This window comes from Xenopus laevis, chromosome 1S, assembly GCF_017654675.1.
Source record: "Xenopus laevis strain J_2021 chromosome 1S, Xenopus_laevis_v10.1, whole genome shotgun sequence".
Lineage (NCBI taxonomy): Eukaryota > Metazoa > Chordata > Amphibia > Anura > Pipidae > Xenopus > Xenopus laevis.
Window position 1 is genome coordinate 128260973 of NC_054372.1, and position 72089 is coordinate 128333061.

Below are 72089 nucleotides of genomic sequence, written 5' to 3' on the forward strand. Positions count from 1 at the left end.
TCTCCATTCATTTCTATGGGATTTTGAAAGGCGTACTTATCAAAGGATGAACTTTCACTTTCATCCATTGATAAATACGGAATTTCACTCTAGAGGAATATGGCCACTTCTAACTGCACTCTTTGATAAATATACCCCTTAGTGCTCTGCACAATTTTTCCCTGGTCAGTGGTAAATCACCCCTATAATCACACCCATTATAATGTACCATTTTACATATTTGTTTGTACTTCATTTTTCCCCCAATAATTTTTGCTCCAAAGTCTGTGTATAGCTTCAGTACACATGCATTCATACAAGTGATATTTGTGCTGTGTGATAGCAGTGATAAGAACTGAATGCAAACAAGAAGATCTTACGACTGAATAATTCCCCTTCTATAAATATACAATGTATGTTCCACCAAAATAGACTTTTTGCTCAAAAAGTAAACATGCTCGGGCTCCAGTGTACAGTAATTAATACACTTTTCCAGCCATGGGTTATGTTAGAGGAAAGTATTCTTTTGATTCTTTTTTTTCCACTATTTGTTTTTGAATGAGGCAGTAAGTGATGCAGAAGTCGGTCTACTATGAATTTCCTGATCAGGCCTGCATTAAGAGCTATAGCTTGTCAGATCCGAAAAGCTCACCACACACATGCAACTGTGCTGAACAGGAAACTGTGAGAGGAAGCCTTTCCAACCACTTAACCCTCTCTTATTTATCCATTACTTGCAACGGTGTTATCTTTTAAATAATGGAATATTTCACCAAACATACGTTCACAAAATTTGAAAAGGGATTTTTTTTAATATTCCTAATATTGTAATTTGGGAGGGGGAAAACTTTGCACATGGAACAGATCAGAGATGTCTCACTGTACATCCTAGCTTCTTCAGGTTTATGGGGAGTTTATGGGGAGGAGAGAACAACATGTCCACTAGTCAAGTTACAGAAAACAGTCAATTTGTTTTTATTATTCAGCTAGACCAGTGAAAACTAACTGTTATGGGTTGCTGGATTGGGCTATAAGTCCCTTTAATTACCTTAATTTTATTGCTCTATTGTTGCTGAGCTGTAAATATCAGCATTCAATGTTAGCTGAAAGTGGTCTTCCTGTGCTGTCAGGCTACCCCCTTCTCATTTAGGGTAAACACTTTACGGCAAAGATATTGCACATCCTTCATAAATGCCCCCCAAGTAATTGCATGCTTGCAAATCTTGTTAAGGCTCAAGAAGATTCAATACATTTCACCTGTTACTGGACATAAATAAATGGTTGTCCCCACCTAAGAATTTATACTACAGTTTTGGGACCTATTATCTAGAATGCTCAGGACCTGTTGTCTTTTTCATAATTTATGTCTACTAAAAAAAATCATGTACACATTTAGTAGACGTCTACCGCCAATATAGATTAATGATCATAAAGTTGGAATAATCTACATGGTACTGTTTTATAAATACTGAGAAATATATATATATATATATATATTTAATGTTGACTATAATAAGCATTTGAGGCCTTGCTGAAAGAAATTTGACATCACAGATAGTCCTTTTTTTTTGCATTATGCATTACCGAAACAATGCCTTCTGCTGACCCCATTACGGCTATGAAACAGCTGCATATTTTTTAATGTGCAATTAATATAGGTGGATATAACGAGAGACAGTAGATGCACAACCCAGCCAAAATAAACCATAACTAGACATGGGTGGCATGGCCTACTGCTTACCACTGTTTTGATGAAATCAACATCATAAAAAAAGTAATGTGCATTTAGCTATATCTTCCAATCACTATGGTTAATGGAAATTTGATAGATTTACAGGCTCCTGCTACTATTATCCTTACACGATACAAATACTTAACTAATTTTTCTACTGCATAGCAAACTACCCAACTTTGCTTCCCATCACTTGGTTCTACTTCCCAGTATGTCACTTCATGCTAAATAATCATTATCTGTTAGAGTTCTTATACTCTTTTAGTACTGGCTTTTAATATACAACTTATTTTTTTATAATCAGATTTTACAAAAGCAAAATAAGTTTGCTGACCAGACTTTTCTTTAATACAAGATGCTTTAAAAAAATATTTTTCCCTGGCTGTATAGCAACCAATTCAGCCCTACAATATGCAGTGTGTTTAAAACAATAGCTACATTTTACTTCTGTGTCACTAAACATTAGGGAACATTCATTAATATTTATATGAGCCCATCTCATGCTTTTGTGCATTCAGTTTATGCTATAAATGGTCTAACAAAGAAATTATTAGACTTTTTCAGCCTTGGGGCACAATCAGCCCTTTGAAACTTTGTGCAAGTCAGTTGCTCAGCAATTCAGTTCAGGGCATGCACGCTGCGTGTTGGGATGTAATGGTTATGGTTAGGGCTGTTGAGCAAGTGTTTGCGGGTGAGCTATTCAATAAAAGCATGAACCTCAGAAGTTCTCATTACTTACACTTTTGTCCATTCTATTGTGGACACAGCTATAAAATGTTCTATTGAGAGGTGGCCACAACTGTGATTTTACTTTTATGTGTTCTCACATATGAATGTTTTTGACTACTTGCCAGAAGAGAAATCTATAGAAAGCTGCCAGTTCATCCTTAGATACAAATATGGCCCTAAGGTTAATGCATACTACCCAACATTTGAAAAATATAAAGAGGGACAAAGAGATCTGCCATGCATAGTGCTATTTTATGGCCAAACCCCCAAAATTTGGCAGGTTATGAAAGTTTAAACACATTTCTGTGAGTTTTAGGTAATGAAAGTGAAATTGCCCTTTAAGCTGTGAGTCTCCGCTCTGCCTAGAGGCTTATTTGTCTTAAATAGTTACAATTGCATCTTTGCTTAGCTTAAATTGTTACCAATGTATTTAAGTGCAGCTGCTCAGCGTTCTGGGCTTTCTGCTAAAAAGCCTATTTTTTTTATTAAGTTTCAGAAACTGGCGTCAGTGCAAGAGATCAAAGAGAAAGTTGGGACATTTCAGTAAAAAACCTGGGACTGGGGGTTGAGCTGATAAATTTGGCACTGTCCCGCAGAAAACGGACGGTTGGGAGGTATGTTAAAAGTAAATGTGGGTGATTTTCTCCATTGGCATAAGTACACCAGTGAAGAAAGCTCATTTTGCTTTCTTCTGACCACTATATGCAGGTGCACTGCCAGGCGCGGGATCAGCCTGTCAGCTAGAGTGTTTTAGTGTAGAGCTGCTAAAGTATGCATTTTGTAGCTGAAATCCTGTATATTAACAGACTGATATTGGGCAGAAGGCAGCCCAAGTGTCATTAGCCTGAAAATGGTCACAGCCACATATCATAGATATTATCTGTAATATTCAATAACTTGAGAATGACAGGGTACACTATAAAGATTTGAAGTGCCATCTGTTGAAATGACCCTTTCTGCTTCTTCCAGCATCTTTGTAAATTGCCATCTATGGGTATTTCCTGATTCTGATTTGTCTGTGTAAAATAATAGATCACTGCGGATTTTAGCCATTTTTAATACAGCAACCATTTTGTACACTGGTCTGAGTTTTATCTCCAAAATCTTTTCTTGGAGATCCTGCTTGTTTTGGTATACAGGTATGAGATCCATTATCCTGAAAGCTCTGAATTATGGAAAGGTTGTCTCTCATAAACTCCATTTTACCCAAATAATCCTGAATTTTTGCTAGTATGCTGGTATGAAGACCCAAATTACCAAAATATTCATTATCAAGAAATCCCCAGGTCCCAAGCATTCTGGATAACAGGTCCCATATCTGTACTAAAAATGTTAATCAGGCTAGAATACATTGTTATATTCCATTGGGTGAAAAAACAATTCTACATTTCATATTATGGCCTTTACAGTTTAGTGTCTATTTTGATGTGAAATAATTAGCTCAGAGACAGGTAGGGATGCATCAAATCCATGATACGGTTTGGGATTTGGCTGAATCATTGTCTTTTTCAGCAGAATTCAGCTTCAGCCAAATCCAAGAGCCTTGGCAAACCAAATTCAAACCTTAATAAGATTTGCCATCATTTATCATCAATTTCTGCCCACGAAACTTTATTATCAACCTGTGACGACCGCTCGGATTTAGTTTGGTATTCACCTTGATCAGTTATACAGAATAACAGGAATGTGTGCATACCTAGAGCCCGGTTTTGAACGAGTAATGGTTGTGTTTTATGCACAAATGCTTATTACATACTCAGTTTAAGAGAATGGGGGTTTTAACTTCAATTACGTCAGTGGAAAGAGGCAGATATATAAAAGCAAAGGAATCTTCAAGAGGGTCCTTTATGACTCAGTGATGTGGCCCTTCAACACCTTTGCATCAGAGACAGATAAGAAATGCTGCTCCCCAGACTTTCTAAAGTTCAAACAACTAAGTGTTTTAACATTTGCTTGCACCTGCATCACAGTCATCGGCACCTTTACATGGAACGTGCAAGGATTAATATTGACATGCAGCTTTATTTATTTATTTCCAATACTGCTGCCATGGCTCGCAAACTGTTGCTAAACTTCAGAAATCCTTTGGCAGTTACTAGAATACATTATTAGTTATAGCTTTTAAAATTCTATATAACTTTACCATGTTGGGTAAAAATAAGGTGTCTTGGGCGCACTTGATAAAGTTAAGCAAACGCATTTCTAGAGAAACTAGAGAACACTGTTTTACAGGAGCTGGCTGATGGTTGCTTTGATGAGGAGCAAGTATGAGGGCTCCTATGAATAAACACAAGAAGCAGGCAATACTCTCTCTCAGTGGCCTTGTAGCGGTTGCACCCAATTTGTTGTTATGGCAAATTACAAGGGCTGTACAATGAAATTCATTCTTTGTTCTTCTGCAATGAGCGCCATTGTTATTTTGTAATTCTGCAACAAATTTAAAAAAAAGCAACAATTGCAAAAAAGGGGTCAAATTGCTAAACATTAATTTTTCTGCATACCTTATGCACATATGCCTATTTTTATTTATGTAGTGTTACTAGTGTGTTTAGCACTGAACAATTTTTTTTTAAAAAAAAAAGTGATATAATGAAAGGAGAGCAATGTACATAATACACAATAGAATGTACATAAAATATAGATATATATGAAATGAGAAAGAGAGACAGATGGGAAAGAGGTCCCTTTCTCTGCCCTGACATAAAAAAGCCCCATGGTACTCTCAAGTGTCATCATCCTAAAAAAAGAACAGCTGTACATTTTAACAGGCAGCCAACACAACAATGAACAGAAACAATGTGGTGATCTCATTTCTTACAGAATGTTTCACCATTTGGAATGATCTTTACATTTAACAATGATATAGAGCTAACGTCCAAAGTATTTCCAAAAAAGGAATGCAGAAAAAGGTACCATTATCACACACAATATACAGCTCACATTGTATTTGTATCCTGTAATGGAAAGGATATGGAATCTTTAGATTTAGAATCCAAACTGGACACTGGAACTTTTAGTTCTGAAACAGGGGTGCTGATGGTTAAATTTCTCTGATGCAGGGGTAGAAGAATCTGTTTACCCTAGGGAGAGAAAAAAGAAATAGGGCCTATTTACTAGTATCATGCTACATTACCACAGATAAAAATAGCCTGTACTGTACTCAGATGGAAATTCCAGCATAATATTTTGTTTGCTTGTATCGTTATGTGAGCGGCAGATATTCCCGTAGGTTATTGCACATTGTTTTCTTATAGTTGTTGTTCCAACAGCACATGTTGGAGTTATTTGGAACAGGATGTTTTATAAGCGGCAATCACAATTCTATTGTACAAGGAAAACACAGTCAAGTGGTGGATAATTTATAGTGCTAGGAAATGACTTGCCAACAATAACGTTCCAATGGTGGGTAGGGTGCAGATAATGGATTGATTAGAGTCTTTGACTTTACTTTCAGGCTGGCACATTCACAATTACACTTACACCTCCAAGCCTTAGAAATGTGCCCAATATAGACTGGCCCTTTGGTCCACACTGAAATGATTTGCCTCTTTCCACCTCTGTTGGATATTGTTAACTGAAGTCTGCTGAAAGTTGATGGAGGGTTGCAGGTAGGACAACCCCCCTAAGTATAATGTCACACAAGGAGTGCGTTGGCCTGTGTTATCACAAAGAGCGGATATGGGCTGGAAAATGAATATTATTGCATTTCCGTTCTGAAATTCATTTTGCATGTGCACAAGCCAATACAATGCCTATCGGTACACTGAACGCAAGGAGCTTGCTTTTTCTCTGCCTGCATCTCTACGCGGGCGGAGAAACAGCCTTGGTTGACATTAGTCGAGTAGAAGATGGGAGGTCGCACTTATTTGGCATAAGATCACTGTTCACAGGATAGATGCAATAAATAATTCACCGCAATAGGATAAGAGGATAGGAAGTGAAGAGTACAAGAATTCTGGATAATAGGTCCTATACCTGTATCCAGGTCCGGACTGAGAATTAAAATAGGCCCTGGCATTACAGGTACACAGAGGCACAATCAGCCCACACAGAGGCCCAAACAGCCCCCACCAGCCCACCAAATACTGACTTTCTATGGCACCTTATGGCAGCCCCTCTGGCATTTGCCAGAACCCACTGATTGCCAGTCCGGGCCTGCCTGTATCTATGTTAACTGCACGTTCAAAAAATTCAGCACAGGGCAGATAGATTTAATAGAAAACACCACTATTAATAATATAACATCTATGCTTCAATGTTAAAGGTGGTCATACATGGCTTTCTCAATTGATATAAGGCTGATGTGGTCGATTAGGCAGGTTTAAAAATCCCACTGGATCAAGGACCGTGTTGGTTCGTTGCTGTGGTCCTCGCTCTAACCGCCTAAATTCTCGCCATTGTGATCCAATCATTGGGCATATCAGGACAAGATTCGCTCAATTGGTGGTCTCTCTCCAAACGAGCAGATCTGTCCATGTATGGCCACCTTAATGATGCAGAACGTCTGATCTGTACCTTCAGAACTGCAGAATTACAGCTAATTGTATGGGGGGTTACATTTCATCTTATCAAGCAGGCACTGTACTGGCTCCACTTCAGGAGTGCAAAGGGAGCAGAAATCTGACCTGTTGTGTCAATATATTGTCTTCATTTATAAGTGTGACAGTCTTTGTGCTTTATATTAGTAAGTTGTAGATGTGGGGTATTTGGGAAAGCACATCAGGTTATAAGCATGGTGCAGCATAGGATCAGATTATGTTGATTATGTTTTGGAATCTGTGTGGATTTGCGCAGAACTTTATGCTTATGAGCATGTGTATATGATCATCATGTCAATAGATTTAAACAAAGTTTTGAACAATGGTGGGCTAGCAATCCCAACCAGATGAGGACATGAGGAGAAGCTGCAGTTCTTCTTCACTTCCTGCTGTTCATTCAAGCTGCTGCCTCCTAGTACGGTATCTGTTTATAAATATAAACATTGTATGTTGTCAGCCCTTGCTTGACTGTCTTTAGGCCAAAGGCTTAATCCAGTTATGTGACAGTACACATGAGCAGATACAAGTCTGTATTGACTAGATTGCCTACTGTGTACTGCCCAGCTGTCTGTTCAGCCACTACAAGCATAGACATTAGGATGCACACAATATGCCAGCTGGGAAGTACCTGCAACTGGCAGCTCCTATACTAAGGATTGTGGGCTTAAACAAAAGCACACCAGCTGCAGGGAGTCATAAGAGCTCAAAAGAAGGGTAATTGTTCAATACTGGCAATACTGTCATAGGCTCCTTAAACTGAAGAGAATAGAGAGAATAATGTGATTCTAGGATATTGGCCGCACACTTAAAATAATCATGAACATATATGTAAATTAAAATGGCAATCCAAACTTTGTGTTTTGCATATTTGTATAGTTATGTGTAAAGCAGAAATTCCCTTAGGTTAAATCATGTTGCTTTCTCTGTGGCGTGGTTCCTGTTTGTGAAGCACGTGTTTGGGCGGGTTATTCAGCGGTTCAGGATTTCTCATAGGGAGTAGGGATGTAGCGAACGGCGGAAAAAATTTTGCGAACATATTCGCGAACTTGCATCAAAAATGCGAACGGTTCGCGAACGTCGCGAACCCCATAGACTTCAATGGGAAGGCGAATTTTAAAAGCTAGAAAAGACATTTCTGGCCAGAAAAATGATTTTAAAGTTGTTTAAAGGGTGCAACGACCTGGACAGTGGCATGCCAGAGGGGGATCAAGGGCAAAAATGTATCTGAAAAATACATTGTTGACACAGCGCTGCGTTTTGTGCTGTAAAGGGCAGAAATCACACTACGTCACTCAGGTGATGTTTCTGGACACGGAATGTGAAAAAGCTCACACAGCTAGGTGGCACTTGGTTAAAGACTGGGCAAACAATGCCTGCAAGGGCAACGTATACAGTAGTGGATACGGAATATATTATTGCTGCTGTAAAAACATCACTCAGGTGATGTTTACGGACACGGAATTATTATTGTTATTTAGACAGAATGTGAAAAAGCTCACACAGCTAGGTGGCACTTGCATACCTCCCAACTGTCCCTCTTTTGACCACTCAACCCCCTGTCCCTCTTTTGTACTGGAAAGTCCCTCTTTTCTCTGCACTGAACAGCCAGAAAAAAAAAACAGTTTCTAACTTAATTAGCTTTTGGCAGAGAGCTCAGAACAGCTAACAGGTGCAAATAAGATACTTTGTAACAATTTTGACTCTGGTTGGTGCTGGTGGTGGTGAACTACTAGGAGGAGCAGCACACCAGTCCCTCTTTTCTCTGAACTGAACAGCCAGAAAAAAAACAGTTTCTAACTTAATTAGCTTTTGGCAGAGAGCTCAGAACAGCTAACAGGTGCAAATAAGATACTTTGTAACAATTTTGACTCTGGTTGGTGCTGGTAGTGGTGAACTACTAGGAGAAGCAGCACACCAGTCCCTCTTTTCTCTGAACTTAACAGCCAGAAAAAAAACAGTTTCTAACTTAATTAGCTTTTGGCAGAGAGCTCAGAACAGCTAACAGGTGCAAATAAGATACTTTGTAACAATTTTGACTCTGGTTGGTGCTGGTAGTGGTGAACTACTAGGAGGAGCAGCACACCAGTCCCTCTTTTCTCTGAACTGAACAGCCAGAAAAAAAAACAGTTTCTAACTTAATTAGCTTTTGGCAGAGAGCTCAGAACAGCTAACAGGTGCAAATAAGATACTTTGTAACAATTTTGACTCTGGTTGGTGCTGGTAGTGGTGAACTACTAGGAGGAGCAGCACACCAGTCCCTCTTTTCTCTGAACTGAACAGCCAGAAAAAAACAGTTTCTAACTTAATTAGCTTTTGGCAGAGAGCTCAGAACAGCTAACAGGTGCAAATAAGATACTTTGTAACAATTTTGACTCTGGTTGGTGCTGGTAGTGGTGAACTACTAGGAGGAGCAGCACACCAGTCCCACTCCCCAACACAGCTAGACTAATAGCACTGGGCTCTTACAGTAGCAAAGTAAAAAAAACAAAAAAGAAAATAAAAGCAGTCCTTACAAGGACTATTGGGTTACAGGCAGCAGTCAGCAGATGAGAGATCAGAAGCAGTGCTCACAGCAGCTACATACAGAGCACTGCAGTAGAAGGTAGATTACTAGCCAGCAAAGCTGACTAACCTAAAATGTCCCTCAAATCCCTGCAGAGTTCTGTCCCTACAATACAGAGCAGTATCAAGTAGATTACTAGCCAGCAAACTTACTATCAACTGTCCCTCAAATCACTCAACAGCTCTCTCCCTACACTAGCTCTTCCAAGCACACACAGGCAGAATGAAAAAACGCTGCAGGGCTTCAGTTTATATATGGAAGGGGAGTGGTCCAGGGGGTGTGGGGGTGGTCCAGGAGGGAGAGCTTCCTGATTGGCTGCCATGTATCTGCTGGTCTGGGGTGAGAGGTCAAAAATAAGCGCCAGCTAAGGCGAACCCAAATTGGCGGACGCGAACAGTCGATGTTCGCGCGAATTAGTTCGCGGGCGAACAGTCCGCGACATCCCTAATAGGGAGCAATCGCACATTCTACTGTAGCAGGAACCAATAGTCAAGTGGCAAATTATTTACAGTGCTAGACAATTACTAACCTTTAGGAATGTTTCAGCATAGGGTACAGTAGAGAGAAACCAGGATCATTCATACATTTTCAGTTAAACCCCTGTAATAACAACTATATATACTGTATGTTGCCTTTTTTTTTCTAAAATATGCACTCTTAAGGATAGCATTGGACAATTTACAATAAGACAATTTAGGTAGTTCCAAAACTATGGGCTTTGTAAAATATGGGCTTTGTACATCGCCGCTACACATGTACCACTATATATTTAAAAAAAAAAATATATATATATATATATATATATATATATATATATATATATATATATATATATATATAGACATTTAGATCATTTTTATTAACATTTCTAGAGGTAATACACAGTGTATAGCAGACTCAACTGTATAGATCACATAAAGATACACAAAGATGGAAAGGAAATGATTGTGTTAATGTATGCTGTCTTAAAATTATTTGTGCTAGTTTCTATTATGTATTAATACAAATTAATTTATCTAAAGGTCAAGGTCTTTTATCGACAGGTTCTTTTGCTCAGCACAGGGATTCCCAATTTTTTTTTTTTACCCCTGAGCCACATTCAAATGTAAACAGAGTTGGGGAGCAGCAAAAGCATGAAAAATGTTCCTGGAGGGTACTAAATAAGGATTGTGATTGGCAATATGGTAGACCTTATATGAACTAGCAGCCTACAGGAGGCTCTGTTTGACATTACATGTAAGGGATCTGTTATGCAGAATGCTCGGGACCTGGGGCCTTCCAGATAATGAACCATTCCATAATTTGGATCTTCATACCATAAATCTACTAGAAAATCATTTAAACATTAAATTAACTCAGTAGGCTGGTTTTGCTCCCAATAAGGATTAATTATATCTTTTTTATCATTTTTAAAAAATTTGGATTATTTGGATAAAATGAAGTCTATTTAAGGCAACCTTTCCGTAATTTGGAGCTTTCTGGATAATGGGTTTCTGGATAACGGGTCCCATACCTGTACCTGGTTTTTATGCAACTAAAACTTGCCTCCAAGCCAGAATTTCAAAAATAAGCACTTGCTTTGAGGCCATGGGGCGCTACATCCAAAGGGTTGGGATGCAACATTTTTCTCATTAGCTACTAGTTGGAGACCACTGGCATAGCACTAGCAATTGAATCTCTGATCTGTGCATGGAATCTTCCTCTATGTGTATTATTCAGCTTGCATTTGATGCACAAAGCTTATTCATTTTGGTAAGCTCTGATATTTAGTTTCATGCAAATTTTGGTATACACTCCCAGACAAGAAAACTCTGCTATATCCTAATTAGGAACAATTGCTGGAATAATAACAGGAAAATTAAAATGGTCTTGAAGTATGAAAATGGTCTTCACGCCACTTAATAGGAAGCCGAAGCAAGAAAAACATTGATGCCATCTCGATTTAGATGCCACAATTTCACATGACAACGGGTAATATCTTTGGCATGGGGTAACCAGGATGACTAATGGGTGTGAGTGACAAAATCGGTGCAAAATAGGGCCTTGAAGTACAAGCCCACAGTTACATGGGCACAGTTTTGATAGAAATACAATTACAGTCACAGTCTGAGCAATCCCAAATGGAATTCAGATAATTTTGTGCCACACCTAATTATACATAGGAATGCAGCTTAGCAAAATGGTTTCAGTGATCATTAGGTGGAGCAGTCCAAGGTGTAGCACTTTGGGATAACTCTTGCTGCATTTGTACAGGAAATATATGCTCATGTTTTGAAGCGCAATGCAAACATACAGTTAACAAGCTATTCCCAAAAAGCTTCTCTCTGCTTACAAGGGATACCTGTCTCCATACTGAATGGCTAGCTGATGATAACTTTAGTAGCACTGATTCATTAATCAACTTGCTGAACATTGTTAATTTTAGTAGTGGACTCTCTAGACCAGTGATCCCCAACCAGTAGCTCATGAGCAACATGTTGCTCTCCAACCCCTTGGATGTTGCTCTCAGTGGCCTCAAAGCAGGTGCTTGTTTTTCAATTCCAGGCTTGGAGGCAAGTTTTAGTTGCATAAAAACCAGGTGCACTGCCAAACAGAGCATCAATGTAAGTTGACAATCCACGTAGCGGCGACAAAATGGGCAATCACAGCACTTATTTGGCACCTCAAAAACATTTTTCATGCTTGTGTTGCTCCCCAACTCCTTTCACATCTGAATGTTATGATATCCAACATGCTTTTTAGTGACACTTAGGGGCACATTAGGGGCACATTTACAAAGCTCGAGTGAAGGATTCGAATTAAAAAAACTTCGAATTTCGAAGTGTTTTTTGGGCTACTTCGACCATCGACTACTACTTCGACTTCGAATTGAACGATTCGAACTAAAAATCGTTAGACTATTCGACCATTCGATAGTCGAAGTACTGTCTCTTTAAGAAAAACTTCGACCCCCTACTTCGGCAGCTAAAAGCTACCGAAGTCAATGTTAGCCTATGGGGAAGGTCGCCATAGGCTTGCCTGAGATTTTTTGATCGAAGGATATTCCTTCGATCGTTGTATTAAAATCCTTCGAATCGTTAGATTCGAAGGATTTAATCGTTCGATCGAACGAATAATCCTTCGATCGTTCGATCGCAGGATTTGCGCTAAATCATTCGACTTCGATATTCGAAGTCGAACGATTTTAGTTCCTAGTCGAATATCGAGGGTTAATTAACCCTCGATATTCGACCCTTCATACATCTGCCCCTTAAAGTAGCCTAATTTTATATTTTAATGGAGGATGGAGTGAAACAGTGTTATTTCTTAATTAACCCCAATTTTAAAACACTGAGCCCTACTGCAACATTTTGGCATATTCCCTCCTTCCAGAACAATCATATGCACAATGATTCCCTACTCCAAACCCCTCTAATCCTACATATAATGAAATATTTTCATGTAAGATTGTATATGGGCTATTATTTGTTTTTTTTTTTGGTTGAAGACCTTATTGTTTGTGCCCAAGGAAACCCTTCAGAAGCTAAGACTGGTAGCAGTTAGAACCAAGCTAACCCTGTAGCTGCCTATACCCTGTGGCAAACATTATTCCTCCCTCTATTTTCTTTTTAAGTGATGGATTTCCAATTTGCCACCCCATACCAGAGTTATTTTCCCTTGTATTATCTAGTTCTGTAGATCCATCAAAGTTACATAAATGATGGGCCATTAAAGGTCAAACCTCTATTAAAACAGTTCTCTAAACTGTAGTGGATGCTCAATAATTATTTTTCATGTATAGATTATTTATATATTGTTCTTACATTTTTTTTAAATATAAATGGTTTATTAGCATACTTTCACAACATAACATGCTTTATCTTGCAAAAAAACACCCAGCCATGCTGTCAGTGACTCACGGCATTAGTGTATTTGTTGCAGTCTTGGGAAAAATATTAGGTTTTTGAACTTGCAAAAAAATAATTAAATAACTGTAAAAAAACGGTGAATTTTTATAATAGTGATGGACCCCTTTTAATGGCAGTTATGGGTGAAATTGCTAAATATGCTTGGGGCACTGACAAGTAAAATTGCAGTCTATTGGGTTGCAGAGCAGAGAGAATAAAAGAAATAGGGAGAATACACAATAATTATGTGCTACAAACATTTAATTGTTGAACCTATTGAGTGTGTCTCTACCAAAACATTATTAAAGTAAAAGCTTAACATTCAGATTTAAGATATATCTTCTGAGAACTTAAAAAATAAACCTAGAACAAATTCTAAATAAAAGCTTATCTTTTTTCAGCACGTAAGGAAATGGTTTCAGTGTGGGCAGTTCTTTTCATTTAAATTGACTGACACCTAGTTCTCTGAATTTGTGCTTAGTGCTTACCTCGGCTAGATGGAATAGTTTGAAATCACTTAAAATAGGTTTATTCTGGGAATATTTGCTTTTTCCTTATCCTGTAATCAGTGTCCACTTAAGGATGTGGCATGGAGAATAAATATGCTAGGGTTCTTATAAAGTTATGCACTGAAAGTGCACTTCTGCTAGTTCAGTCTAGGTAAAGGTTTTATAAGGCAAAAGACGAGCTGGGTCCATTACTTTATTTATTTCAGCTGTATTTTAAACTTTGAAAGAAAATGTCTATGACTGAAGTGTTATTTGACATAGATGATACATAATTATTCTTTGTTAGGTTCACAAATGCATAGAAAAAGGGGTGTACAATTATACAATTACAGTGCATTAGGAATCAGTAGTAAATCAGTCCATGCAGCATTTCTTCTTAACACTACTTAACATATCAGTAACACTTTTCACTTCACCAAATTGCTCTTCGAATGGCACATGGGGAGATGTGCAATGTTTTGTCAGCTTCCGCTACACTTGGGGGCAAATTCACTAAGATTCGAAGTTGCGCCAGGCGCAACTTCGCCGCACTTCGCCAGGCGTAGTTTCGCCAGCGCTCCGCAAATTCACTAAAATCCGAAGTTGCGCTCAGGGGTAGCGTAAGGTTGCGAAGTTGCGCTAGCGTTGATTTGCTATGTAAAGCGAAGTTACGCTAGCGAAGGCTAATTTGCATACGGCGCCAAATTCAAATTTCAATGGAGGAATACGTATCAGCACTACAAATGCCTAGAAAACCTTCAAATCAGCAAATAAAATTTTTTATTTTGCCCTACACATGTGCCCACTGCCTAGTTTATGTGCCATGAGTCAGGAAATGTAGGGGGGAGGAAGGGGAGCCCCAAAAAATTTTTCGATCTTTTTCAGCCTATCACCCATAATATAGAAAACACGCCAGCGTTTTTTGGGACTTAGAAAAAATTTTGACTTTTTTTTAAACAATCCCTATCTACTCTATTGCGCTTCGCCAGGTCTGAGGTGGCGAAGGAAGTCTAGCGTAAAAGGTAGTGTTCAGTACACTGCGCAAGTTAGTGAATTTGCGTAGTTACATCGCTAGCGAAAATTCGCCAGGCGTAAGGGTGCGAAGTAACACTAGCGAAACTACGCCAGCGTTCGTTAGTGAATTTGCGCAGTAACGAAAATGACAAACGCTAGCGAACTAACGCTAGCGTTCGGCGATTCGGCGCTTAGTGAATTTGCCCCTTGGTGTTTGATCCCCAACCAGTGACTTGCTAGCAACATGTTTCTCATCAACCTCTTGGATGTTGCTCCCATTGGCCAAAGCAGGTGCTTATTTTTGAATTTTGGGCTTGAAGTCAAGTTTCTGTTGCATAAAATCAGGTGTACTGGCAAACAGAGCCTCCTGTAGGCTGCCTGTTCACATGGGGGCTACTAAATAGACAATCACAGCCTTATTTGGCACCCCACAAATATTTTGAATGTTGTCTTGCTCCCCAACTCTTTTTCATTTGAATGTGGCTCATGGGTAAAAAAAAAAGGTTGGGGGCCCCCACTCTGTAAGCACTCTACTCACCCAAAATGATCATGCCTGCATGGGTAGGCGGGGGCCTGGTAACTTGCAGTGTGCAACAGGCCCCTCCGAATATTTTTTTGCCTTTTAGTAAATGTCCTTGTGAATTGTCATTTTGGTGAATTTTTGCTAAAAAATAGCTTTGCCCCTTAATCTCTAATCTCACTAAACTAAAGTTGTTTCAGCTTTGATAAACCTTTCTGTTTATCAAACCATGATAATTGCAATACAAGTTAGCTTCTTCAAATAGGCTGCAGTCTCTAGCTGATAGCTGGCAATAAATTCAGCACTAGCCTGCTGATATTTTAGGTCTGATTAGATGCTTGTTTTCATCCGTTTCATTAGAATCCTTTCCCAAGATGGATGTTTGTGAATTTTGGCAAGCATTTCAAGGGCCTGTTATTATTGTAAACATTGAATTTACATGGTAGTAAGCAACCACATCCTCTCCACCCAGCTGTCCGAACTTTCTTGACCGTCTGCAGGTAATGTGGTAAGATGAAAACATTTTCCTGTCAGGGTCAGGAGGAAGTGTGTTTCCTGTCATGTGTCTCATGTCCCATATTTTGCAAACCCACTTTCACTGCTTTCATTTTTACCGGTACTATATAAGTGCCAGGTCACAATAGCTGCCTTAAAGGGGATCTAAACCCAAACAATGAAATGATATAAACTTACGCAGTTACTGTGAGCACTTTTGCAGCAAGCACAAAAAAGTCTCTGAGGTGACAAATAAGGACTGTGATTGCCTATTGGTAGCCCCTATGTGGACTGGTAGCCTACAGAAGGCTCTGTTTGGCAGTACACCAGGATTTTTTAACAACCAAAACCTCCAAGCCTGGAATTCAAAAATAAGCACCTGCTTTGAGGCCACTGGGAGCAATATCCAGGGGGTTGGTGAGCAACATGTTGCTCATGAGCTTCTGGTTGGGGACCACTGCTCTTGGCCTTCAAAGAGATCTGTTGAGTCGATGCCTGCCTACTAGCAATATAAAGCTGTCTTAAATGGCCAATAACTCAGAAACCACTTGGTGGCTACATTTTGGGCATCCTTGCTAGAGAGACTTGAAAATAGTTGGAGGTTTAGGCATCTGTTTACTATAGTTGTCTATAACTCATTGACAGTGCTCATGTTTACTAAATTGCAATGTGCCTGATTTGTCTTGAAATAGTTGCCATTATTTATCCAACAATACGATTTAAGGTTAGCTTTCAGTTTTTGGCTGAAATTAAGGCCAACTACAGTTTCTACTACTTGTGGATACTTTTGGCTCCAAATTAGGGGCCTAGGGTGGCACCAGACCTAAATACAGTTCTGGTCCAATTCATAATTGTTCCAAGACTACATTCATTAACATTTTATATGAATGATCAATAAAGTTATTATAACCTATTAGTAATATATTATCAAATTAAATATTTGATAATATGCTAGGAAACTAAGCTGGAGAAGAAGTGGGTGTGGGAATTTGTACATTAGAGTTGGGAGGATTGTCAGATGTTCAAGAGGGGCATCATTGGCAGTGAAACTTGTGGGCATACATATAAATATCCATTCTTCTAGCAACCTCGCCAACTAAGTGAATATTTGACCACATTCTGGGCCAAATCAGACTGATCTGATCATTTGGTGTCTAGTCCAATAATTAGATTATTATGAAGTGTCTAGTTACCTATACTGATTTTTTTTTATCATGCTGTGGTTTATATCAAGAATAGGCAACTGAACCAGAGTAAGGTTGATAATTTAATCACAAACACTATTGTGGCCATTTTGGTGTCAAACACTATGGGGCAGATTCAGTAAAGGGCGAATTGTTGGTAGTGAACTATTTGCACACTTCGCGCCACTTCACCAGACGAAAATTCTTTACCACTACGCTAATTCGCTAAAATGTGACTTTGCGTCCAGGGTGCCGAATGCTAGCAACTTTTCGCTAGCATTACTTCGGCAGTGCGAGCGTTTCAAAGTGAAATGATGCTAGCGATCGCTTCTTCCTAGCAAAACTTTGTTAGTCCTCTTACGCTTAAGTCAATTTGTATAGAGCGGGTACATTAAAGTCATATGGACATCTTTATTAGAGATGTTGGTGCAAATGGTTGAAGTGGCCATTTTTTATTACAAATGTCCAAGGAACCCAAATAGAGACAAAAGAGATTCTCTAATGCCCTACACATGAGCCCACCCTAAAATGAATGTTTCATGCCCCTCAAATGTCTGGGGAAAAATGTTAACCCAAAAAAGTTTAATCGTTAGGACTTTTGCAGGCAATCCCCCTTACAAAAAGGAAAAGAGAGAGTTTTTCCAACTTTAATGCATTTCAGGATATGCTGTAAATGACATCAAGGAAGATGTAGCTTCATTTTAGCATTTCGCCTGGTCTGAGGTGGGGAAGTCAACTCTGGCTAAGAGGTAATGTTCAGTAAAATTCGCACTTTACTGAATTTGTGAGTAACAACCGTTCGCCTGAGCGAATGAACGCTAGCGACTTTCCCATTCACTATGGAATTGTCAACTACACCTGTTAGTAAATTGGCGATGTCCCTGCACATGGGATTTCTGGCGAAATATCGCTAGCGTTGGCCACTTCGCCCTTTAGTAAATCTGCCCCCAAATCTGAAAAACATATACTATTATTGCCAACATACCCCCTTCCTGGACATGTTTCTGAATCAGCAAGGCTATAATTTCTTAAAAACAGCTTCAAAAATGAAATGTGCTAAAGAAAGTACCGTTGCACATTCTTGGGGGGGGGGGGGGGCTTGCATCCATTAATTTACTTTACTGTTTTCAAAGGCTTTCAGTTTCAATATTAGAGCTTGCACTTTTCTCACCTACAAAATACTGGTAGAAAATGTGTATGCAGGGAAAATGCTTAGACAAGCCTGAGGTCAAGCACCGCACAGCACATAAGATTTACCGTTTTGGATCACATAATCAAGGTGCATCACCAGTCCACTGCTGAAGGCGCTGGTGGTAGTATGGGAAGCCATTTGTTTCAAGCCCATTTTGTCTGCAAAAAATAAAATTTGTATACTGCTATAACCTCATGCAATACAGAATATCACCTTTATAGGTTCACAATGTCACAAAGTAATGACCAATAGAAGAGTTTAGTAGGTACTTTACAAGAATATCTCTATGGGGGTGTTCAAATTTAGATACAGATTGCCATTTGTTTTACCCACAATGCAGCTGTCCCCCATAATTCCAGCATAACTGCAGTCATGCTCTGAGTTAAGTCCACCACAATTAGCTCAATGCACCAAAACTAGGGCAAGTTTTCACAATGCCTGGGAAGTCTGATGCATGTATTGGTGGAACCCAGGGTTCCTCTGCATCAGTTGTGCACTATTCATGGGAAGAGTCAGAATAGCATTTTAATGCATTTTTCTTGATCCCGTATATTGTATATTTCTATAACCCTCCTGTCCCCCATCTTCATTTTGACATTTTCTCCATAATAATGATAAGCACCAAATGCTTGCAAAATCAACATTGGTAAGAAGAAGTGGTTAGCATCTCATTATTGTAAGGCTACATGTTGATTAGATGTTTTTATAAAAAGAAAGAATTCTGGCAATGTGATAGTGTGCCCTGTGATAAAGGTATAAATATATGCTTTTTGTTCTTTTTATAACTCGCCACAAGCCTAAATTTAGCATATTATGCCTCAGTGGACAAAATAAATAGATTAGAAGGAGTCAGAATAGGCTAAAAGAGTCACCAAGCTGACAGCGCTGGGAGTTCAAACATCTGTGTCGTTTTTGCACAACAAGCTGATTCCTTTGAAAGTCAAATGTTTAAAAAAGCAAATCGCTGGTGAAGGTTTGTTCTGAAAACTGGCTGTTCTTCAGAAATCTCTATCCCACATGAGTGGCAAATTATCCTTGTGGTTCAGCTTAAAGATTTGTGCTGGATGTTTTTGTTTAGAGGTCTGGCTATGTTTGTTCTTTTAAAGTCTAAGGATTGTGTATCTTTTTCTTAGAACCTTGCAGGTGTTGTAGACAAGCGTTCAGAAGTGCTAGGGCTTTCATGTTTTTTTTGGGTCCTTGATGAAAGGGGAATTAGGGATCTCCTTGTGACAGCATTACAGAAAAATGAAAGGAACCAGTTCAAAAGATAAAACTGAGAACATGAAAGTAATGGGAAAGTTTTCCCAGGTGCAATCCTGTTTTTTATGAAAAAAATGCAGATGCAGTCGACAAAATCGAATTCCCCACCACATGTTCAAATAAAAGTAAACATAAAGTTAAAAAAATAATATATTGCTATGCTATACTGCCAGGTTAGGCGCTACTTGCATCTTCCCTTGCACCCCTTGCATTTTATTGGGGTCTGGCAGTGCAGGTGTCTACAGTTAAACTAGCAATGAGTGCTGCTCTCACACTCAACAAACCAGATCTGGAATAAACGTAGAGCTAATACACATTATATTACAGCATCAGTGTAAAAATAGGTTGGAATAATTTTGAACAACAACCTAGCAAAGTCAATAAGTGCAGGAGCTCAAGGCTATCAGAAAAGGACAGAGGAACATAAAATCAGAACATCAATTGCAGGAATTGCACCCATAATCTAGAAATGTATAGGCAAGGCCAACTGGGTGCATTGGGAAAATGTAAGTGAGGAAAATCACTGGCGCACAAGGGCAGTGCTAGCAGGGCATAGCCCTTGCAAATGTATTAGTTGTGCAAAGTGCAACATTTTTGGATGAGTACCCTTTTCTCAAGCACCCTTACAATTTGCAGTTTGCACAATTAATACATTTGCAAGGCCTATGCCCTGCTAGCACTGCCCTTGTGTGCCAGAGATTTTCACTTACATTTTCCTGGTGCACCCAGTTGGCCTTGCCTATACATTTCTAGATTATTTTTTCCATTTGGTTGGGAGGTTGCTGATTCCTCCAAAAGCTGTGCGCCAGGTAATCTTTTCTCTGGAGCGTAAGGGTGTGCGAGGGTGATCTATTCCCTGCACCAGAGAAAATGTCACACCAATGTGTGTTGTGCCATGCTTCTCAGGCCAAAGTGTATGCTTTGCTTTAACATTTGGACATTGAAAATGCCTTCAGGTGATTTTTGTCCCTTCTACTTGGCACTAATTACTGCAGTAAAGATACTATATTATCCTCATAATCACTTGTAATATTCTGTATCTCACATTGTTTCTGTTTCATTCTGCTCATTGCCCACTTGGGCTTTGGTGTTGCCTACTGTCACTCCTGCTGGCATTCAGTTGTGCTCTTTATTCCATGTCGATGCTACTACATCCAGTGTCAGACTGGCCCGGCGGGACACCGGGAAAAAACATTACTAATAAAGATGTCCAGGGCCACCATCAGGGTAGTACAGGGGGGGAAAGTGTCCCGGGTCCCTGGCAGTGCTGCAGTTTTGAACGAGCCGGGCCCCCCTTGAGAGCTCCGAAGCCGCGTGGCCATCCCGACCAGCCGAAATGCAGAAGTGCTGAAAAGCCGAACATCCGAAGGACCCGAAGCCATGAAAACAGCCGAAGCCGAACTCGCAAAGTGGTGAAAAGCCCCAAAGCTACGAAAATAGCCGAAACCGAAGTCCCAAAGTGAAAATACCCGAAGTCACGAAAACAGCCGAAATTGAAGTCCTGAAGCAGCAAAAAGATCCAAAGTCACAAAAACAGCCAAAATTGAAGTGTCAAAAAGACCCGAAGTCACGAAAACAGCTGAAATTGAAGTCCTGAAGCGGCGAAAAGACCTAAAGACACAAAAAGAGGCGAAGTTCAAGTCCTGAAGCCACAAGTTCTACTGAACATCAATTTGTGTTTTTTTTTTTAATCCCCTGGCCACCAATGTATTATTTTAATATTTTATAGGCGCCTGCCACCAATTTTTTTTAAAAAAAATATTTTTTGGGGCCCCAATTTTGTTTTTACTTGTAAGGGGGGCCCTGGCACCAATGTTTTTTTTTTTTAACTTATAAGGGGGGCCTGACCATCAATAGCGTTTTATAGCGTGTGTGGGGAGTTATAGCACTGATGTCTGTGTGGTCTTTGGGCAGAATAGAGTGGGGCTTGGGTGGAGTGGGCGGGATCTGGGGTGGGGCTTGGGCGCAAGTGAGGGTGGAGCCCGGCGGGCCCCCGAAAATTTTGTTGTACAGGGCCCCGTGATTTCTAATGGCGGCCCTGAAGACGTCCATATGAGTTTTAGGTACCCACTCTATTCAAATTTACCTAAACGTAAGAGTGCTAGCTAGCTAGCATTTGGCTGTTGACACGCAACTTTGCATTTTAGTGAATTAGTATAGTGGTAACGAATTTGCGCCTGGCAAAGTTGTGCGGAGTGTGAGGAAGTGGTCGCTGCTGAAAATCCACCCATTTGTGAATTTGCATAATTCACTATGTATTTATCTAATTGGTTGATCCTCTGGTTATCCTGTGTATCCACAAGAATAATATTGTCTATTAAGATCTAATGCTTTTCTTTTCTTTTAGGTACCAAAGTGTAAGGGTAAGACACATACACATTAGCACTGTAGCGATTCAAGCAATAACATACCTACAGAATAATTGTACGGATAGAAACCAGCCATACCTTCATTCTGCCCATAACAGCTGTGGCTATAAACTTGTGATATGCTGCTAGAGCACTCAATGGCAAACTTCTACATTATTTTCATATTAAATGTGTACTTAGTATAATCTCTGTTCTTTTAGTTCTTACCTTAGTTAACCCCAGGATGAGATATCAACACAATGTAATCATGTAGTTGTAGCTGTTAAGAATACTAATACTTAGTGTTCTACTGTGCCTTCTTATATAAGTCACACTCTGTTTAATAGGAGCTAATTCTTGTTACCAAAGCATGTTGTGCAAATTAAAAGATTAACACATTCAGAGTATCCAATTAATAGTTCTGACTGTTTCTTCAAACAAATGAATTTTGTGGAAATGTGTGATTTATGTTCTGGCAGTGACTAAACAGAAGACTCTAGTTCATTTTTTTGAGGCTGCTAGAGCCTAAGTCCCTTGGGCCCCTCAGAACAGCTCTAGTGGGTAGTAATGTACAACAAAGTATAATAACAAATGATTATTATTAGAAATAATAAGGCCCCATACAGTTGGGTTTGATCCAGGCACAACCATCACTATAAGGGTACAATAGCACAAGCACAACAAAAATGTATTTAGTGATTAATGTAAATATTTTGGAAGAGATCTTGCTACACCATGAATACAATGTGTATGATTGTTTATGAAACTGACAGACTTTGTAGTTATGCCTGTGATCTTTCTTACATATTTATCTTGTCCTGAGAATTTTTGTAATTTACATTTAACAGCAGAACTTCTATGTTTCTTTGGGTCGTAGGCATATGTTTAAAGACTATTCTGTCACAGAGCCAAGTTATAAATATTTTTAAGTACCTCTCTGCCAACTATCTGGGTGTCCTGCTTTACTCTTGGCCACAGCTGCCACCCACTAAGTGCAGACTCCACTGCTTGGCTTATAGGCATGGCCGTTTTTAAGGAATGTTACTATCCAATCAAGCTTATTTGTAATTCATATAACTAGACCAAAAAAAGTTAGTGTTTATGAATGTATGTTATTTATACATCGTAATAGGTATTGACAGCCCACCAGTGCAATAACTAACTTCTTGGTCCACCAGGAACTACACCACTACTGCCTTCTTGTGTGTGGCATGCTGCTGCATTAGAATTGCAGCTGCATGGTAATGTTCCAAGTTTAACCTACTTTACCTGCATTACTTATTCTCAGTAGGCCTTTTGAGGGACTAGCAGGGGGCAGGATCCAGTAATGTGATAAACTGGTGTCCCGGAAGCTGAACACAGGTTTGAAAGTGTAAAATGGTATTTAATGTGCAGAACTTTTGTGAAACTAATATACTGTATGTACTCCTTTTATATGCAAAGAAGCTGTCCATCAGTTTTTAAGCTAGCATGATAGGAGGCAACTTTCCCTTATCAAGGGATAAATGATGAACAGTAGCCTATACTGAAGTATGGTATAGGTGGTCATTTGTCATTAGGTTGCCTAGATAAAATTTTTAACGGCACTGCGCCACGGGCGGCTCACTCACTGAGCCGACACGTCTTAGTAGGGGGGCGGGGGCCCTGGACAGCAGTCCCGGTGGGCCTCGGGCCCCCCAGTCCGACCCTGGACATGCCTGATGTAAGGAGACTACACATTGTATTGCTACTATATTTAAAAGAAAAACAATGGCAATATCTTTCTAGGAAAAGCACAAACTGGAACAAAGGTGACACAATGAAAATACGAACCCATTTAACCTTTCAGTTCCAGCCTTCACCTTTACTCGCAGGGCTTAGGTACACATGTTTTTTTCAGAAAGAAGACAGATAATTTCATAGGAACTGCCCAATAGCCCAATGCTAAACAGGGCACCGTATTTTGAAAAAAAACCTGAAGACATGAAGAGGCTCAAATCAAAACACCGGGGATAGAGCCACGTGATTACTATAGTTTTTTACTTTATCTGTTGTTACAAAGGGGTGATGGTTAAAGGGATACTGTCATGGGAAACATGTTTTTTTTCAAAACACATCAGTTAATGGTTCTACTCTAGCAGACTTCTGCACTGAAATCCAATTCTCAAAAGAGCAAACAGATTTTTTTATATTCAGTTTTGAAATTTGACATGGGACTAGACATATTATCCGTTTCCCAGTTGCCCCAGTCATGTGACTTGTGTCTGTACTTTCGGATGGAACTACTTTCTGGCAGGCTATTATTTCTCCTACTTAATATAACTGAATCAGTCTCAGTGGGACTTGGCTTTTACTATTGAGTGTTGTTTTAGATCTACCAGGGAGCTGTTATCTTGTGTTAGGGGATTTTATTGAAAGTAAAAACATTACAGAAAATTATATAAACATTTCAGAAACAGAAAACATCACATTATTAACCAACAATTCATTTAATGAAAGTAAGTTCCCTTATCATTAAATCCTGTTTTGTTTCTGCCTAGCACCGCCACTTTCCTTACCCCTCCTTTTCACTTGGAATTTTGGAGTACTCTCCTCACCCTCCAGGTCAATCTCAATATCCTCCTCTAGGGACTCCCATTCCTCCTCCTGACTCAAAACCTCCTCCTGCCCCTCTTTCCTCTTTCTGTTCCTTTTTCCCAAGACCCCAGCCTTCCGCTTCTCTCTCTTTTCATCATCCCTCAGCCTCTCCTCCTCTTCCTCAGCCAGATCTCCCCAGCTTTTACCTTCTGGCAGAACAAACCTTATGCCTGTTATTAGCACCATTTGTGGGGGGTTGTTTTCCTTTTTAACTGAGGCTTTCTTTCCCACCACTCTCCACTCCTCACCTCTCTTAGGCTGACTGGCCCTCTGCTTCTCTTTGGGTAACTTCCCTGCTGCCCTACCCACCACCTTACTGCATGGGGCACTGGATTCCGGCTGCACAACCTCCCTCTCTGATCCCACCACTTCAGATGTTGGGGCACCCTCTTCCACAATCTGATTTCCTGCTGTAAATTAGGGCAATCTCTAACAATGTTGTGCCAGGCATCAAGGCAAGAACGGTGGGCATGTCCTAACTTCAGGCACAAATTGCAGCGGATTTCCTGGCATTCTTTACTGGGGTGCCTAGTTTCACAACAGAGGGCACACTTCAACACTGGGCATTTAGCTGCAAAGTGCCTGTCTCAGCCACACCTGAAACACACTCTGTGTTGACCGGGATAGAAGCAAACCTTACCAATAAAGAAGGAATTGGGAAGGTGTTTGGGAACATGGAAATTAATGTGCAGTTTGACCTGTACCTTCCACCCTCCTATCCAGAAACCCTCCTCATCATACAGTGTCGTAAGGGGGGACAGGACAGTGCATTGCCTCTTTAGCCAGACCATCACATCTTCTAGGGACACCCACACTATTTTAAATATAATGCTGACAGTCTTGGTCTCAGGCCGGGAGACTAGCACACACTAAACCCCTCCCACTCTGGGGCTTCTCTCTTACCCTCATATTTGCACTAGAACTCATCCAGCCCCTGAGACAGTTTGAAGCTCAGATCAAAATCAGTGTCTGTGACACTTACCAGCCCAAACACATCTTCAGGGGTAAAGTTGACTGTTTGATGAGATTCCTGGCTACAAACCTGCGCCCCAGGAACTCACCCCTCTCCTTCACCAAGTTAATTTTCACCTCATTCTTCCTCCTACTGGCCTGACCCACCTCAGAGAAATTCTGCCTAAACAGTCTCTTCCCATTCCAAACACCTCTTCTTCCTTGTGACCCTACACTCTCACTATTTACAGGAGGATTCTCTGCACCTTCTGTGACACAGCTTTCACCAGTCATGTTCTCTATTACTGCAGCATCACATACAGTTCTTTTAGTCAGCGGTGCAGCCATGTTAGTACTCCCTGCAGCCTTGTCACACTGCACAATAACACACTGGCACACTAACTGCACTGGGCATGCTCCCACCAGCCACACTCACAGCATTTATATTGGCATTAGTATGGCCATAAGTGCCGGGCACTGAAACAGTCTCTGGGACCTGGGAATCCGCACACAAATACCCCACATTGCCACCCCCAGGAATCACAGTCTCTTTAGAAAAGTAAAAGTCTTTAAGCAACTTTTTCAGTTCATTTTCCTCCATTTCCTGGAATCCCTTTTGATTATCAAAAACCTCTTTCCAGGGCTGTATAACTGCTAGAACCCTGGTAATGTTATTCTCAATGTCCTCCAAGTCATTAGACATGAAAACCATTTTCCTCACGGCTTTAGATCTCTCAGTCCCTTTAAGAGTACTCAGTCCAGCCACCATGTTACTAATGCTCCCCCCCAAAATGTTCCTTTTCTCCTCCAAGACTTTAATGTCTCTCAGGGCCCTGATTATTTGGCTGTGATTGGGCCCAGCTGAGCTTACAGTCTCTGGCTTCCCAGCACACAGGTGCATTGCTCCTACCTGGGCCATTGCAGCAACAGCAGCAGGATTGGGCTTCTCTCTCAGTGCCACCTCAGCCAGCTCCATAGCCACACAGCAGGGCAGCCATTGGGGGGGACAGGGGGGAGAGTTGTAGGGGGCCCGAGGGTAAGGGGGGCCCGGCCACGCCACACTTTCTTCATTAGCCGGGCCCCCTGCTTTCTGAGAGCTGCTGACTCCGGGAAGGCAGAGCGGGAGCACAAGGTGGATTTGGATAGCTGAGGATTTGGATAGCTGAGGTTTGAACTTCCCCTCCAGCTCATCCAATCACCATGTAGCTTTACCAGGACTTGAAATTCTGTGACCAATAAGGGAAGAAAATGCTGTCACTGGAAGAAGATGCAGCCACCTGTGCTCCCCTCCTCCCTTCTGTAGTTGGCAGCTCACTGACAGCAGGTGGGCCACACTAATGAAGTAAGTGTAACATGGCAGGGCCCTCCTAAAGGTAACCCTTTGTGGTCCCTGTTGTGTGGGGGGCCCTGGGCACCAAATTTTTTTTAAACTTCTGGGGAGGCAAGTTTATTTTTACATGGACGTTTAAGGGGGGCCCTAGCCACCAATTTTTTCGTATGGGGCCCTGCGATTTCTGATAGCCACACAGCATGTCACCTCAGCACTCTCCATGGCTTCATCACAGCCTGCAGCACTTCCTTCTTGGCTCCCAGCATGCCTTACCGCAGCTTCCTGGATTGCCTCTCAACTGCAACTCTCAGCAGCAGAACTGCCACTTCCCACAGCAGAACTGCAACTCTCTGCAGCAACTTGGGCTTGTACATCCAGAGTATTCGCTTGCTTGGGAGACTCCATAACAGATGGAACACTGCATATAGAGATACTTTCTCCTTCCTTGCTGTCACTTGTAGCCATGGCCACCACCTCCTTGCGCACCTGAACATTTTCATCTGCTGCTGCCAAACCAGGAGCAGCAGTCCTCCTGTTAGACCCCAAGCGGGTCCTCACTCCTTGGCCAGCAATGGCCGCCATCTACTTCCTCATTTTTTGGGAGGCATTTGTGGGGGAAAAGTAGTTTGCTCCCCCCAGACCCAAAATGGGCCTGGGAAAAACTCACAGCCTGGAGCTCTCACCAATGCAGGTGTTAAGGAGCTGCTATCTGGTTACCTTCCAATTGTTCTTTTGTTAGGCTGCTGAGGGAGGGGGATGATATCACTCCAGCTTGCAGTACAGCAGTAAAGAGTGACTAAAGTTTATCAGAGCACAAGTCACATGACTGGGGGCAGCTGGGAAACTGACAATATGTCTAGCCTCATGTCAGATTTCAAAACGGAATCTAAAAAAAATCTGTTTGCTCTTTTGAAAGATGGATTTCAGGCAGAATGCTGCTGGTGCAGCACTATTAACGGATGCGTTTTGAAAAAAAACATGTTTTTCCATGACAGTATCCCTTTAAGGGTATTCTTTGAGGACTATGTTTAAAGCCCTATGATTATATTTAAAATAATTACTCCTATCAGACCATTTCAGGTGTTGACTCATCCACTTCAATAAATCAAGAATAATGCACATTCAGTGAAAGGATTACACAGAGGGCATGCATGCACAACTAATGTAGCCTGCCTACTTGTATATACAAGATATCAAGCAGATATTGATTAGAAGGGCATTTGATTTATTTCCATGCATGGATGGTTGCCATTTTGCTCATATGCTGTATAAGTACATTTTCAGGATCGAATGAAGCATATACAGTAGAGCTTGTTAAAAAATCCTGTATGCTGCCATTCAACAACTAGAGTGCCCTATCCTACTGTTATCCTCTTCCTTACCATCAACCTACCATTGAATAAAGTGACTAAAGATATGGTTGATTTGGGAGCCAATCAATAAGAGCTACACAACACATACATACATTGCTATTGTGTAGTAGTATCCCATAAAATGTAGGGGGCATTTGAAATGAGGAAGATTGATATTGCCTCCCCTATTTCCTGACTTCCACAAAGCTGGAGCCCATGGTTAACTGGTAATATAATTGTCCCTGTAAAAATATGGCCTTATAAAGGAGATTCATAAGGCTTGTGGGTCTTTAAGTGCCTTTGGCCCTGGATCAGGGTGTTAGGGGCCCTGGTTTGAATCCCAATGGCAGAACTTTGTGGCCCAGATTTAGTTAAACCTTTGATTGTTGTAAAGCTCCTTAACCTCCTCAAAATATTCTGCAGGTAATTTTTCCTAAGCAACCCATACTAGTCACTCACAACTAGTTTTTCTAAGCAATTCCTACTATTCACTATAGAAAAATGCTGGTTACTATCAGTCGTGAGAGTTAGGAGCCCAGGTACTAACTGGAGCTAGCTACATCAAACAGGGCTGTGCTAGGGAGCTTTGCCAAGACACATGGCAAGCATAAAGATGTGTACAAGAACTACAGGGAGATGTATGATATCTTGAAAAATATTGTTATATATTTATACAGCAAGTACAGCTACTTTCTAAATTGTACTAGAGCTACATTAGTGAATGGACTGTGCTCCTACATATTACTTATGAGGGGACAGTAGAAACAGTTCCAACTAAACCAAAGCAGCTGAATGTATGATCAGACACTTTGCACATTTGAAGAATTAAAAGAATGTGAGTGAGATCAAGCATTCTTTCTTTTCCAGTTAATTTATGAAAACTATATTACTGGCACCCACACAGGTTCAGGCCAGACCTGCATATTTGGGAAGTCCGGAGATGAATGCTGGACCAACGCCAGCCCCATGGAATGCAAAGCAGACAGCTTTCCAGTCTGCCAAATGGATTCAGAGCTTCAAAACATCCAAACATGCCTGGTGTTTTTGTCTAGTATTTGTGTGTCTGGGAAGCTATGAAAACATGTTGCATGGGAGCAAACAAAGAGAAGCATAGCCTCCTAATCTACAGTACATTTTAGTAGTGTTTGACATTCTGAAGCTCTTCACAGCAGAAAGCTACATTTCTCAGCATTCTACAATGGCCAACCGTTAGCTGAAGAACCAACTATCTTCTGAATGTGCAAAATTATAAAAGTATGTATAAAAACACACATCTATGTTTACATTTTATACCCTTAGCCATCAATTGACAGCAGCTCAAAAAAAAACAATAGTACAAACCACTATAAAAGGCAGCATATTTATTATTGTTCCCCCTTAAATGCCCCCACCTGGTGTGTTTCTGGGTAGCCTTAAAGTTTATGGTGCACAGACCTTTTGATTGCTGCTGTGGCCTGTCAGAACCTGTGAGCCAGAGCACAGAGGCTCAATGTACCAAAGGCCTTAACCACAGCATGGTGGTAATACAGCCCTGTCAAGTGGAATTTAGCACACAGATTGACCTGCCCTCACATAACCATGCAGTTTCTAAATCTCTGCTGTCAGCAGCAAAGTTCCTGTAGCAAGAACCTGGAAACGGCTTAAATCACTGTTTTGGTGCCCTGCTCTTCAACTCCTCTCCCCCTCTGCACTCTCCCACATTTGCAGAGTGGCAAAAAAACTATCCAGCCAGCAGGTAAGATAGAGAAGTAGCTGCAAGGAACTCAGGTTACAGTGGAGTTTGCCAACTACACAAATTATAGCAGAAGTGTCATGCAATTATGTGTGACCCCTGCTGCAATGCTTACTAGAAAAATACAGCTTACATGCAAAGCAAAACAATGAAGCCTTTCTCATGTCTGGCCTCTCAACCAAGCAACTATGGAAAAAAGTGTACTCTATGTTAAATGATACCCAACACTGATTCATAGTACTGTCATAGACGGATGATTTCAGATAGCTATTAACAACTAAGGGATATACTGTATGATGAACGCATACGTTTTGGGAAAGAGTTGCATGGAATCATGCAACTGCTCTATATAAATGGACATGATCCATACAAACAAAATCAGTATTTCATTCCGTGTTGTGGTTTGGCTATAATCTGCTGTCTCTGTCTCTGTGTATACATTGGCATAGTGCTGATAAATACAGTCTGATTGAATATGTCTGGCTGTGTGACTATTTTAGGTTGCATTAAAAGGGCAATCCTGTCCTAACATATCTACATGACATGTACACATTGTTTGACTTTATTTCCTTAACATGTTATTCACAAGTGAAACTCCTTCGGAAAATTCTCCCTGGTGTTCCAAGATATTATACAGTGCGATTAGTCACTTTTTCAGGAAGATGAGGTATTCATAACACAATGCATGGAATGTGCTTAGTGGAATGTGGACACTGCCTTTTAAGGAAAGCAAAACATGAGCTTCTTCTGTTATTGTATTCATAAATCGACACAAAAAAACGGAAAAAAATGTAGCTCAGCAACTAGAATTACAGGTCCTCCAAAATATATTTCATTGGGTGGAGCATCGCCCATTCAATTATTGAAAACACTGAGTTAAACAGTCGTAGGAAAATGTTTGGGAACCCCTCTCAGCCTGCATAATAATTTACTCCACTTTCAACAAAAAAAGATAACAGTGGTATGTCTTTCATTTTCCCAGGAACATCTGAGTACTGGGTTGTTTTCTGAACAAAGGTTTTTAGTGAAGCAGTATTTAGTTGTGTAAAATTAAATCAAATGTAAGAAACTGTCAGTACAAAAATGTGGGTACCCTTGTAATTTTGCTAAAATGTAACTGCCCAATACTGATTACTGGTAACATCAGGTTGGTTGTATTAGTTTGTTAAGCCTTGAATTTCATAGGCAGGTGTGTCCAATCATGAGAAAAGGTATTTAAGGTGACCAATTGCAAGTTGTGCTTCTGTTTGACTCTCCTCTGAAGCGTGACAGCATGGGATCCTCAAAGCAACTCTCAAAAGATCTGAAAACAAAGATTGTACAGTATCATGGTTTAGGGGAAGGCTACAAAAAGCTATTTCAGAGGTTTAGGGCTATTCCACACGGGGAGATAGCCACGCGTTTGCCTCGCCAGGCATTTTCAGGCGACTGTTGAAAAGCGCATCGCCTCGTGTGGTTAGCACAGGCGTTTTTACATAGGCGCCCATACAAAACTGTCGCCTGCGCCGGTCGCGGCGACTGGCGCGGCGCTTTGTCGCCGCGACCGCAAACGCGTGGCTATCTCCCCGTGTGGACTAGCCCTTAACCTATCAGTTTCAACTGTAAGGAATGGAATCAGGAAATGGAAGGCCACAGGTACAGTTGCTGTAAAACCCAGGTCTGGCAGGCCAAGAAAAAAAGAGGAGCGGTATATGCAGAGGATTGTGAGAATGGTTACAGACAATCCAAAGATCACCTCCAAAGACCTGCAAGAACATCTTGCTGCAGATGGTGTATATGTACATCGTTCCACAATTTAGCGCAATTTGCACAAAGAACATCTGTATGGCAGGGTGATGAGAAAGAATCCCTTTCTGCACCCACGCCACAAACAGAGTGTCACGGCCGGCACCCAATACCAGAACAAATGCCAAGGACCCTGGTCTCGGCTCGGCTTCACCAGTAGTGTGACCACCTTTGGGCTTCGGGAGGAGCCCTCAGCTTAATTGGGTGCCACCTGGACTTAATGAGGGGTACAAGGCGAGGAGTTCTGGCAGGCAAAGGGGCACGACCGGATAGCAAGAGTCTTTGGGCAGAAGGTCAAGGACAAGGCGTCTGGTGGAAACGGAACATACCGGATCAGGACAGGCAGATAACAGAATCGTCAGGCAGACAAGGGGTCAAAACCAGATAATCAGACAGACTGGATAAGGCAGAAGGATGGTCAGACAGGCTGGGTCGAGGCAGGCGGATATCAGAATCGTCAAACAGGCAAAGGGTCAAACCGGGTGATGAAGCAAGGGGTCAAGCAGGAAGAGTTGTCGTAGGCAGGCAAGGGTCAGGATACAGAATGCAGAGTAGTCAGGAACAGGCAGGGTCAAACACGGATAATCAGTCAGGATAGCAAATTCAGGAACAGGTAGCAAAAAGCTCAGGAAACCTCAGGATATGATCCTATAACGGGCACTGGCTACAGGTCTGAATGGGCCTTAAATAGGGATCCAATTGGCGCCAAAACATGCGCAATTTCGCGCTGTTGCGCGCTGGCGCAATCACGCCAGCGTGCCTGCGCCTTTAAGAGACGTGCAGGCGCGCCGCACGCGCCCTAAGGATCCAAAGATGGCGCCGGCAAGGACAGGAGCGGCGCAGCGGGCGTCCACGCCAGGGACGCGGCGTGGACCCCGCTGCCCACTAGACCACCAGGGTAAGTTTCTTACACAGAGTCGCTTGTTGCAGGTCTGGACTGGGAGTCAAAATAGGCCCTGGCATTCCAAGTACACAGAGGCCCAAACAGCCTCCCAGCCCACTAAACAGTAGCTTTCTATGGCATCATAGAGCAGCCCCTCTGGCATTTGCCAGAACCCACAGATTGCCTGGCTTGTTGTATGCAAAAGCACATTTAGACAAGCCACAGTTATTTGGGAACACAGCACTTTGGACTGATGAGACAAAAAATTATTTGGTCATTCCAAGAAAAACACCTGCTACCTACTGTCAAATTTGGAGGAGGTTCCATCATGCTGTGGGACTGTGTGGCTAGTTCAGGGACTGGGGCCCTTGTTAAAGTCGAGGGTCCGATGAATTCAACCAAATATCAACAAATTCTTCAGATAATGTTCAAGCATCAGTCACAAAGTTGAAGTTTTACAGTCTTATATTCCAACAAGACAATGACCCTAAACACACTTCGAAATCTATGAAGACATTTATGCAGAGGGAGAAGTACAATATTCTGTAATGGCTATCACAGTCCCCCGACTTGAATATCATGGAAAATCTATGGGATGATTTGAAGCAGGCTGTCCATGCTCGGCAGCCATCACATTTAACTGAGCTGGAGAGATTTTGTATGGACGAATGGTCAAAAATACTCCCATCCAGAATCCAGACACTCATTAAAGGCTATAGGAGGTGTCTAGAGGCGGTTACATTTGCAAAAGGAGGCTCAACTAAGTATTGATGTAGTATCTCTGTTGGGGTGCCCAAATGTATGCACTTGTCTTATTTTGTTGTGATGCATATTGCATAGTTTCTGTTAATCCAATAAACTTTATGTCACTGCTGAAATATAAATGTTTCCATAAGGCATGTTATATATTAAAACAAAGTTGCTTCTTTAAAAGCTGTCAGGACTTGCGGAGCCTAATAAGCATATAGTCCCAGAATGATTGTCTGCTGCAGTGTAGATGAGGGATAAGCAGAGAACAGGAAACTGTAATAAGGCAGGCTGAAGTCAGACTGAGATCAACGTAGTCGGGGACAGGCAGAGATCGTTAGGCAGGCTGAAGTCAGTCGTAGGCGGGGACAGGCAAAGGTCGGTAGGCAGGCTGAAGACAAAGAAGAATCCGTAGGCAAGCTGAGTCAATAACAAGGAAGTCAGTATAAGTTCAGAATCAACAACAGCAAGGGAATAACCAAGCGCCGTTTACTTCCTGTGACCTCAATTTAAGGGGACTAGTTTGGCGCCAAATGTCAGGATGCAGCATGTTGACGCTGCACATCAAACGTAGCATGGCAGCGCCAGATGTGACGCGCAGGAACACAACCAACGCATGCCAACGCAAAAAGTTGCGTGCACTGCCAACAAGTGCCAAGGATGTGTATTAACCTGCACTCCCCTGTGCACGAGCAGAGCCACTACTCATTCTGATGGCGCCTTACAAAAGCTCAGCCAATGATAAACAAAACTCCAAAGAATTAAGAGGGTTCCTAAGCTTTTTCATATGACTGTACTTTGCAATGCAATACAGTATGGACAATGGGAGCAATGATGGAACCCGATCCTCAGATTTACTGAGCTGTGTTTATCAGATACAATAAGGCTTTTGCACAGGAATCAAAACAACTAAAAATAACAGGGATCAGTTTCCAAATAAGCTACAGCAAGAGCACAAGCTCTAAGTGGTGCAAAATCAAACATGTGCTTGAGTCTTTTTGTATCTACTAAATTGCAGGTTGTCTGTGTATGGTGACACCCATACACTTGTGTGATACCATTTATAATATCCAAGTATACAGTGTGTGCTGCAACCACCTCATATAGTGTAAGTCCTTTTCGGTCAGAGTGCAAAGCAGCGTACAGGCCCTTGCCATGGGCCAAATATATAGCAGAAGAGAGAAAAACTGCAGCACCTCTTGTTTGCAAAATGTGAGCATTTATTACAATCAGTCAGTAACAGGCAACGTTTCGGGCCTGGTCTTGCCCTTTTTCAAGTCTGTCTGATAGTGTTTGATACAAACATTTATCCCCCACATTAGGGGGAGTGCACCATATCAGGACCCACCCCCAATCATGTTCAAACCAATCAGGTAAAAAAACATTGTGAAAGTTCAATAAAGTCCAAGCTTTCTTCCTTTTCGTGTGTCTTATTAGTCCATATTCCATGATGTTATTTAGCTACATTTATAAGACAAAGTTTCAATTGTGACATTAGTGAATAAATTTATGTAATAGAAAAATTAAAACATTCATATAAGGTTATGGAAGCTGCAGTACCTTTTACCCGGAGAGGATAGTTCCGAGTGGAATTTCCTCAATGCAGTCCGGGATCTTGTTCCCATTCTTCATAAATGTTGATAACCTTAAAAACAAAGATCATGTCATGGAGGGTGTTGTCTGACCTAAGTGGAATAGAAGGGTATTATAACTTAAATAAAGCACATGGGTGTATATTCCCTATTGAGGCTCTTAGGCCAAAGCGTACCCAATTTGTTTATCCAGTACATTTCCTTTCTTTTAAGGGCTTTTAAATGATCGTCCCCTCTTCTTAGTTTAGGGACGCCATCAATAATCTGAAATCTAAGCTGACTTGGTGTGTGTTTCGCTGTGTGAAAGTGTGCAGGTATAGGGAGTTCGAGATCTTCACATCTTATGGTGGCCATAGACACAGATCCGATCGTACGAATCGAGGATTCGTACGATTTTCGGATCGTGTGTGGCGCGTGCCGACATCTTTTGTCCGGCGGAGATCGGTCGTTTGGTCGATCGGTCAGGTTTGATTTTGACCCGCCCATGGCACATCGTAATCTGTTCGTTTGGCCACATGGCCGAACAATCAGATTACTCCCGATATAGCCATGCCTGTTAATGGCATATCGGGGAAAGATCCGCTCGTTTGGCAACATCGCCAAACGAGCAGATCTTTGCATCTATGGCCACCTTTATGGTTGATTTATGTTTTGAAATTCTGTCTTTCACTTTCTGTGTTGTTTCTCCAACATATCCTAGTCCACATGGGCACTTAATTAAATAAATGACATATGTAGATTCACAAGTGAAAAATTGCTTGATGGTGAATCTTTTCCCAGTGTGGGGATGTGTGAAACGTTGTCCTTTGGTCACACTATTGCATTGTGCACAATTCAAACAAGGGAAAGTTCCTGGTTTAATATCAGCCAGGTATTGCTGCCCTGTTTTCTTAGTTGGGGCAATATCCACTTTTACTAGAGTGTCTCTGATATTCCTCCCTCTCCTAATGTCAGGGAGCCGGGAGCTCCCTCCAGGGAGGTAGTCAGGATCGAGGAGGAAGCCCTCTTGAGGGAGCAAGGTCGCGGTGTCCAAAGGGTTAATCCAAAGAGTAGTCAGAATCCAGGCAAAAGTTCACGGGCAGACAGATAACAGCAAAGTCCAAAGTCCAGGCAAGGGTCAAGATAATAATCAGGAACAAGATTTAGCAATAGCAGCTCACAGGGAACCCAGGATACACTTAGGGAAAGTTTCCTATACTTGGGCGCCATTCTGGCGTCTTGGTAGCGTTTTTATCTTTGAATTTGGCGCCATTGTGACATCATTGGCATCCTTGCGCCGACGTCGGCGGCCATGGGCGCCGCCATTTTGGGAGCGCCGCCGGCAGGGGAGGACGCACCGCCTGGAGCTCCTGGAACTGCTCCGGGCGGCGATCGTGACACCTATAGGCCATCAATGGAGGGGAAATGAACTCCTCTATTTTTGTAATAAATGCCAGTGTTTGCGCAAAACGGTGCCTATGTGTTTGCTGGCCGATGTATATTGGCTTACAAAAGCTAACCTCTTTTGTGTCTTAGGTATGTTCTTATTTTCAAGCAAAGTTTCTCTCGGAACATTTTTGATATGCTCACTGCTCTCAGTAAGGGCCTCCTCAGGGTAGCCTCTATCGCTAAAGCGTTCAATCATTTCAGCTGCTCTTATAGGATATAGCTCTGGATCTGATACAATCCTTTTGATTCGGGCCTATTGTGTCTTAGGCAAGGATTTCTTAAGAGCTGGTGGATGGCAACTTTTATAGTGTAGTAATGTGTTACGATCAGTTGGTTTTTTATACCAGTCTGTCTCCAGACGGTTGTTATTAATGTATATATTCAAATCCAGAAAAGAGACGCATTATCGATCAGAGACAAGTGTAAATTGGATTGTGGGTACAGCTGCATTAAGCCAATTGTGAAATTCTAGTAAGGTGTCACTGTCACCATTCCAAATCATAAATATATCGTCAATGTACATACTGTTCCTCGAAGCTTGCCATGTACAGATTGGCATAAGTTGGTTCCACATTACTTCCCATGGCTGTGCCCCGACGTTGCATGTAGTATGAGTCTCCAAACAAAAAATAGTTCTCATATAACACTATTTTCAATAGATCAATCAGAAAGGATTGTTCTGTCCCGCTGTGATCAATGTTTTGGAGACTATCACTCACTGCTTGTATCCCCATCTCATGGGATATTGAGGTATACAAACGGCCTACATCTAAACTTACCGGAAGAACCTCTGTATTTGGTAAGGTAATATTGTCTAGTTGATTGAGCAGTTGAATATTATCCTTTAGATATGATCTAGTGTTAACCACCAGTGGTTGTAAAACCCTATCTAGATAGGTTGCTAGAGGGGAGAACACTGAGTCTGTGCCTGCCACTATAGGTCTTCCTGGAGGATGAGATGGATCTTTATGTATTTTAGGTAGTGTGTAAAATACTGGTGTCATAGGATGTTCCTTTATTAAAATTTTTTTTGTGTCTTTCTCAATTATACCATTCTCCACCCCTTGGTCAATGATTTGTATTATTTCAGGGAGGGGGTGCTTGCTGACCTTTTTGTATACCTCAGTGTTGCTCAGCTGGTTTAACATCTCCTGTATGTATTGGTCCCTGTCCATCACCACTAGGGCACCCCTTTATCAGCTGGTTTGAAAATTATGTCTGGTTTGTTCATCAGAGTACGTAATTCTTGCTGTTCATTCCTAGACATATTGCATCTTACACTAGCAGAAATAGTATCAATATTGTTTTTTTTTGACCAAATCAATATCATTCTTAACCAACTTAATGTACGTTTCCACAGCATTATCACCTGGAGGGGGAACAAAAGTGCTTTTATTTGGTAGGCCAAGTTTTTTCAAACTTAATTGGGAATGTCCCAACCCAGTGTTACAATAGGTGGATTCAAAAGGCCTGGGTTTATTGAAAAAGGACTTAAGTCTTAGGCTTCTATTTATAATAGAACTTGTATGGCATTTAAAAATGCAGCACGTTTGTATGCCTTTTTATAACCTTACTTGCACCTTGGTGGTTTCCTTCTTAATGTTTCTCCCAAATTTAACTGATGTATTTGCTTTGTGTTACTAAGTCTACAGCTAAACTCTTGTGATAAGTGCAGGACTTTGGTTTTGGTTAGATAACACAAAGAATTTCAAAGACACAGTGTACAAATGATTGGATTTTCTAGGAATTGTTTGCACCATCTTAAACTACTACTACTATCAGCACATTTAAATTGCAGTCAGAGACATTTTTGTTGGAATTATGCTCTGGTGTGACATTTAAATCTGTTAAAATTATAAAATATATTATATTATAAATATTATAAAATATTACATTAAAATTATTGTTTCAGTGGGGGTTAGCTGGGGATCATTTGCAGAGGTTTATTTTGACAGAGTATTGTTTATTTTTAACCCAGATTAATCATGCAACTATGTAACAGCAACTCTGATTTCTAGAATAACAGAAATATAAGAAGGCTCATTTGCAACAATAAGTGCCAGCACATTTAAGTGTGTGAGTATTGCTAATGCTGTTTTCGACGCACATATCGAAAGTGATGCTGTCCCAATTTTGACTCATCCTGCACAACTGCTGTGGGCACAACATCAATGATGCTTGATCATGGGGAAAAAACACTGCATTGTGGGAAAAAGTGAAAATATTTAATGATTTACGTCTGAAAAGTGCACTTTGCATACTGCACCTGGTAAGGAAATAGGTCTTTGAATCTCTATGCTAAGATATGGTATGACAGGTTGTAGAACCTCATTGCACAGTTCTTCGAAAAGCTTCAAGAAGAGCTTTAGAACCTCTATGAACAGTTCTTCAAGAAGCTACCAAGTCTGCAGCTACATAAGTGAATCTAATAATGGGGCCATCACAGCTGCAAAATGTCATTGCTATAAAAACATTGTGAATATTAACATGATTTGGGTCCTCACTTGCCCTGACCTTAAGTTAAGGCCACCTGGATGAATAGTTTGCCTAGTTGTTCAAACTAGCATCTGGGTGTATGGAGGGGAGGTTCACAACATTTGGCCATATTTTATGATGTAGTCAAACTTTGGTCTGTTTGAAGATTAACACCAAAGTTTGAAGATACCTTGGTGAGTGACTGTAGGAGAACACTGTGTGTCGTATCTAGAGAATAGCACAGTGTACTTCATTGCTATGTAACAGTCTTCTGTCTGGACTAACTCAAATGGTTATTAAAATATAATTTATTGTAGTAATTTATTCAGGAGCATATACCACTTAAGTGCCCCATACCAGTACCAAATGCTACCTGCAATGTGTAAGCTGGCAAAAAACGAACCTTTTAATGATCCATGGGAAGCTTATTATAGTATCCTATTCTAAAAGGTTATCATAAAACTGTCCTATGGCGCTGCTCAGAGCCCACTGAGCATGCAAGTGTCGCAGACACTTTCCAAGATGGTGACCCCATGTAATAAGTTTGAGGTCCTGGATCATTGCTGGTCTGACCTGACAACATCATTGTCTAGATGGAATTGCTATTGTGTTTTTTTGTGGGGTGGAGTGGGAGGCTTTAGTTGTATCTACAGAAGTTATAGTTAAACAAATGTCTGATTAACTGACATCTGCAAGCATTTCTGTGCAAAATTGTAGCTGCAAAAGAACTCTAAAATCCTAGCTGCAAAGTTGCATATATAGAAAAAAATGTGTGATGTACATATTATTAGACAACTCTCTCAAAACATGGCAAGAACATTACAACATTATTCCCCCCTTACAGGAAAAGCTGGGATTTGCCAAAACTCCAGACGGCTGTGTTACTTAATAACATAATTTGTAACACCCATGATTAATATCACACCGTGGGCTCAAACTTCTTTTTTATTGCTCAGACTCTTATTTGCCATTATTATATTTCTTTATTTCAAAGCATGGGAAAGTGCGCTTTGGTATAAAAAATACATTACTAATAAAGTTTAAAGCCAGGCGGTTATCTGCATATGAAAGGTATTGTGGTAATTATGCAAAGATTTGTGCTTTTGAAGCTTAACGTCTTTGGCACAACATCTCTCATTGTTCGCAAACTGCCCTTGTACTGTTCTAGGAACTATTGTAAAAACCATGAAGTCTCTGCAATTACAGAAAATGAAGGGAAGTCATAAATGTCTTAAATTGGTTTATGATGGCAGATTGAAAGGCTTATCTGCCCACTTAGCCAAAATGTTTATGGAAATATGTTGCATGCTGTACATTTCCTTGCTTACAGCATTTTAAGTCACAAAAGTCCACATTGCGCTGCATAGGGCAGTCAGAGAATTTCTCCCGGACCCCCAAAACTTCAGCAAGGGGGTAGAAGATAATTTTTGGAATAGAATAAATCACTGTAAATATCATTACGTGTGATAGAACTTTTTAACTATTTCTTGTTTATATGCCAGGAATGACAAATCTCTGCCCCCCCCAGCTAATGTTCATCTTAAAGGTGCGTACTCAACTGCCCAAAGCCTTATGCCTTTTTCATATCATGCACTGCTTCCAGTTATGACTATTTATTTTACTTTACTGGCATTAAGTAATTTTACACTAAATGACCTTCAATGTTCTGCTTCCATTGGTTGCTAGACTGATAATCCTATAACCCTCACCTAGCCTTTCTCGTATTTAAAGTAAGTAACCCAAGTAAGTAACCCACCTAAATAATCGTATTATTTTACTGTAGGCTCAGTGCAATTTTGTTATGCATTAATGTGCATGCATTATGCATTATGGTGGCTTTTGTCCAATGGAAATGTGTTCATTGAAAGCCTGTGATATCTATCTATCTATCTATTATCTATCTATCTATCTATCTATCTATCTATCTATCATCTATCTATCTATTCTTAAATACACAATAAGGAACATGTTACAGTGGAAATCATCCAAATCAAGAATCATGTGGCCTATTTAGAAGTTGGCAAATTGCGTAAATTGGTCAAAGGTTTAAACCATCAACATCCCCCTTTAACAAAAAATTTTACCAAATATTTCACTCCTATGCAAATTCAGCTGCATTTCTTACTTACTCTCCTATGTATAAAGTCTCCTCTTCATCCAGTTGAAATTGGCTGGTTTGCCCTGCCTACCTCTAAAACAGAGGTCCCTGACCTTTTTTATATGCCACTGAGCCACATTGAAATATAAAAACTGTTTATAAGCCACACAAGCATTTCTCTAGGGTTGTCAAATAAGATCTTTGATTTGGTGGACAAATGCAGACTGGTAGCCCACAGGAGGCTCTTTCTGGCAGTAAATGTTTGTCTTTATCCCTCCAACACTTGCCTCCAAGCCAGAAATTCAAAAATTAGCACCTGCTCTGAGGCCAATGGGACTAATATCAAAGGGGTGATGAGTAGCATGTTGCTCATGAGCCACTAATTGGGGATGAATGCTCTAGCAATGCAAGGCACACAGTAATTCACTTTTGAAGGTAGGTCAGTAGGGTTTACTAATTGCTATGAGTCAGAGTAACTGAACAGACTGGTGAACAAAACTTTTTGGTATGTTCTTTGCACAGAACTTTATTGCAGTCTCATTAATATGATGGACTTTGTCACTGGCCGTTAACAAGTATTTTGTATGTCTGCATAAAAAGCATGACTGTAAGTTTCATTGTACAGGCACTTTGCCAGACTATAGAGTTATCTGTGTTGGTCTTTGACAAGAAACTACAAGGGCCACTGTGTAAGGAACTGTAATTCACAATTATGAACAGAAAAAAGCTGATTTTGCCATCCACAGTGTGTAAATGCTAGTGCCACATATTTACAGAGTAACATTCTATACATACACTGAATAAATATAGATTCTACATTCATAGCAATGTGCATTGTTTTCACTCTAAATTTCTATTTTAGGCACATTTTAAGCACTCAGCATCAAAGTGATGAATTCTTTGGCACAAGTTCACTGTATTCACTTGTAGTAAGTCATTGATCCCAGAAAATAGTCCGCACTTTCATTGGTTGCTATACTGATACACTCATCGCTCTCCCCTAGCCTTCCTCATATTTAACGTAAGTAAACCACCTAAACAATCACTTCAAGCATTGCCATAGTGTGACCATATGAATACTGGGGGCCACAGCCATAACCTGCATCACGCTGCAAACTAAATGAAATATACAGGCAAACAGCACATACTACAACTCATTTACAATGACCCATTCAGTATGCAAAATGCAAAAAAAAAATGTGCTTCCGAAATTCCCTTTCCACTGGCAATAATCAAAGACGCCATTGGGAAGACTTATGTATACATTCCCACATTCTTTTTACATTATTGCTGGTGGCAAGGGAACTTAGAGAAATCTAGGTGGACATCTCGTTCTGAAGGCTGCTGCTACCCACCAAGTCAACTTGCCACCTTGCATGGGCATACCTTCTGCACCCACTGTGTCCCCCACCCATTAGGTGGAATATGTCATCTCAAGTTTAATTTAAGTTTAATTTATAAGTCAGTTTTGCAGCTAATCACTGCTTCCTGCACAAGGAAAAATCCTTTGTACATAATTATAAATAGTTACTACTTCTTCATCCCTAAAAATACAAGCGGTTAATAAAGTGGAGATCTAAAATAAACTGGTATCACAGAGAGGATACTCAATTCTAACAAATGTGAGCTAAATAGGTAGTTTTAGGTATTTTTGATTTCTGTGATTTTAAAAGCAAAAAGAAATGAGCAGTGCAAGATTATAAAATAAAAATGACAACACCATTTTTTTGTAAATCAAGCAAATAAATAGACATAAGGAAAGCTCTCCCATTTCACCCCAAACTGAGGGTGTGTGCTACCTGCTATGGTTTGATATTCAGAAATAACCGAACAATAGCATTTAAAAATATGAAAACATTTATTATAACAAAAGGTCTAATGCGTTTTGTGCTTATTGGGACACTTAGGGGCCGATTCACTAAGGGTCGTTAATTAACCCTCGATATTCGACTAGGAACTAAAATCCTTCGACTTCGAATATCGAAGTCGAAGGATTTATCGCAGATAGTACGATCGAACGATCGAAGGATTATTCCTTCGATCGAACGATTAAATCCTTCTAATCGAACAATTCGAAGGATTTAAATCCAACGATCGAAGGAATATCCTTCGATCAAAAAAAGTTAGCCAAGCCTATGGGGACCTAACATTGACTTCGGTAGCTTTTAGATGCCGAACTAGGGGGTCGAAGTTTTTTTTAAAGAGACAGTACTTCGACTATCGAATGGTCGAATAGTCGAACGATTTTTACTTCGAATCCTTCACTCGAAGTTAGTGAATCGGCCCCTTACTCTTTTCTAGTTTTAACCATTGCTTTAATCATTGGGAATCTCACATTTTAATTTTTCTGTGTTTTTAAAGCCAAAACAACTTAAAATGAGCCCCATGAGCATTGACGGAAATTATTAGTGCCAAAGCTTGTTGTGCAATCCTCAATTGAAAAAACTAGTACAAGTATCAACGACTGGTGGAAGTGCTTTCAGGCTGGCAAAAACATTAAAATTGACCAGTGTGCCATTGTTGGTGATAGAAAACAGATATTCTGGCTATTGTTAACAAAAAACCTTTATTTTTGGCCAATATCAGGCAACAACGTAATACAAATAATGGTATGCATTAATATTTAATTGGGTATACTCACTCTGTGCTTTAGAGACAGCTGCGTGTAGGTGATTTTGCAAGAGGAGTATCATTTGGAATTGTTTACCTATACCACTTGCATAAAATAATTTTAATGTTAGCAATAATACGTTTGGAAAGGTTTATATTTTTTCATTGTATAAGGGTTTTTCAAATTTTTTTAATTTGAATACCTTATGTCAGAAGAAATGTAATATACTGCTCAGTCTATCACACACACAGAGCATGTGAGAGCAGCACTGTTATATAACACTGAGCATGGACATCCATAATGTTCTGAAATCTAACCTACTGCGAGACGCTCTTATCATATTCCTCCCATGTTAACTAATCACTAAACTGGATACTGCATAACTGTCACAAGTCCTTTCTACAGCAGGTGCAAACATGCACCCGTGGTCTGAGCATTACATTGGTGTTACAGCACAATACAGACTTATTCAATGAAATGTTAAATTTCTCAGTTGCCTTATGTCACATGGAACAGTTATTTATAATCACACTTATTTATAATCATTTGTTCAGGTTTTCTCTACCCTTTTCCCCAACAAATGCATGTGCATGATTTAACAAGCTTCCAAGCCTCACTCTGAGCCTATAAGCAATTAAAGCATGCCAGATTACAGTAAGGGGCAGATGTATGAAGGGTCGAATATCGAGGGTTAATTAACCCTCGATATTCGACTAGGAACTAAAATCCTTCGACTTCGAATATCGAAGTCGAAGGATTTAGCGCAAATCCTACGATCGAACGATCGAAGGATTATTCCTTCGATCGAACGATTAAATCCTTCGAATCGAACGATTCGAAAGATTTTAATCCAACGATCGAAGGAATATCCTTCGATCAAAAAAACTCAGGCAAGCCTATGGGGACCTTCCCCATAGGCTAACATTGACTTCGGTAGCTTTTAGCTGCCGAAGTAGGGGGTCGAAGTTTTTTTTAAAGAGGCAGTACTTCGACTATCGAATGGTCGAATAGTCGAACGATTTTTAGTTCGAATCGTTCGATTCGTAGTCGTAGTCGTAGTCGAAGGTCGAAGTAGCCCATTCGATTGTCGAAGTAGCCCAAAAAACACTTCGAAATTCGAAGTTTTTTTAATTCGAATCCTTCACTCGAGCTTCATGAATCGGCCCCTAAATGTCTGCAAAACCTTTATTTTAGAGACTAGTTTAAGCCTTGTTCACCTACAGGAAAGCTAATGCTTAAAAAAAAAGTTAAGTAGAAACATTGCACATTAGTTATCTGAGATTAGGGACCCACTCACAATATTAGTAATTCATTCAGATTTTCATTAGGCGGCAGCTCAGAAACCAGTGCAATTTGCATAAAAAGTTTTTCAACTAAACTAAAAATTTGCATAATAATCAGCCCTGTTGGATTGGTTTCTATGACAAAAGATGGGCAAATATACACTGAGCATGTGCAGTGTCAATGACATTTTAACAAAATCCAAGATGTTGAGCTCATGTGCACAACATTGAAGATCCAGGTTATGTTAAAGAGATGCTGAACCTTTAGGCTGGTGCAGTATATAAAGCATTTATAAAAGGATTATAAAGGATTATAAAAGCATTTCAAAAGGATTCTGTCAATAGTATGCCTTGTGCAAAAACCCATGTCTGTTATCAATATACCAAATGGATGCTGTATGTTTGTTTATATTTTAATTTTTAGTTGGCATTTATATTGTTCTTTTTTTTTCGAATTGAAAAAACGTCGAAATTCTAATTCAAAAAGACCAACCGAAATTAAGTCGATTTTTTTTTTTTTAGTCAAATAGGTCAGTTTTCGATCGAATGGGTCCGTATTCGGCCGAATCTGAATTGTACGAATTGAAGCAAATAACGCATTAGATCGAATTCGATGAAAAATTTTTCCACAAAAAAACTTGGATTTTTCAAAGTCCACCAATTGACTCCAAATAGGTTCTAGAAGGTCCTCCATAGGCTAAAACAGCAATCGGCAGGTTTTAGATGGCGAATGGTCGAATTCGAATTTTTAAAGAGACAGTAAATGATATATTTCGATATTTCGATAAATTTCTAATTTTTTTCGAATTTGAATTGAATTCGGACTATTCCCTATTTTTTTCATTCGAAAATTCACCTCGACCTTTGATAAATCTGCCCTGTATAGTATGAAATTTAAAGTTTACATTATCACAGAAAGGGGATTATCAAAACTCAACTCCTCCTTTGCTCATACTGTGTTGTGTGCAGTTTATCCCGCAGTTCTTCTATAACTGCGGAATACCAACTGGTTTGGCATTAAATGGGGTGGTTCAGCTTTAAGTTAACTTTTAATATGTTATAGAATAGCCAATTTTGAGCAACTTTTCAATTGGCCTTAATTTCTTCCTTTTTTATAGTTTTTTTTAATGATTTGCCTTCTTCTGACTCTTTCCAGCTTTCAAATGGGGGTCACTGACCCCCATCTTAAAAACAAATGCTCTGTTAGGCTACAGAATTATTGTTATTGCTACATTTTATTACTCATCAGGCCCTCAATTATTCATATTCCAGTCTCTTATTTAAATCAATGCATGGTTGCTAGGGTAATTTTGACCCTAGCAACCAGATTGCTGATATTACAAACTGGAGAGTTTCTGAATTAAAAGCAAAATAACTAAAAAACCCACAAATAATAAACAATTAAAACCAATTGCAAATATTGTCAGTATATCACTCTCTCCATCATACTAAACTTTAAATTTAAAGGTGAACAGCCCCTTTAACACCAGCAATTCTCCATTGTGCCCTGTTAATTTCATGGAAATGCTCAGGATTTTTTTCTTTTAAAGAAAGGCAGACTTATCTGTTTGTTGTTTAACACTGCATCTGAATAACTAAAGCTGAGATGTGAGTAGGTGGTTGGCTGATAAATGATTCCATGTCTTTTTCATGAGTAACAATTGCGGTGATGTTGTTGGCTACAAAGAGAGCTGTGTTACTCCAACAAACCTGCCAGTAATTCTGAGCTGTCTAACTCACTTCTGTCTTTCCCAAACTGTTTGTCTGAAGACGCTGACATGTATCATTACAGTGTGTGCAGTGTGCAGGGCAGTTTTGACTCATGCACAGTGACTCAAAGGATGAAAGCTTAGAACTAGCGACCAAGGATAGTGAGACTAGACATGAAAGTGAAAAGAACAAACAGGAAAGTAAAACAAATGGTTGAAGTAAATATATCTTTCTTTAAACTTAGTCTGGGAATCCCTTTTCCCCCCTTTTTTAATTTTGATTCTTGACCTTTTACACAAAAGTACAGCTGATGTTAAAAGCGACTGAACTAGAGGAATTAGTAGTCAGTGTGTCACCAGCAGGGTAACCACATTCCTGTTAATAGGAAGGCAGATAAAAAAGGTAGGAAAGGTATTTCCCCTTACCTTGAATTATCTCTTTTTATCTTTCTCGTTTAAAATAACATTTTTGAAATTTGTATGGGTAAGTGTAATAGTTTGACAATTTACAAACACTTCTAGGGTAGTTGAAGTTATTCCCCAATGGAGAGTTTGTGAACTAACACTTTACTTTACAAACGTTTAGAAAGTATTTGCAATTTGTATATTGCTCACAGTGTTGCCATATAAATTAAGATTCTTCTCTGCATGTATAAGGCTAATAGATGAATAGGCACAGGCCACTGTGTCAGCCTGGGTGCAGATTGATAAAGCACATTTCAGTGCCAGTGTTGAAAACATATGTGCAATGCCTGCTATGTCTCCCAGATCATACTGATAAGTTGCTCACTACTAAATTATCCAACCTCCCATTCCCATTGATTACTCTTTTCAGTGGTGTAACTACTGGGGGTGCAGGGGGTGCGATCTCACCTGGGGCCTTACCCCTTGGGGTCTGCTGGAGCAGCGTTAAGTTTTTTGCTGGTGGCAGGGTAGAGGGAGATTTCTGTTGTGCACCCCAGCAGTTCACCCGGGATGCAGTTTCTACGGGGGTGAGCTGGGTGCACATCCTACATATGGGACCACCATTGCCTAGCTATGCTACTGCCTCTTTTTGTTGCACCATTGCTGGTGGAATAAGTGTCTGGATACAGCAGGGAGGAGAGAAGCAAGGAGCACTGCAGAGCTTAGTACCCAGATAACATACATGCTAGGTAACGACAGCAAATTAATGGACAGAACTGTGTCTTTTTCTCTCAATCTTCTTCTCATTATTTTTTGCTTGTACAAGTATGAGACCTATTATCCAGAATGCTCGGGACCTGGGTCTTTCGGGATAATGGGTCTTTCCGTAATTTGGATCTTCACACCTTAAGACTACTAGAAAATCATATAAACATTAAATAAACCCAATAGGTTCATTCTACTTCCAATAAGGATTAAATATATCTTAGTTTGGATCAAATACAATCTACTGTTGTATTATTATAAATTAAAAGAAAATCATTTTAAAAAATTTGGATTATTTGATTATAATAGAGTCTATGGGAGACGGCCTTTCCGTAATTCGGAAATTTCTGGATAACGGGTTTCCGGATAACGGATCCCATGCCTGTATCAGTAAATGACACACAGATAATCACAAAATGGTGGCCAAGTTAAGAGACGGCAAAAAGCAAAGATTAACTCATATGTATATGCCAATTTGAAAAGATTATTTGATAGATCACTTATTAAGCTATAGATCGGGAGTCCCCAACCATTTCTCCTGTGAGCAATATTCAGATGTAAAAAGAGTTGGGGAGCAATGCACACGTAAAATGTTCCTGGGTGGTGCAAAATGAGGGCTGTGATAGACCATTTGGTAGCCCCTGTGTGACAGCCTTCAGGAGGCTCTGTTTGGCAGTACTCCTGGTTTTATGCAACCAAACCAGGAATTCAAAATTACGTGCCTGCTTTGAGGCCATTGGGAGCAGCATCCAAGGGGTTGGTTGCTCATAAGCTACCGGTTGGGGATCACTGCTATAGATCATCTGTTGTTTAGTTCACCTAAGTCACTTTTTCTGTGGCCATTGCCATGATAAACTAGACTAGATAATGCTGAAGGTCAACCCTTGAAGGAGATAAGGGAAGGAACACAAAGAAATTGGGTCACCATTTTTAAAGGCAAAACAAGGCAGTGTCTACTTCCAGAGTGAATTTCTAAAGCATTGCCACCTCTAGTTTCATTATAGTTTATTTATATACCACCATCACTGAGGTAAACCCAAATCAAAGTTGAATGATGAGGTGCTTGTAATACTCCTGTACACAAGCAATTGTACCATGGACACTCTGAACTGCTGAATTTGAGTAATGGAAATCCGAATAACTCTTTTTTGGCCTTTGATTTTAACAAAGCACTATTTGGCTTTTTATATGTTTGATCTATCTTAGTTTTAAAAAGTGCCATGCAAAAGCATTGCATTTAAGAATTAAACTACATTTACCTGGTTATATATTATTTTTATTTGGCCTTTATTTACAAAGTGGCAACATACAGTATTACACAGACCTTAAACAATCATTCAACATATGCTCATGAGGATCGATTTAATCAGGAGCTAATTAATCTGCCTGTACATGTTTGGAGCACGGGAGGAAACTGGAGGACCCAAAGGCAGCACAGACACGGGGGACATACAGACTCCTTGTAGACAGTGGCATGGTGCAAATCAGACTTGGTATCCTACCACTCCTTATTTGCATTTAGAGTTTACAGTGATAGTTGCCAAATGGCGTTCAAAGGGTATTATTATGCCATTTTGAAATATAGATTAGTCTGCTTGGTGAAAGAATAATATAATTTGCAATAAAAGTACTAGACAGGAGAAGACAGGTGAAAATGAGCCAGTCTGCTTCCCTGACTCAAGGAGCCTGTTAATAACAAGCATTATTAAAAGGCATGCTCTGCAGGATTTCTGCACGAGTTGTTATCTCACATTTTGAAACTGTGCATGCTGGCTGACACATGGCAAAATGACTCCCTCCTCCCGGGAAATTAAACAATCTCAGTAGTGCCTTTGTGTCTATATAGCCCACATCTCTGCAAATTGCTCTGAATGATTACCATGCTATTAACCTCTGCTCTAAATCTTACCATAATGACAGTAGTGATACATATTTATTAAATACCAAATGCTATTTAAATGTCGTTTATGACTATCTAATAAAACCTGTGTCCGTTCTTGACACAGGTTTACATGCAGTGTCGGAACTAGGGGTAGGCAGAGTAGGCACGTGCCTAGGGAGCAAAGCTGGGGGGGGGCGCCAGGCACTTACCTGCTCTGATGCCTACCCCATTGCCCGGTCCTGTCTTTCATCGACTGCCACGGATACTTTCTTGTAATTGCGATTCTGCGCATGCGCGTTCGAGCGCAGTTTCGCGCATACGCACCCAAGTGTGCAATCAGCCGGCACCGTGCCCAGCCAGGTTGCCTAGGGCGTCTGGCTGGGTTGGCCCGGCTCTGCAGTGGACCCTCATGCTGCTAAACATTTGGCCTATTTCATGACCATTTCCTATTTCTATGACAACAAAGAGGCTAAATAGAATAATCCATAGAATATTATATTATAGGATGTAAAAAAAGATACTAGAAGAATAGAGTGAGTGAGGAGAGAAGGGATAATAGTGCTGAGAGTGGGCCCCTGGTCTTAAGCTGGCCATAGACGCAAAGATCTGATCGTACGAATCAACGTACGATCGGACTTTCCCATCTCCCGACCCTCCACTAACCATTCAGATCAAAGTCTTTACCATTCCGATCAAATAAGATACACGCAGAGATATTATCGGCAGGCGACAGAAATTTTCTAACCTGTCCGATCGACCAAACGACCGATCTCCGACGGACGAAAAATGTCGGGACTCTCAACACACGGTCCGAAAATCGTACGAATCCACGATTCGTACGATCGGATCTTTGCGTCTATGGCCAGCTTTAGGTTTTTTGTGGGCCCCGGTCTAAGGTTTTTGGGTGGGCCCCTGGTGTTCCAGTCTAACACTGTTTTCATGAAGTGGCTTTGTATGCTGGGTGTGCTGTTATGAGTCCCACAGTCAGAGCATTGGCATGATGTGGGGGGGGGGGAAGCGGGTTACCCCCAAAAAATGTACGCTCTTTTGCAGCCTATCACCCTGAAAAAAGGAAAAGACGCCTCAACTAAATTTTGAGAAAGTACTATTTACTCTGCACTTCGCCTGGTCTGATGTGGCGAAGGCAAGTCTGGCGCAAGAGGTAACGTTCAGTAAAATACGCATCTTAGTGAATTTGTGTAGTTACGTCCATTCGCCAGAGTGCAAATTCAGCAGACGTTAGGTAGCGAATTACCGCTAGAGTCTATCTCCTTCACTAGTGAATTTTCGCCAGTATTAGTCACTTCGCCCTTTAGCATATTTGCCCCATTGTCTGTCCCACGCCTTCCTATGAATTGTGCCCGAGTGCATCTATTAGCGCTGGGGAACCCTGAAGCTATTACAATGGAACTGATCTGACTGAACAGTTACAACAAGCACATAAAAGAGAGAATTGATGAATACACATTCCCTGCCCCATGTTTTATTTGTAATTTAATATATGTGCAAGTGTATACATTTTCAAAAATGGGTTTTTAATAACAAGATTATGATTGTAAAGTTGCCTCATCTGGTCATATATTTCACAGGCTGGCACCTTCCTGCACTGTTGTTATTTTGGAAATGTGTCTCTTGACCAGGGCACTGGTCTCACAAGCTAATATGTCCCTTGCTGCAGCTTTTATATTGAAGTGGTCTCCAATACACATTTTTTAAAGGCTTAAGCCCACCATTAAATGTGGGAGTGCTGTAAGCACATGGAAGCTTGGCCATTCTTCCTGCAGAATAAAGCTGGTTATTCATGATAAGATCTGCTCATGTGGCGAAGTCACCAAATCTTTCCCCCAGAGGGACAGAGCAACATTCGTGAGAACAGCACAGTGCTTTTGAAGAACCCCTGGGAGCTATAGGACATATGATTATTGCAAGGAGCACTGTCTTGTAATATACCAACACTGGCTTGGTGGTCACTGCAATAAATATCATAGAAAACATTAAATTCTGGGTGCTAGGGTGATCACTTTTTATAATTTAAAACTACAAAATTAAAAATATATGATTACAGACTGCGTTCTGCCTCATGCTAAATTAAGTTTACCAGATCATATGAAAAATCACCTTTGAATAAATGCAATCATTGTAGGTTCCTGCTTTTGCACCAGATCTGGTAGCCCTTTACAAAGATATCTGGGCAGATTAGAAAGCAAATAACTCACAATGTTTGATGTAGATTTTTCCTTTAATGAATACAGCCTGTTGCAAAATGTAACTAATTACAAAACTACAGATGTACTGTAAGATGTAGATTTAGTCAGACGGTTGTCACTGCTGCCCAATGCTGCTGTCAATAACATTTGATACAATTATATATGTATCACTGATAGGCTTACATTCAGCACCAAACTGGATCTTGTGACTTGTGTCACAGCCAGAGATGGCATGTGCCTTCTGTTTTTCAGTCTTAGTCACAGGCAGAATGTATCCTTTGTCTGAGCACTTTGTACCAATCCTGCTATGTGTGACAAAGCCAGATTATTGCCGTCTCACTGCTGTCACATGTCAGATACACACAGATTCAGTGGGAGTGTATACATGTTTTTGGCTGTTAGTATTTTCTAAACAAGTTACATTTAAAGATACATGATGGAGATAATTTCTGTCATTGAAGTGACAGCTTTTCATTTTTTTAATAAGGAGTGTATACAAGTTTTTTGGCTGTTAGTATTTTCTAAATAGGTTAGATTTAAAGATACCTGATGGAGATAATTTCTGTCATTGAAGTGACAGCTTTTCATCATTTTCATAAGGAATATACTGAGACTAGAGTGCACTTTAATAAAGCCAGGCACAACCAATATACGTGCTAATGGCTGCAAATTGATTTGCAATAGATTTCCCACAAGACACAAAGTGCAATACCATATGCAGACATTGAGTTAATGGATCTGAAGACCTTTGCTTCTCCGAGATGTTTCTTTAATGATGTGCAAGCAAAGGGGACAAATCCATCTCATCTATGTGCCACCCATTTTGAATCCAGGGTGACAAGCACTTGCTTGTGCGGCAAGATGCAACTCTTTTTTGCTATATGTTGTGCACAAAGCTGTTAGCAGCATTGAAAGTCATGGTGACAATGTCTATTGTAGGCAAAAAATTATGTTGAACATTGCACCTTGCCTTCCCCCTTGTAAATGGTCGCTTGCAACTTCCAATAGCATAAAACACCTATCGGCCTGATGTTTTGGGGGCAGCAAGTATCAATCATATTCCCATTGAAATGGCAATTTGTGCACTGAATCTGTGTGTAACAAACGTGCACCCCCAAATAAAACGACATATGAACAAAGTAAAGCTGGGAAGTGGACATTGCATAGTGGATTGTCACTGAAGAATCCATCCATGAGTAAAATGAGGTACTAAAGTGACCGACAAGGAAGGATTACACAGAGAAAGGTGAGCAAGGCAGAGGGGTATGCTAATGTAAATGAGTAAAACATAACAATTAAAATTTTATTTGTGTTTGATTAAAAAGGACCAAATGTTAAAGGGGTTGCATGCCTTTGACTTAACTTTTATGATGTAGAGAAATTTGATTTAATTACTTGCGGTTTTTGAGATATTTAGCTTTTTATTCAGCAGTTCTTTAGTTTGCAGTTTCAGCAATGTAGTTGTTAGGGTCCAAATGACCCTAGCAACCATGCATGGATTTGAATAAGAGACTGGAATATGAATAGGAGAGGGCCTGAATAGAACAACGAGAAATAAAAATGAGCAATAACAACATTTGTCGCCTTACAGGGCTCCTGGCCAGTCTGTGCCAGCGCTGTTCCTATCTAATTATTAATAAATACTTTGCAGCTTAGTTCTTGCTGATTTATCAGTTTGACTGCTCTTCTGAATGTCATTCCTGTACTGAGATATACACTTGTGCAAGGATGTGCCACATGAAGTTGGAAGCTGTGCAGGAGTTAAAGGCTTATTCCTGTTCATTCCTTGGAAACACATTGTTGCCATGAATTTGTTTCTCTGGAAGTAAAAAAAAACCAAATGATTAAATTGTTATTGATACTGATGTCAAAACAAGTTTTATTATGCTAATAGTATCGCTTGTTAATGCCAAAAGACATTTGGTTCTACTACTGCCAATATGGAGAGACCTTAGGTCAGGAAATATGCCTTATATAAGATATATTCTGCCACCCTAACCCCTTCACCATAAATTAAAATATGCAAAAGTTTTCAGTTTTATGGGTAATGTAATAAAGGCACTAAGTTTGCCCAGGAGCAGTAACCCATAGCAACTAATCAGCAGGAAGGATTTACTAATCACCTATACATCTTATTGGTTGCTATGTGTTATTGCTTCTGGGCAAACTTAGTGCCTTTTGTTACATATGTGGATTTTAGTTTAATTTTAAGGGAAATGCCTTCTAGCCTTTATCTATGGCAAATGGCATGCACTAGCTAATAAATGGCGGTGAGGAATAGATGCCATTTGGCATCAACTATCATGCTGTTCTCCCCAAAGCACTTATGGTATATGCATTGTTTCACTTGCCAACATGACTCCCTTGAAGTTGGGTGGCTGACATGACAGCTGGCCCTGGTAAATGGTGATTATTCTGGTCTAGGGGGATACTTTGGATATATATTTCCATTGTACGTGTAACCACTGAGCAGAAGTTATTATGGTATGCTATTTGCATTTTCTTAAATGGTGAGGGGTGGTGGTGTCCCTAACCAACACTGGAACTAGGGGTTGGCAGCAGATGCAGATCTTAATCAGTCAGATCCCATAGTCTTTTACTAAACTCTAGTTTTGAAGTTGAATTAATGTGAAAAGTAGTAAAAGTAGTTCCCCTATAGTATAGTGAATAAAGTGCAGTTACTATAAAATATAATCATATTATGTGTCACCAAGAAGATCCATGACCAGATAAAAGAACAAGGCCAAAAACATACAGGTCATGGAACCCTGCCCCAAAAATCACGTTGGTCCATCTTATAAATTAGTAATAATCTGGCATTATACTTACAAATTTACGAATTCCTGACTGCTTTTTCACACTGCAGATAATATTTTTGCAAAGAATATTTTAAAACCTTGTTTGAAGGTGGGGTATTTTTAGATACAAATATAATAAAAATAGTAAGTAAAGTAATAACATTCATTACATTGCCTTTCCACTGAGGAAAAAAGGCTGAACTGTGCAAAAAAATTCTGCATTCCCCCATTCATGTAATTAATGTCTCTTTCTATATAACAATTTACTTTTCAGTACTGCTGTTTAAACGTTGAAATATAACCTTTCAAACCACCAGCAAATTAGTTACAAAACAAATGATCACTTTTGAATTATTATGGAGGCTTCACAAAGTACTGTATGTTATAGATATGAAAATGTCTTCCTTTCTCTGTTGATTGAGCTTGTTCTGTGCTACCCTGGCAGTATTTGCTCCACTGAATAGCAAACATTATTGCATTAAAGTAGATTTATTGCTTTTTACATTAAGTACTGCTTTTCATGTTCCTTCTTTACTCAGTGAGCGAGGCATGAGCTTTATGGCTGATTCTGGTCAGGCTGTTCCAGGTACCAAAGTCATTACCGTTATTATTATATCAGTAATGATTCTGTAAACAGAGACCCATACATTTCAACTCATTACCACTACATGTAAAGAAGATGAATATGCATCAATATTAAAAAATGAATAAAATAAAGATTATACAACATGCAAAGCTCAACAAAAAAATTGTAGTAAAATATTTTTTTGACATTTTTTTCTTTCTGTATTTTATAAACTTCATTTTATTGCATTATACCAACTTTATAGTTCCTGATCAATCAAGTTAAGCCACGCATTTAGCTTTATGTTTTGTTTTCCCCAAGTACAATATAACTTTAATAAATGATAAACAATTTTTGCTCAGTATTTTCATCTTTGAATGGATATCATCCGTGTGAGCAATATTCTTTGAAAGTAAAAATGTACCCCTGTAAAATTCAGCATCAATAAAATGTGTATATTTTTTTTATTAGAGACCACCAGGCCTATCAGAAAACTTTTTTAATTTTGGAGCCTCTGGTACAGAGATCTTTTTGGGAGTTAAGGTCCATTTTTGGGGCCAAAATATGGTTGTCTCTCCTTAACTCAAACAATGAATAAACGTGGGAGCACTTACCGGTTAAAGTTCAGCTCCAGCGTGTTGCACAAACACTGCAATCCCACACAGCCAAGCTCCATATAGAGCACGTGAAAAATGGAGCACCAAAGGAGCGATTTTTTGCCCATTACAAAATAGAAATTTATTGAAGAATCAAAAAATGTGAAAGCATGCCCAGAATATATTGTAGGCTGCCCGCTTTACACGTTTCATGGCTACCGGCCACTTCCTCAGTAGGGATGTAGCGAACTGTTCGCCGGCGAACTTGTTCGCGCGAACTTCGACCGTTCGCGTCCGCCGAATGCGCCGAATGCGCCGTTCGCATTTTGAGTTCGCGTTCGATTCGAATACAAATCGTTCGACCATTCGAATTCCTTCGACCGCTAAAAATCGAACGATTTCCATTCGTTCGAACGATTGCAAGCATTCGATCGAATGAAAAGCATTCGATCGAATGCTTTGATCGTTCGATTCGAATGAAAATCCTTCGATCGAACGATTAAAATCCTTCGATCGTTCGATTCGAACGATTTTAGCGGGTGTTCGAAGTTCGCGAACGTTCGCATTTTTTGCCGATGTTCGCGAACGGCGTTCGCGAACACCAAATCGGCAGTTCGCTACATCCCTATTCCTCAGAGCTTCTGAGGAAGTGTCCGGTAGCCACGAAACGCGTAAAGCAGGCAGCCTAAAATATGTTCTGGTCATGCCTTCACCAATTTTTAAATTCTTCAATAAATCTCCTTAACTCAAAACTTTGTTACTGATAAATGAAAATATCATCATTGCAGTTCCTTTCCTATAATTCCAAATCCAAATAAACACTTAAATTTAAGCTTACTGGCCTCCCTGAACCCCCACCATTGCTCAAGCAGCAAATGTTAAATCTTTCTTCATTTTGCCCGAACCTTTCGAAGGTAATACTCGAGTAATTAAAATTCCTCTGGATTAGACAAACATTTTCCAAATTACCCATACTTGCATTGCAGATAATGTCAGTGGAACTACAAATCACCTGGGTGACATACCGTAATTTTTTCAAATCAACAGTTGTGTCATTGTCCTAATATACATAGCTATCCCTTTGCCTGGAGGCCTCCAATTAACAATGCGCCCACAAAAGAGCTGTTTAAGCAACTTTTATAAATACACCCCTTTTGCACAAGGTATTAGAGAAAAAGAGCAAAGAGAGCAGGGGTACTGACCGTTTCGAGGGCTAGGTAACATTTTACCTCTTTATTATTCATGGTCATAACCGTCATCGGAATTCCCGGATCCCCTCTACAAATAAAAAAAAACATTGGTAACCAGGCACCCCTACAAGTTAAAAAAAAACATTTGTGGTCAGGCCCCCCTACAGGTTAAAAAAACTGGTAGATAGCCCCACTTCCAGGTTAAAAAAAACATTGGGGACCGGTGCCTCTCTACAAGTGCCCCCCCCATAAAAGTTTCAAAAACAATGGTGGCCAGGAGTTTTTAAAGAAACAAAACATTGGTGTTCAGTGGAATGTTCCTTTCTTCTTTTTCAGTTCTTTTCATCAGCTTTGGCTCCCTCAGCAGCTTCAGCTCCTTTTGTTGGCTTTGTCTCCTACTTCAGTCGTGACTTTGGCTCCTACTTCGTTGGTGGTTTCGGCTCCTACTTTGGTGATTCAAGGGGAAGCGTAGCACGAAGCGCAGGAAGCGCAGCACGACCGGGCCCTTCTTAACACTTAAAAGCAACCACCCCCCAGTGCCTCTCATGGTACTTCAGGAAAATCCCATCTCCTTGTTTGTTCTTACTATTTTGCTTACTAAACTAAAACTAAAATCAATGGACTCCCAAAAAAAACTGAAAAAAAACAAATGATTGTCAGGTGTCAATTTTAGTGCTTTGTACATTTTTTTAGTTCTGTACATAACTTTGTATTCAGCTGCTAACTTATTTACTTTAAACTCTGTTGCTAGGGTAATTAAAAAAAATCAAGAAACAGAACCCAAGTTCCAATATACAGCATAATAGATCCATGAACAGGTCTCTTAAATAAAACTACTATCTCTCCTACTAAAGTTTTTATGTTACTAAGCCAACAACAAAAACTATCTGTGTCTGTGACAAAAGCCATATGATGCTAAATGTTGATATTCTTTACTGCATTCCTGGAGTGTAGTAGGAAGGATTGTGAAAACACAATGACGATGATGATTTCAAATAATCTATGAACCGATATCATCATAAAAGTTTAGCAAAATTAGTAGTGTGCACCATAGCTTGTCTTTATTTATTAATATATTGAAGCAAATAAACGCTGCAAAAATGCCCATTGACATCAGTGTTTTCAAAGTTTTCAAAGTAGATCAGTACGATCCAACTTTTTCCTTCCACTTCAGGTTGTTTTTGGTAGATGTTTGGGTGTTAAATAATCACTGGCTGGTGTCATACAAAGAAGTGGGTGTCCTGCAAGCCTCACAATGATCAATGTTGGTCAAAGTTTTAAAAACACTAATACATATATGCAATCTGTTATCCAGAATGCTCGAGAACTGGGGATTTCCGGATTAGGGGACTCTGTGTAATTTGGATCTCCATTATTATGTCATTATTACAGAGAAAAAGAAAATAATTTTTAAAAATGATAGTGATTTGCTGAAAATGCAGTCTATGGGAGATGGCCTTTCCATAATTCTGAGCTTTCTGGATAAGGGGATCCTATATCTATACATATACATGCATTTGTGAATGTTACCAATATCAGTATATTTATGTCTCTAGAATAACTAGCAGACAAATTGGACATAATCCCTAAAGGAATCTGCACAATATATGTACAGTGCTAAATTATGTCTGATGCTGCATTTCTGTTTGGGTGTGGAAGCTGTGCTTTCTTTTGCATGAAAAGCCTCAGGCACATATCAGTGTCAGTGATTTTGATGTAGTAGTAGTAATGTCTAGCATCTTGGGTTTGGCTTATGTAGTAATCAGAAAGTAACACTGGGATGGGAGAGACCTAAAGATTTTTCTTTTACTATGTACAGTACATTCTGTAATGTCTCTGAAGCTCTTTACATTCCTAACAGAACCACTTCACAAGTTCACATGCAGAGAAATATGTGGAAAATGTACCATTTCGCAGTGAAAGAATGTCCTAATTAAATCTGTATATGGTAAATATGTTTTCAAAACTTCTAACTGCAGGTATGGGATCTGTTATCCAGAAACTCGTTATCTAGAAAATGCCAAATTATGGGAAGGCAGTCTCCCTTTGACTCTGTTTTAATGAAATAATTCAGATCTTTAAAAAGTATTTCCTTTTGATCTGTTATAAAGAAACAGTACCTTGTACATGATCCAAACTAAGATATATCTCATCCTTATTGGAGCTAAAACAATCCTATTGCAAATTACGGCTTCTCTCATATCCTCAATTGCTGATGCACAATGTACCCTCTTGCACCGTGCAGTATGGTTGGAACTGGTCAAACTGTTTGTCTGTGTATGGACAGCCAGTTTAAGCTTGTTCTACTTTCTTAAAACTGGGTTAACAATAGACCTGACAGAAGCAAGTTATATAAGGAAAGGTGAAAGTGTGCCAATCTATGTCTTATTTATTTACCTATCTACCTGTCTGTTGGTCTAATTAACAAGCTACAATGCAAGTGAGACTGTCTTGGGTCTCATGGTTCTAAAATACAAGAAGCTCTTGACAAGAAAAGCAGCTCACGACTAGTTAGAACAATGACAAAGGTAGGCCATATAAGTTCCACATTAGAAACTGAAAAGAAACCCTCTGATAATGTCACCTACTGACCTAGTGGTAAACCACAAAGCCACAAAGAGAAATATGGCTGTCAGTTACCTTCAGAAAAAAAATCTATAAGAACAAAGAAGCAGAAGCTGCTAATCTATGACTGAGCCGCCTGATCCACTGAAATGCTTCAGGTGCTTTGCAAAAGGTACGCTTGTGTGTGTGTCACTAGCTATGATATGCTGACACCTTTAGAACAATTACAATCTTCTTTGAACCAGACAGATCTTAAGAAGTAAGATCTAAAACTATTACTGAGCTTATGAATATCATTAACAGGCTAAATAACAGTTTGAAGTCGCTTAGGAAAGCCCATTAAAAGAAGCAGTGGAAAAAGAGAAAGAATGACATTTGACATGATACTAACAGCTTTAGGCCCACAGTCATTAGATTTTTCCATTTAACACCTACTTTGCTTCTGTCTATTTAAAACGTAAATGTGTATTGCCATGATAACAGTTTTACTCTGTCAGAGCCAGGGCAATTACATAAATGAGAAAGCCCACGGGTGACAAAACCCCCAGTGTGCCATTGCCCTAAGAAAATTTCGGTTTCATTTCTAGAGACAACATCTGTATCATTGTGGGTGTTGCACACATTACCTAATCTTCTTCTTCTCCATTTTTTTGTTTTTTTTATATGTATATGCATGAATGAGAGCTGGACTTTTCTGAGTTTTCTTAAAAACATTTCACCACTCATCTGAGAGACTTCTTTTCTTCAACTGACACAGTCATGTACATTTAAAAATTACCCACTGCTTCAGTGAGGATCTTGGTACCATTGTGACTGGATCACACTTTCACACCTGTGAGTTTCAGCCAACATCTACCTGAATAGTTCCATGGAACCATTGTGATTGGATATCTGTGTCTGTACTACCTTTAAGAGTTTTAAATGCCAGGGAATTGACGCCCATAGACTTGTATGGCGGCGTGCGTCAAAAAAAAAGACAATTTTTTTGACGCCCATAGACTTTAATGGGCGTCTGTGACAATTCGCCAATGGCGAATTTTTGGCAAAACGAAAAGGGTCAAATTCGCCCAATCCCTATTGTGCCCACCAGGACAATCAGGCCCATCATCAGTCCTTTGGCAGTAACTTTTAAATTAGCCATCTCCTGGTTAGAAGGAATATACTTGTTTCTTTTATTTTTAATCTTTTCATAGTTTTCTTGACTTTTTTTCACTATTACTTTCTATTTGAAAACAAATAAAAGTGGCATTCTTATAAACACAATTTGTCATCTTTGCAGAAACATTTTTATGTGGTGTGCCCTGTAAAGTGAGATATGAGGTTCTGCTTGCTCATTTACCAGCACTGAGAGCAAATAAAACAATTCTGTGGGTTTCTTTTTACCATTCCCGCTTGTGCAGAAGCTGCAGATACTAGCTGGCAATCTGTTCTGCAGCAGACTTCATGTCCCTATAACTTTTTCTTCTTAAATAAATGGCATATACTATTCAGGGGTGCTCCGCCAATGAGGCGAGTTGAGGCTGTCGCCTCAGACGGCAGCACCCCACTGGGTACCAGGGGCAGCAAAAATGCTGCTCCTGGTACTTTAAGGGCGAATTTCCGGGAAAGGGGGGGGGCCGCAGCAACTGCTGCTTAGGGATGTCGCGGACTGTTCGCCCACGAACTAGTTCGCGCGAACATCGGGTGTTCGCGTCCGCCGAATGTTCGCGAACGTCGAGCGACGTTCGCCAATTTGGGTTCGCCTTAGCTGGCGCTTATTTTTGCCCTCTCACCCCAGACCAGCAGATACATGGCAGCCAATCAGGAAGCTCTCCCTCCTGGACCACCCCCACACCCCCTGTACCACTCCCCTTCCATATATAAACTGAAGCCCTGCAGCGTTTTTTCATTCTGCCTGTGTGTGCTTGGAAGAGCTAGTGTAGGGAGAGAGCTGTTAGTGATTTGAGGGACAGTTGATAGTAACTTTGCTGGCTAGTAATCTACTTGATACTGCTCTGTATTGTAGGAACAGAACTCTGCAGGGATTTGAGGGACATTTTAGGTTAGGTAGCTTTGCTGGCTAGTAATCTACCTTCTACTGCAGTGCTCTGTATGTAGCTGCTGTGGGCACTGCTGCTGATCTCTCATCTGCTGACTGCTGCCTGTAACCCAATAGTCCTTGTAAGGACTGCTTTTATTTTCTTTTTTGTTTTTTTACTTTGCTACTATAAGAGCCCAGTGCTATTAGTCTAGCTGTGTTGGGGAGTGGGACTGGTGTGCTGCTCCTAGTAGTTCAGCACCAACCAGAGTAATTTTTTTTTTTTAATATACATATACATATTTTTTTATTTTACTTATCTTACTGTTCTTTAACGTGTCCAGTGCTGTTTGCTGTTCTTCATAGTAGTGCACCAATAGTAGTGCACTTGCAGGCATTATTTGCCCAGTGTGTTCTTCAAACAACTGCCAGCTAGCTGTGTGAGCTTGTTCACATTCTGTCTAAATATCAATAATAATACCGTCTCCAGAAACACCACCTGAGTGACGTTTTTCAAGCAGCAATAATATATTCCGTATCCACTGCTGTAGTGTATACGTTGACCTTGCAGGCATTGTTTCAATTTGTTTGCCCAGTGTGTTCTTCATTTTCAAACAACTGCCAGCTAGCTGTGTGAGCTTGTTCACATTCTGTCTAAATATCAATAATAATACCGTCTCCAGAAACACCACCTGAGTGACGTTTTTCAAGCAGCAATAATATATTCCGTATCCACTGCTGTAGTGTATACGTTGACCTTGCAGGCATTGTTTGCCCAGTGTGTTCTTCAAACAACTGCCACCTAGCTGTGTGAGCTTGTTCACATTCTGTCTAAATATCAATAATAATACCGTCTCCAGAAACACCACCTGAGTTGTTGTTGTTGTTTTAAAAAAAATGCCAGGCAAAGGCAGGCCGCCACGCAGAGGCACTAGGGGCCGTGCTGCTATGCTATCCTGTGGCCCTAGGAAATTGCCCAGTTTTACAAAGGCAATTACCCTGAACTCCCAAAATGCTGAAGAGATAGTTGACTGGCTTACACAGCACACCCCATCCTCTACCGTTTCTAACTTTGCCACAACATCCTCATCCTCCTCTGCTATGGGCACCCCACGTAACACTTCCTCCACCACCGGCGCCCCTTCTTCACTGGAGTCAGAGGAGTTATTTACACATGAGTTTTTTGAACTGAGTGATGCGCAACCATTATTGGCAGAAGAAGATGAAGATGAGGACGTTACACCAGATATAATTCTGGCAGACAACACAACAGAGATGGACATAATGAGTGATGAGGAGGTCCCCGCTGCTGCTTCCTTCTGTGAGCTGTTAGAAGAAATTGATTAGTGATGGGCGAATTTATTCGCCAGGCGCGAATTCGCGGCGAATTTGCGCGTTTCGCCGCCATCGAATAAATTCGCGAAACGCCCGCGAAAATTCGCGGCAAAAACGGGCGCCGGCGCCAAAAACGGACGCCGGCGTCGAAAAAACGGGCGCCGGCGTCAAAAACGGACGCCGGCGTCAAAAACGAGATGCCGGCGCCGTTTCGCGAATTTTTCGCCGTTTCGCGAATTCCGCGCGAAATTCGCTAATTTTTCGGCGAAGCGAAACGGCGCAAATTCACCCATCACTAAAATTGATGCATCTGAGGAGAATGATGATGAGGAGATTGATGTTTTGTGGGTGCCCAGTAGAAGAGAGCAAGAGGAGGATAGTTCAGATGGAGAGACAGAGAGTCAGAGAGGCAGGAGGAGAATAAGACTTAGAAAAAGCAGGGAGGACAGCTCGCAGGGAACAGTAGGGCAACAACATGTATCGCCACCTGTGGTCAGCCGGCCAACGCACCCGCCATTGCCGCCAACTTCTACTGTTACCGCCAGATTGCCAGCTTCAAATAGGTCAGCAGTGTGGGATTTTTTTAATGTGTGTGCCTCTGACAAAAGCGTTGTAATTTGCAATGAGTGCAGTCAGAAACTGAGTCTTGGGAAGCCCAACACCCACATAGGTACAACTTCTATGCGAAGGCACATGAACGGCAAGCACAAAGCACTATGGGAGCAACACCTCAAAGGCAGCAGACAAACTAAAAGCCACCCTCCTTCTGGTCCAGCATCTTACTGCTCTACCTCTGCTGTCCTTGACCCGTCTGAACCACCCTCCACTCCGCCTTCCACCTTGACCACCAGTTCCCAGTCATCTGCCCCCAGCCAAGTTTCTGTGAGGGCCATGTTTGAGCGTAAGAAGCTAATGTCTGCGAGTCACCCCCTTGCCCGGCGTCTGACAGCTGGCTTGTCTGCACTCTTAGCCCGCCAGCTTTTACCATACCAGCTGGTGGACTCTGAGGCCTTCTGCAAATTTGTAGCAATTGGGACACCGCAGTGGAAGGTACCCAGCCGCAATTTTTTTCAAAGAAGGGAATACCACACCTGTACCACCATGTGCAGAGCCAAGTCACCGCATCTCTGTCACTTAGTGTTGGGGCAAAGGTCCATATGACTACTGACGCATGGTCCTCCAAGCATGGTCAGGGCAGGTATGTCACCTACACTGCCCACTGGGTGAATTTGGTTATGGCTGGGAAGCAGGGAATGTGTGGCTCAACAACAACAGTGGAGTTGGTGTCACCGCCACGGATTGCACGCGGTTCTGCCACCACCTCTACTCCTCCTTCGCTCTCTACCTCGTCTTCTTCCTCTGCTTCCTCCTCCTCTGCTGCTGGGTCCTCCTCCTCCACACCTGTGCACCCCCAGCTCCCCCTAGACTATTCGACGTGCCAGGTACGCCGTTGTCATGCTGTCTTGGGGATGACGTGCCTGGAAAGCAGAAACCATACCGGATCTGTACTCCTGTCATCTCTGCAGTCACAGGCCGATCGGTGGCTGACCCCACACCAACTGAAGATCGGAAAAGTGGTGTGTGACAACGGAAGCAATCTGTTGGCAGCACTGAGACTGGGCAATTTAACACATGTGCCCTGCATGGCACATGTTCTGAATTTAATAGTCCAACGTTTTATCTCGAAGTACCCAGGATTCCAGGACATTCTCAGGCAGTCCAGGAAGGTGTCGGCCCATTTCAGACGTTCCTACACAGCCATGGCACGCCTTGCTGACATTCAGCAGCGGTACAACATGCCAGTCAGGCGTTTAATTTGCGACAGCCAGACTCGCTGGAATTCAACGCTCCTCATGTTTGAACATCTGCTGCAACAACAAAGAGCCGTCAATGAATAACTGTTTGAACTGGGTGGTAGGACTGGATCTGCAGAGCTGGGGATTTTTTTCCCCCGTTACTGGGTGCTTATGCGCGATGCCTGCAGGCTCATGCGCCCTTTTGAAGAGGTTACAAACATGGTCAGTCGCACCGAAGGCACCATCAGCGACCTAATACCCTTTGCTTTCTTCCTGGAGCGTGCCGTGCGACGAGTGACAGATGAGGCTGTAGATCAGCGTGACGAGGAGCAGGAAGCGCACGATTTCTGGTCGGAATCACTAGAACGAGCCCAGGCACCTGCTGCAACGCAGGGAGAGGTGTCAGAAGTGGAGTCAGAGGAGGAAGGTGGCTTTGTGGAGGAGGAGGACCAACAGAAGCAGGCTTCCCAGGGGGCTGGTGGTGACCGTTTGGGGACCCCTGATCTTGTACGTGGCTGGGGGGAGGAGACCGTGGATGATGTAGTCCTTGATAACGAGGAAGCGGAGATGGATACCTCTGCATCCAACCTTGTGAGAATGGGTTCTTTCATGCTGTCATGCCTGTTGAAGGACCCCCGTATCAAGAGGCTTAAGGAGAAGGACCTGTACTGGGTCGCAACGCTACTAGACCCTCGGTACAAGCATAAAGTGGCAGAAATGTTACCAACGTACCACAAGTCCGAAAGGATGCTGCATTTACAAACCAGCCTGCAAAACATGTTGTACAATGCTTTTAAGGGTGATGTCACTTCAGGAACTCATCAACATTCCAGGGGCAGAGGTGCCAGTAATCCTGCCACGAGCGCACCTGCAAGGACAATGCACTTTGGCCACTCTGTAACGTCAGACATGCAAATGTTTTTCAGTCCAAGGCAGCGCCAGAACCCTTCTGGATCCACCCTCAAAGAACGCCTCGACCGGCAGGTAGCGGACTACCTGGCATTAACTGCAGATATCGACACTCTGAGGAGCGATGAACCCCTGGACTACTGGGTGCGCAGGCTTGATCTGTGGCCAGAGCTGTCACAATTTGCCATGAACCTCTTGTCTTGCCCCGCCTCAAGTGTCCTCTCAGAAAGGACCTTCAGTGCAGCAGGAGGGATTGTAACTGACAAGAGAACTCGCCTAGGTCACAAAAGTGTGGATTACCTGACCTTCATTAAAATGAACGAGGCATGGATCTCGGAGGGTTACTGCACGCCGGAAGAATTGTTCTGACTCCCCATGCAGCTGTCCTTCTCTGCACACCGCATGACTCCACACACAGCTGTCCTTTAGCGTATTCCTCCCTCCGCCACCGTTACAAACTAGGGTGCAAACCCTACTGGTTTGGTTTCATTTGAATCAAAACTTTTTGGACAGGTAAATCCTGAGTTTTTCTGGCCTCTGTGCTTCAGTGGCTGCAACCAAAAAAATTACTATTTTCAGCAGTTATATGGCATATTTTTTCTGGCCTCTGTGCTTCAGTGGCTGCGACAAAAAAAATGACTATTTTTAGCATTTATATGGCATATTTTTTCTGGCCTCTGTGCTTCAGTGGCTGCAACCAAAAAAATGACTATTTTTAGCATTTATATGGCATATTTTTTCTGGCCTCTGTGCTTCAGTGGCTGCGACCAAAAAAATGACTATTTTTAGCATTTATATGGCATATTTTTTCTGGCCTCTGTGCTTCAGTGGCTGCGACCAAAAAAATGACTATTTTTAGCATTTATATGGCATATTTTTTCTGGCCTCTGTGCTTCAGTGGCTGCGACCAAAAAAATGACTATTTTTAGCATTTATATGGCATATTTTTTCTGGCCTCTGTGCTTCAGTGGCTGCGACCAAAAAAATGACTATTTTTAGCATTTATATGGCATATTTTTTCTGGCCTCTGTGCTTCAGTGGCTGCGACCAAAAAATGACTATTTTTAGCATTTATATGGCATATTTTTTCTGGCCTCTGTGCTTCAGTGGCTGCGACCAAAAAAATGACTATTTTTAGCATTTATATGGCATATTTTTTCTGGCCTCTGTGCTTCAGTGGCTGCGACCAAAAAAATGACTATTTTTAGCATTTATATGGCATATTTTTTCTGGCCTCTGTGCTTCAGTGGCTGCGACCAAAAAAATGACTATTTTTAGCATTTATATGGCATATTTTTTCTGGCCTCTGTGCTTCAGTGGCTGCGACCAAAAAAATGACTATTTTTAGCATTTATATGGCATATTTTTTCTGGCCTCTGTGCTTCAGTGGCTGCGACCAAAAAAATGACTATTTTTAGCATTTATATGGCATATTTTTTCTGGCCTCTGTGCTTCAGTGGCTGCGACCAAAAAATGACTATTTTTAGCATTTATATGGCATATTTTTTCTGGCCTCTGTGCTTCAGTGGCTGCGACCAAAAAAATGACTATTTTTAGCATTTATATGGCATATTTTTTCTGGCCTCTGTGCTTCAGTGGCTGCGACAAAAAAAAAAGACTATTTTCAGCATTTATATGGCATATTTTTTCTGGCCTCTGTGCTTCAGTGGCTGCGACAAAAAAAACATAATTTTTCAGGAAAGTACACGTGCCTAATTTTTCAGGGTTCTGCAACAGTGGCAAAATTGCATCTTTTATGGTCACCGCAGGTGATCAATAAAGTAGACCAAAACTGGGCCCACACTGCAGAATCAGTGTTTTTTGGTTCACTTCACTGTACATTGAATTACCTCTGCCTGACCGTGCACGTGCGCACAAGCACGGTGACTGCTAAACACACCACTACAGAAATATTGCCACCAACAGGACGAACATCCTGGAGGTGACAAGCAACTAGTAATTAAAAACTATTATTTGCTCACTTGACGGTATCATTCATAAAAATTGTTACAAAGTATCTTATTTGCACCTGTTAGCTGTTCTGAGCTCTCTGCCAAAAGCTAATTAAGTTAGAAACTGTTTTTTTTCTGGCTGTTCAGTGCAGAGAAAAGAGGGACTTTCCAGTACAAAAGAGGGACAGGGGGTTGAGTGGTCAAAAGAGGGACAGTTGGGAGGTACGCAAGTGCCACCTAGCTGTGTGAGCTTTTTCACATTCTGTCTAAATAACAATAATAATTCCGTGTCCGTAAACATCACCTGAGTGATGTTTTTACAGCAGCAATAATATATTCCGTACCCACTACTGTATACGTTGCCCTTGCAGGCATTGTTTGCCCAGTCTTTAACCAAGTGCCACCTAGCTGTGTGAGCTTTTTCACATTACGTGTCCAGAAACATCACCTGAGTGACGTAGTGTGATTTCTGCCCTTTACAGCACAAAACGCAGCGCTGTGTCAACAATGTATTTTTCAGAAACATTTTTGCCCTTGATCCCCCTCTGGCATGCCACTGTCCAGGTCGTTGCACCCTTTAAACAACTTTAAAATCATTTTTCTGGCCAGAAATGTCTTTTCTAGCTTTTAAAATTCGCCTTCCCATTGAAGTCTATGGGGTTCGCGACGTTCGCGAACCGTTCGCATTTTTGCCCGGAAGTTCGCGAACATGTTCGCGAACATTTTTTCCGACGTTCGCTACATCCCTACTGCTGCTGCCTCAGGTGGCGGAGGGGCCAGGATCGCCCCTGATACTATTCCTTGAATAGGATTGCATTGCAGTCAGCTCTTGCAGGGGCACATGTACCTCATGGCATAGAATATAAACAGGGAGTGCCTGGTTGAGTTGGGACCCTTGCATTATTCTCCCTGACTATATTGCATCTGCAGGAAGGTTATAGAAAATGCACAAACAATAATGGATCAAATATATATTTTCTTGTCACCTTATAGATCTATTAAGCATGTGCTCTTTTCTCTACCACATATTTGTTAGGGTATAACCAACATGTAAGATCTTTGCCCTTCCATGGCTAATTGTACTTGATTCTATGGTTCGACTTTTTTTTTTTTATCAAATACAGCTAATTTACCTGCAAGAACATGGTTTAAAGCAGTCCTGCTTATTGTTACCTATAATAGCTAGCTAAGAGCCCCAAATACTGAACAATGGTTAGCCAACATGGTAAGAATTGATTGGGTACTCTCGAGCCAAGGTGCATCTTGTGAACTCTGAATGGTGGACACCAGCCATACACAGTCTGATACAGTACACTCTCTAACCAATCATCCCATGGGCCACACAGAGTATACAGCAATCGATTTGAAATGGATCTGCACACAGAAGATTATGCAGTCGGGGGGGATGACCCTTATATTATGCTACCAACAGTATCAAAGTTTCGGGGGGGGGGGAACCTTCCCTTCATCAGGATACAGTTTCAATTGCACAAACCCTTTTCAACCCAACAAACCCCGCCTTCTTCACCCATAATGCAATCCGGAAAATGTGACATACAACCAAATGTTTTTAAATAATCCAAGGCATTAAGTCAATTGTCCAATTAGGATATAGCTTCATCCTAGTGTGATCAAATGTCCAACAAAAGTCCATAAACACATGTTATATACCGCAATGTTTATAATATGTGAAAAAACACTGCCAATGTGGCTGTTAGTATTACCATAACACTCTATGCAATCCCCCCGCAATTCTTAACTGTAAAGAAAAAATATGTTTATGGACTTTTGTTGGGATGAAGCTATATCCTAATTGGACAATTGACTTCATGCCTTAGGTTATTGAAAACATTTGGTTGTTTGTCACATTTTCCGGATTGCATTATGGGTGAAGAAGTTGGGGTTTCTTGGCTTTAAAAGTGTTTGTGCACTTGAAACTGAATCCTAATGAAGGGAAGATCCCCCTACATTGATACTGTTGGTAGCATAATAAAAGGGGTAGGCTCCCTGACTGCATAATCTTGTATGTGTGCAGATCCATTTCAAATCGATTGCTGTTACTAAGGGACCCAATCGGGTCAACGGAGGGCCACCACCACCAGTGCAGTGCAGTGAATTGCAGGTGTGCGGTGAAATTATTACATTCCACACAGAGTATAGCCTTTCTAATTCTATCTACTTCCAGAGGCCTATGTACCATGCTCTGGCCAACAATGCAAATGGAAAATGAAAGATTTAAACCTACTCAAGTCTGGAACTGATTGATATTCATAGCATGGATATTGGTCAACAGGCCATGTACTAATTCCTACGAAAGCCAGTTTTGTACAGTGTATTTGTTTTGTATGTGTATCGGCAGCTTAAAGGAAAACTATACCCCTGAACAATATAAAACTCTTTAAAAATATATTGTATAAAACAGCTCATCTATAAAACACTGCTTCATATAAATAAACCATTTTCATAATAATATATTTTTTTTAATTGTGTGTACCATTGGTTAATCGTAATAAAAAAAAATAACATTTTAAGAACTAATGGACACCCCCTGGATTCATGGTGCACACAAAAAAACAAAAAAAAAATACCTGTTAGGTCACTTGAGCCAATTAACATACAGAGTTCTGTCTTTTGCTTCCACACTTCCTGTTAAAGTTAGAGCTGCATTATTTCTGGTCAGGTGATCTCTGAGGCAGCACACAGACCATCATAAAGTTGTGGCTCAAGGTAAAAGATGTAAAAGAGCAATACTTACTTAAATATATATTCCAGTTTAGTAAGACTCTTTAATATGACACTTAATATGATATGTAGGGATGGGAAAGGTATTACTTTTTTTTGTGTGAAACATGCCATAAATGTGTGCTTCTCTTAAAAGGCTGAGTAAAATTTTCCTCAAAGGAAATAAAAATAATACTGCCGCATTTTCTTTGGTCCATCTCTTTGAAGCTGTAAACCTGGAGCAAATTTGGCATCCAACATGAAACAAACAAAAAGTTTTGGCATTTCACTACAAAGAAGGTAGAAAATATCAAAGTGTGTGGCTGGAGGGAATCTCACCTGCGGCATTGATGTGGCTGATTTACTGCTGCTTGAAATAAGTTAGAACTCATGATACAAGTGAGGGACATTGCAAGTAACCTGACACCTATGAAACAGATAGTGTCTAACAGCTGTGTAATATGTCATAAATGTACTGATCTTGACATGAAAAGATCCCTGTGTCTTTTTAACAAGTTCTTATTGTGCCTGAGAATACGAGAGCTTTAACCTGCAGTCAGAATGACTAATTGAGTATATAAATAGCTTTTGGGTTTATCAGTGTACCTATTTTGGGGGAAAACTGCGACATGTCATGGATGGGCACGATGATATTTTTTACTGCACAGCAGCAGGTCACAGTGACATGAATGACTCTTACAGAAGCCTCTCCTGCCCTGTTTGAGCAGAATATCTGACAACTTGGCAGGCTCGGGAAATCATTAACTTGAATGTTACTGTTATTGCAATTAAGCCAACTCATTAACCAATGTCAGAGCATGCTCTGGCAGTTTTAAATGGGATAAGCTTAAAAGAAAACTATCAAAAATATTATGCCAGAATAAAATGTATGTTTGCATTAAAGGGAGGACATAAATTATTTTTTTTCCACTTTGCACCATGTTCTTCCCCTTCATTCATTCACTTTCTCTGCCCTACCTGTTGCCAATGTTGGTGGCATATGGATGTCCCCTGGCAAGCACCCTAGATTACATATCACTAAGAGGCTGGAAAACCAGGAGCAATGCTGAAATGCAAGGTGTTAGTGAGACTGTATCAACTGTTTATTGCAGAAGTTGTGCTTGCCAGTGCTGCACTGTGTGCATTGTGCAGTGCAAGGGGCAGAGAGAAGTAGTATGGACAGCAGTAGCAGGGAGCAGAGGAACAAGTGGTAAGTGTAAGGGCTCTAAAGCAGGCCATAGATGTGCAGATTTTATTCTTTGTATCTACAACTAACCATTCTGATGAAAATAAGTAGGAAAAAATAGCAAATGAAACATTGTTCTGGCCATTAAAGCTGGCCATAGACGCAAAGATCCGATCGTATGAATAATCGTACAATCAGACTTCCCCATCTACCGACCTGCCGCTAACCATTCCGATCAGATAAAGTACAAAAGAACAGACGAAAATTATGTCCGACAATAGCTGGTGATAGTCTCCCTCTAAAATTCGTTCGATCGGCAATACACGCAAAGATAATATCGGCAACCAACAGAAATCTTTTAACCTGTCCGATCAACCAAACGACCGATCTCCACCGGACGAAAAATTATGGGACTCTCCACACATGGTCCGAAAATCGTACGAATCCTCGATTGGTACGATCGGATCTTTGCGTCTATGGCCAGCTTTATTGTCAAACAGCAATCATACAAAGTTATGTCTGAGAAATAGTAGTGACAGTCACTAGTGATAAGTGAATCTGTCCTGTTTCGATTTTCCGAGAAATTCGTGCAACTGTGAAGTCAATTGGTGTTCTTTCTTATGGTGACTGTTTTGTCTTGGCGACTTTTTTGTTTCGCCACAAATCCACACATCCTGGC